This window comes from Lithobates pipiens, unplaced genomic scaffold (genome assembly GCF_037356315.1).
Source record: "Lithobates pipiens isolate NorthernLeopardFrog02 unplaced genomic scaffold, aLitPip1_a1.2 Scaffold_18, whole genome shotgun sequence".
Taxonomy (NCBI): Eukaryota; Metazoa; Chordata; class Amphibia; order Anura; family Ranidae; genus Lithobates; species Lithobates pipiens.
In genome coordinates this window covers 317,390,105-317,462,193 of record NW_027507758.1, presented here as the reverse complement: position 1 = coordinate 317,462,193, position 72,089 = coordinate 317,390,105, and positions in this window count along the sequence as shown.

Below are 72,089 nucleotides of genomic sequence, written 5' to 3'. Positions count from 1 at the left end.
GGAGCCCGCGACGTCTCCTTCGCGGGCCCCGCCTACCTGTACACGCGCTCGAAATGGGCGGATTTGCCTCCTCCTTACGTGGGCGAGTCCGTTCATTTCAAAAGTTGAGCGAACTGTTTGCCCAACCTTGTTCGTCAAACAGTCCGCTCGTGTGTGGGCAAGTCCGCTCATGCAAATTTTGAGCGGACTGTTTGACAAACTGTTTGCCGAACAAGGTTGGGCGAACAGTCCGCGCGTGTGTACGCGGCCTAAGTTTCGTGATATCTTTGCTTTCTGAAAGAGCCTTGGCCTGGGCTAACCATCTATGGGAGACGCAATAACCTGTTGTCTTGAGTTACCCTGAGTCTGTGGCCTCCTTTAAAAGGGTATTTGATGTTCCCGCATGCTCCGCTTCTGCTGCCAAGTGCCACATGTCCATCAAACAGAGTACGAGAACTGTTGCCGACTACTGCATTGAATTCCGTACTCTGGCAGGAGAGGTTGCTTGGAACAATGAGGACCTCGTGGCTGCTTTTTCTCATGGTCTCTCGGATTCCATCAAGGATGAGATAGCAGCCCGAGATATACCACTGAGCTGGAGAGCCTGATCTTGTTTGCCATCCTCAGTGACTCCAGACTCAGAGAAAGACTTTCTTTTAAGGAGCGCTTGCGGAAGCCTCCTGTACGTTTTCCTCCGAGCTTTGTAGTCCCACACATGCCTCCCTCACCTCCCATGCCTCATGGTACAGAGTCGGTCAGTAAAGATGAACCCATGCACCTGGACTTCAAGCGTCTCTCTGCGGATGAGAGAGCCTTTAGGAGGAGGGAGAGATTGTGCCTTTGTGGCCAGGCAGGTCACCTTTTGAAGTCTTGTCCTACCCGTCCAGGGAATGCCCGAACCTTGAGGTCCTGTCATTGGCAGACCTTAGGTGGCGTGGTTTCGTCCCCAGTTATCCAGAAGGATAAGCCCCTGGTTTCGTTCACCCTTTCTTGGGCTAAGTCGTCCATGGAGATACAGGCTCTAATCGACTCTGGGGCTGCAGGCCTGTTCATTGATGCTGCATTTGTTTCACAGCACTCAATTCCGCTGCAGTTGCGTGACACTCCACTTGCCATTGAGGCTCTTGACGGGAGACCTTTACAGCCTGCCCATGTGACTCATGAGATGGTTCCGTTGTCCATGGACGTAGGGGCTCTTCACCATGAGATAATCCAATTCCAAGTTATTTCCTCACCCAGGTTTCTGCTGGCTATTGGTTATCCTTGGTTACAGAGGCACAACCCCTCTTTTGATTGGCTCCATGCTGAGGTTCTCTACTGGTCTCCACAATCCAGTGAGACATGCTTCCTGAAGGTATCCAAGGTCCTGTGCACCTCTTCACTCCCCTCCCTGCTGGAGGAGTACTGCGATTTTAGCAATGTATGTGATAAAGGTCAAACCTGTAGTTTGCCTCCACACTGGACTTATGATTGCGCAATTGACCTTCAACCTGGTGCCATACCTCCTCGTGGCCAGGTTTACCCTTTGTCGGTCTTGGAGGATAAGGCCATGGAAGAGTATGTTGCTGACGCACTTTCTCAAGGTTTCATCCGCAAATCCTCGTCTCCTGCTGGTGCTGTTTTCTTCTTTGTGAAGAAGAAGAGGGGTAAACTGAGACCTTGTATAGATTATAGGGGTCTCAATCGTGTCACGATTAAGAATGCCTACCTGATTCCATTGATTACAGAGTTATTTGACCGCCTCAAGGGAGCAATGGTTTTCACGAAACTTGACTTGAGAGGGGCATAAATCTCATGCGCATTGAGGGGGCGAAGAGTGGAAAACTGCGTTTAATACCAGAACAGGCCATTATGAATACCTGGTAATGCCTTTTGGCCTTTGTAATGCCCCAGCAGTTTTCCAGGAATTTATTAACAATGTCCTCCAAGATTTGTTGCAGTTATGTGTGGTGGTTTATCTCGATGATATCCTCATATTTTCCAAGTCCCTGGAGAGCCACCACACAGATGTCTGTCGTGTGCTTCAGAAACTAAGAGAGAACAATCTCTATTGTAAACTGGAGAAGTGCGAGTTCCATCATGAACAGGTTACATTCCTGGGCTATGTCATTTCCACTGCTGGTTTTTCGATGGACCCAGAGAAACTTTCGGCAGTCCTACAGTGGCCTCGAACCGTGGGTTTAAATCCTCTGCAGCATTTCCTGGGTTTTGCCAACTACTATCGGAAGTTTATTCATAACTTCTCGTCTCTGGTCAAGCCCCAGACTGATATGACCAGAAAGGACGGTAACCCACAGAGTTGGTCTCCGGAGTCCATTGAGGCCTTTGAGACTCTCAAGGCTGTCTTTGTTTCTGCTCCTGTGTTGGCACATCCTGATCCTACGTTGCCTTTTATCCTAGAAGTTGATGCTTCTGAGACTGTAGTTGGCGCCCTTATGTCTAGTGTCCTAACTCTGAGAGCGCTATGCATCCGTGTGGCTACTTTTCCAAGAACTTGTCACCTGCTGAGTGCAATTATGAGATTGGTGACAGAGAGCTGTTGGCGATCATTTTAGACCTGAAAGAATGGAGACATCTCCTTGAAGGTACCACTGTGCCTGTTCTTATTCTTACTGACCATAAGAATCTTACATTCTTGTCTGAGGCTAAACGACTCTCTCCCAGAAGAGTGCGATGGGCTCTTTTCTTGTCGAGCTTTAATTACCTTGTCTCATTTTTACCTGGTACTACGAATGTAAGGGCTGATGCCTTGTCACGACAATTTTCCTCCACTTCCAAGTCGGAGTCGGTTCTGGTTCCTATGATTCCTCCTGATCATATCTCGTGTTCTCACCAGTCTTACTTCTCCTTTGGGTGACAAAATTCTTGCTGCTCTGTCCATGCTCCTCCTGAGAAACCTTGTGACCGCTGCTTTGTCCCAGAGAGTCACCGTACTGCTGTGCTCCAGACTTACCATTCTCCCAAGGCAGCTGGCTATCCTGGGAAGAATAAACTCATTTGGGCCATTTCCAAACAATTCTGGTGGCCTAGTCTATGGGCTGATGTTACTGCCTTCATAGCTGCCTGTCCCGTGTGTGCTCAGAGTAAGACTCCACGACACCTTTCAGTGGGCCTCCTACAACCCATACCCAATGGAGAGAGGCCCTGGACTCACCTGTCAATGGATTTCATTGTGGAGTTGCCCAACTCCCAAGGCAACACTGTTATCCTTATGGTGGTTGATCGGTTCTCAAAGATGTGCCATTGTATTCCACTTAAGAAGTTGCCTACCTCTAAGGAACTGGCTACCATTTTTGCTCGGGAGATCTTTCACTTACATGGGCTACCCATGGCGATTGTTTCGGACAGCGGCAGTCAGTTTGTCTCCCGGTTCTGGCAAGCCTTTTGTGCACAGTTGGGAACCCAGCTTGCGTTCTCTTCTGCGTATCACCCGTAGTCTAAAGGGGCCGCAGAGCAAGCCAATCAGTCCTTGGAGCAATTCCTACATTGTTATATTTCAGACCTATTACCATAGGCAGAGTGTGCTCACAACAGTGCCTTGAATTCTGCCTCCCGATTGTCTCCATTTATGGCGAATTATGGTTTCCAACCTTCCGTGTTGCTTGACTCGTTTGTTCCGCAGAGTATTCCTGCATTAGAGGAGCATCTCCATGGTCTTCGTTCCACTTGGGTACAAGTCCAGGAGGCTTTGCGTCATGCTAATGATAGGTACAGACTCCATGCTGACCGCAGACACCTGCCTGCGCCTTCCTACCAGGTTGGGAACAGGGTCTGGCTGTCATCTCGCAACCTCCAGCTTCGTGTTCCCTCACTGAAGTTTGCACATTGGTTTATTGGGCCTTTCCGTATCCTTCGCAGGATTAACCCAGTGGCTTACACGTTGGACCTTCCTCCTAGTATGCGCATCTCAAATGTGTTTCATGTCTCCTTATTGAAACCGCTGGTCTGTAACCGATTTACCACCTCAGTGCCACGCCCTCACCCTATTCAGGTTGAGAACCATGAGGAGTATGAGGTACAATCCATTGTTGACTCCAGTAGGTTCAGTGGGTGCATACAGTACCTGGTGCATTGGAAGGGGTACGGTCCGGGGGAACGCTCCTGGGTTTCATCCTCAGACGTACATGCCCCTGTCCTTCTCCGCGAGTTCCATGGACGGTTTCCCCTCAAGCCTGGTGGCCCTCCGAGGGAGAGGGGTCATTGAGGAGGGGGTACTGTCAGGGCTGGCTTAGCCCCTCCTTCTCTGGGCTGGCTGCTCAGCTGTCAGCTAATTGCCAGCTCTCATCTCTCTCCACAGTTACCAGCTGTTCCTGATCATGCTCGTCTGACCTGCCTACTTAAAGCTGTCCAGCTCACTTCACCTCTGCCTTCACCTTGGTCACATCACCTGCGGTTCTGTTTAAAGACTAGTTTGCTGACATCCCTTCTGGATCCTTATCCTGCTTGCTGTTGCTCTACTTGGATCCCTGACTTCTGGCCTGGCTGATTACCCGATCTGGTTATTGAACTCTGGCCTGGCTGACTACTCGATACAGTTACTGGACTCTGGCTATGCTTTAACTACGCTTTTTCTATTTACCTTTTTATTTTTATTTAATAAACAAGTGTGATTTAATTGTACTTCTGTCTTGGTCTGATTCATGGTTTCTGACAAGAATATACAAAAAAAGTTTTTTGTTTTTGATTAGGTGACGTTTCTACCTCTTTTAATGATCTTCTCTCTCTACTTCAATTATTTATTCCTGTATCAACTTCAGTAGTTGACGGCCACAACCAACAAGACACTATCTCCTCATCCTCACTTTCCTCTTGTACTGGCACCACAGAACGAGTGGGGAGTCATCAATGAGACCGAGTTCTGGGTGGGATTGGTTCCTAAGAAGGTGGAGAAGAAACCGGCGGCACTCGAACAGCATCCGATTAAGGGAGCAGATGATTACGATGCCACATCTTAATTTGGTAAACCGGCAATCCTGGGAGCTGTTTGCAGATGACATAGGGTTGAAGCCTCCACCAATCAGCCAATTTGTGTTTTCCAGGCACACTCAAATTTTTTAGCAGTACTCAATCTCCCAGCTGTAAATCCTGTACCCTCACCTAGAGATCAAAATTCTTTTTGTTTTTCAGCTCTTGAATGGCAGCATGTCCCATAGCTTTCTCATAGGTTTGCTTCAAATTTTTACGTATCCCCTGTGGGAAGTCACAGAGGTATCATCCACAGAGGTTCCACAAACCAGATCAATCGGCAGTCAAGCTTCTCTCCCAAACATAAGTCTGTATGGTGAATATCCGGTGGCATCACTCACCATACTATTGTACGCATGTACAACTGTAGCTATATAATTGCCCAAATGTTGTTTCTTTTCAGTAGGTAAAGTTCCCAACATGTTCAGTGAAGTTTTATTAAACCTTTGTGGTTGTGGGTCTCCCTGAGGATGGTATGGTGTAGTTTGTGACTTCTTGATGCCTAACAACTTGCACAACTGGTGTATTAGTCGGCTTTCAAAATCCCTCCCTTGATCAGAATGAATCCTGACAGGTAGTCCATAATGAATAAAGAATTTTTCCATGAGGACTTTTTCCACAGTAGTAGCCTGTTGATTTTTGGTAGGGTAAGCCTGAGTATACCTAGTGAAATGGTTGGTCACTACAAGAATATTACTTCTTTCACCTGTATCAGGTTCCAGGCACAGGAAGTAAAAACACACCTGAACAGTAAATGCAGTGCCCTGAGAATAAATCTCAAAATAAACTGAAAAATATATGTAGCACTGACCCCCAAAGGAGCGGCTCATTTGATTGGGCTTACCGTTACCTTCTTGACCTCGTGTATGTCTAGGGGTTTCCCGAGGTAGATGGCCCAAAAATTGCAGATCCGCTTAAGGGATTTTTATTTGCAAAGAAGAATAAACGAAACACAGTCTCTCAAAGTAGGGTTAGAGGGTTTAGGTAGAAAAGTCCAGGTACTCTTGGAACTAAGTCAAGTAGAAAAAAGTCTCTCACATTAGGAAATCCAGAGAATAGCCATTCACAGCTGGATCCTCACCCTTATTGGATAGTCCTTCTTTCACCAGGCCTAGCAGCCGATAGAGTGCTCAAATAAAGCCTCTGCCACAGACTTGTTATAGAACACTTGAATAAAGTCTCTGCCACAAATTTGTTGTAGAACACTTGAAAAACTGAAAGATGTAGACAACTTAGAGAACCCTCGTACGGTACCAGTATCTTGCATCCGGTCCAATGATACCATACAAGATCAAATTCGCTTGGGGTCTTTCAACTTAGCCTTCAGGCTCCTTCTGAGAAGCCAACCTTTGCATGGTTTTCTCCCGAAGAGTCCTCCCCTGGATGCTTCTACAGTTGCTGGGCCTCTCCACAAACCGAGGCGGCACTGGACCCCCTCCGAATCCTTCCTTCAGTTACTTTGCCTCGGGCCAACCAGCACCGAGACTTGGAGTCCGGTGGATCCACACCTCAGGCCATGAGAGCTCAAGGGGCTGGTCAGGAGGACCAGGAGCAAACAGACAGAAAGCACTTCTGGACTGGAACTCAGAAGCACGTGATGTCAGCACTTTAAGTACCCCCTCCCAGAATGCACAGAAAGAGTGGCACTACCACTGGGCTGGTTCCGAGAGAGAACTGGCACTCAATGCACCTAACTGTACTGCATTCTAGTACCTGCCAGAGATGACAGCACCACCTATGGTCAAGCAGAACACAATGCAATCCAGCTAGACTAGTACTGAGATCAAAATTTTGTGTAATTGAACCCAAAACCAAACTGCGGTTCCAGGAATATTAAATGACAAAAACACATAGTGCATGCTTCAGGAGCCGACGCTACATATACATATACATAAAGTGCACATAAATGATCCAGGAAGAAACTCAAACAACACATATATGCAAGCAATGTGTATAGCCACTAAATATATGTGTACCCTGTGGAAAAGAAAATGTAAAGTAAGTGGGTGTCAAGTGTAAAAACTCACATTTACTATATCTCCTAATGATTTTTGTCAACTGTACATAAATAAGGGTAGAGTTGTCAACAATTTAGAAATCACTAGATCCTCCATCAACTTGCGCCAATATAGGCTCAAAATGCTTTGTGTATCCATTTAATGTTTCATAAATGTACTGATAAAGCTAACGGAGGTTTATTTTTCTGATTATGTCTCATTGTCTAAACTCTATTGTAGGCCCCAGTGAGATCTGGTTGATGGAACCATCAAATTCTTTTTCATTATTGGCATCTATGAAAGTTAAACTTTTTGTGTCATGCGTTATGATAAAGAATGGGTTATCAACGTTTGTATTCAAAATTGCCACAAATGTTTTCATGACTCATCAGCCCATCTAGAAAATGATCATCTATGTACCTATGCCATGGTAAAATGTGGCACGAATACATAGACAATCTAGTGTAAATGAACATGCCTCGCTCCCACCCCTAGAGATACAGGTTTGCTTATGGTTAAGCATGGTTGCTGTCCCCTGTGCCTGGAGTTAGTGGGAGCCAGAAAAAATAAAAAATTCAAGAAGCCACAACAAATGTTCCATTCACATAACATTTGACACATTGAATACTGTACCCAATTTATGCGAAATACTAATATATATTGTCCCTAAATCCAAATACACTAAACATGATCATCAGGGAACACTCAGATCTTTTAGTATTTGGAGCAAATAGAGAGTGCCTCAAACATTGGAAGGTAAAGTCATCCCAATGCTTTTTGAGAAAAAAAATCATCATACTGGCTATTCTGCTCAGGAAGAGATCCACAACCCACAATAATTGGTTTCCTGGGTGGGACATTAAGAGATTTATGTACTTGAAGCACAGCTTAAAACATTGTTAAAGTGGTACTAAACCCACAACAGTAAAATCAGTCTGTATATGCAGCATAGCATGCTTGTTATACTCTAGTGATGAGCCAAATACCCCCGGTTCGGTTTGCACCAGAACATATGAACAGTAGGGATAAGCCCGATTTTTGAGTCGAATGTTCGCCCAAATTTAGAACATTATGGTGCGTTTGCGGGAAATTGGAGCACCTGCAGAACGCCCCATAATGAATGGTGAGACCGTCAATGCACTGCAAGAGCGCAGTGCATTGATGGCAGCTGATTGACCAAAGCATGCACCTGACCTGGCCAATCACAGCGCACTCTGCTGTGAGAGCCATGATTGGCCAAAGGCAGGGTGCCGGACCCTGGCAATATACATAAAAACTAATTGAAAAAAACAGCATGGGTCATGTGCCAAAATGTAAAAAAAAATGTTGTGAGGATCCCTCCAAAATCCATACCCAAAATCCATACCAGACATAAAGGCCCTGGTATAGATTTTGGGGGGACCCACACAATTTTTTTTTACAATTTGACACTTTAATGTATTGAGATTTAAGAAGGAAGCAGTATCCTTGTCTATAATCTGTTTTTCCACTGCAAAGTAAATTACTTAAAAAAAGTTATTTTTGGAATGTTATTCCGGTTTGTTGTGGTACTCAACATACTATTCTGGTCTTTAATATTTTCTCACACATTCGTTCATACTTAAATTTGTCCATAATCACCATGTTGCCACCCTTGAAAGCCAGCTTGATAATAAAGGAAAAAGCTAAAGCCTCTATTGATATGAGTTACATAAAAAGTAAGTATAGTGTACCATCATCCAATTAAAAAGGGAAAAGGACTGGGTAATCGGCCCCCACTTGATCACACCATAAAGGAGTTTGATGAAGGACTATCTTGGTACAACTCAAACAGCGTAAACACGAAATGTGTGTATATATATATATATATATATATATATATATATATATAAAGTACAGTTTTTTATTAATACAAAAAGCTTAAAAAAATAGGATATCAAATGATAGACATCATAAAAGTATACAGTAACAATCCATGTATATCAACATCATTCATGTCCCCTATTAAGGAGGATCAGCATATCATGGATTCTCACGGATATCATTGTTCTCAACATGTTTCGCTGCATTTTACCATGTCATCAGCAGAAAATCTGTAATCAATCATTAGAATAATGGATACCAGGTATTACAGTATAACAATACAATTCAACAGAAAAATATATAAGCGGAAGAAGAAAGATAGGGAGAAAAAATAGCAGTATCGCTTACCCGGGACCTAAGAATGATTGGAATCAAAAGCACCACAAGGATCCCCCTACAGTGGCTAAGGGGGATGTACAAGAAATTAATGGATGTCTGCTGCTTATCCCCTTATCTTAGCTTATCTGTGGCTTAATCTTCATAACCTAGATTGGGCTACAGGGGAAAATAGAACTGCATTTAAACTGCTAACTATTCACCTTTATTTGACTCTGCTGTAGCAGAAAACACTGACAAGTTTATTGAATCCTCTACAGACCACCTCTCCAGCCAATTGTCACAATCTGAATTGTTTCATCCTGGAGGCACAACCTATCCACTGTTTCGCAGCTTTAAGCACTGTTTGGAAACTTTCTCTAAGTTTATCAATATCTTACCTCCAGCACAAGTAATAGGGGCCCTTTCCCCTGACCTTTTGGACTCTATTTTAAAGGCTAAGTCTACAGCTCTACCCAATCTGCTCCTGGAAAGCTTTGTTCCCCTCCACCTTAGGCTTAAAGTGCTTTCAGAAGCACATGACGGTAAGACAGCCAGGCACTCAGGGATTACTAAAACGTTTTCTTTGGTTTCTCGCAGGCTTTAGTGGCCCTCTTTCCATAAGGATTCCTATTCCTGTATAAAAGCTTGCAAAACCTGTGCTCGCGACTCAAAAGTCAAGCCCTCTGGATTATCCCCCTTGGATGCATATCCCGGCTAACTTGTACTCAAGTTCTGCTGCCTCTACACCTGCCAATGTGCTCCAGTCTGCCTCTGTACCAGTTATTCTGGTCCAGTCCATGCCAATTAAGCCATCTGCTTTTTCATATTTGGGACTTTCAGTAACCTGGCCTTATCCTAGTGCAACTACATCTGCTCAAACCTGTCTAAAGCCGCGTACACACGGGCGGACTGTCTGGCCTACTTAGTCCGCCGAAACACATTTCAGCGGACAGTCCGCGGACAGCCCCCCGCCCGCAGACCCCGACAACTAACGGCCAGGGTTGTAGGGAAGAGGCCCTTGTCCTCATCAACATAGGGACAAGGTGCTTTGGGGGCCCCCCCTTCCCCAAGGCACCCCCCCATGTTGAGGGCACGCTCGCCCCCCTTTCCTGCACGGCCGGGTAGCGTGCTCGGACAAGGGTCTGTTGTGGACTTGGGGGGGACCCCCACGCCGATTTTTTTCGGCGTTGGGGTTCCCCTTTAAGTCCATTCCAGGCGGCGGGGCCAGCGACGTCTCCTTCGCGGGCCCCGCCTACCTGGAGACGCGCTCGAAATGAGCGGACTTTCCTCCGCGTGTGTGGGTGAGTCCGTTCATTTCAAAAGTAGGGCGGATAGTATGGCGGACTTAGTACGCCGTATTAGTCCGCTCAAAAAGTGGTGTGTGTGGTCAAGTCCGTTCATTCGAAAGTATGACGGACTGTCCGTCGGATTGTCTGACGGACTAAGTTGGCCAGACAGTCCGCCCCATGTGTACGCGGCTTAAGAAGTTCCAGCCATCCTTTGGATAGACTGCCTCATTTGGCCAGTTGTGGTCATCGGCCTTTTCTTCAAGCCACTCTGCATTCATTACAGCTATATGGTAGCCAGGTACTATAGCATTGTGTATAAGTCCTGGGGGCAACCAAATACTGGTAGGTCTGCTTTCCTTATGGGAAAGGGGAAAAAAAGGTGAAAAAAAAACAGAAACGATAGTGTCTGACCATCTGTGTTAGGGGTAAGCGTGACAATATTTTAAAATGTTTTTCAATATTTTTGAGATACTCTTTGAGATAATATTTTTGAGAACTCTTTGAGATAATCTTTTGCCAGTCTTTTCCAGATAGAAGGTTTTTATTGCTATATATAAGTACACATACATTTCCTGAGCTAATGATACTTATCCTTAGTCATAGACACAATTGAATCTGATGATATTAGACTTTAAGACACATATACAGGACATGAGATTTTCAGGACAAAAAAAAACATAGTTACTTGGTTGGGGCAATATATATATATATAATATATTGCAACTTTTCATCAAAAGGAAGACGGTGCTTGTTTATGAAAACATCTTGCAGAGTGTTGAGATTCTCAATATCAAATAGGATTTTACTGATGTCAAGAACAAGATATTTAGGGCTTGAATAGATTGAATTTTAGGAGGTTGTCAGATCCCTGTCTGCAATGAGCAGTGATCAGAATGTTTTGCCAAGCACAATTTAAAGCAACCAAACAGAATGTGTTTTCCGATTCAGATTACACAAAGCAGCAACAGTTAAAGAGGAAGTAAACCCTGATGGGTTTACTTCCTCTTTCATTCCCTGCAAAGGCAAAGCATAATGGACTACTATGCATCGCATAGTAGCCCATTATGTGTCACTTACCTGACACAGGAGCCAGCGATGTCACCACTGTCCCCTGTAGTCCGGCGCATTCCATCTTTTCGGTGGGGTCTCGCAGCTCCGCCGCTGTCATTCGGCGGAGCCGCGATGACGTCACTCCCACGCATGCGCACGGGAGCCGACACGCGCGGCAGCTCCGTTGTTGGAAATGCCGTGCTCAGTGCGCCTGCGCGCCGCTTTCTACGGCGCATGCGCCGTAGACAGCGGTGCCTGTCTTCGGGCAAATATCTCCTAAACCGTATAGGTTTAGGAGATATTTCTTGGACCTACAGGTAAGCCTTAATCTAGGTTTACCTGTAGGTCAAAGTGGTTTGTAAGGGTTTACAACCACTTTAACTGCATGTGACAGCATGTAGGGCTAAATTATATCAATAAGCAATTGGTAGGAAACAGGGAGTGCTGAATTTTACTGGATGTGGTACACGTAGCCAAGGGCATTGGGACATTCTAAAATAGTCAGGGCATCCTTAGAAATAAAACTACTTGACACACTAAAAAGTTGCATGTGGAAAAGATGTATGGTATGGTTTAACCACTTTGGCTCTGGAAGGTTTACCCCCTTTTATGACTAAGCAATTTTTTTTGCCATACGGCACTGCGTTACTTTAACTGACAATTACATGGTCATGCAACGGTGTACCCAAATAAAATGTTTCAAAATGGCAAGAAATGCGGGCAACTCAATTGCTTCTTCTTAAATCTTGATTGAGCACTAACAGCAATGCGACATCTAAAGTGCTAACATGTTACGACTGAAACATGTTAGCACTTTAGACGTCGCACTGCTGTTAGTGCTCAATAAAGAGTTAAGAAGAAACAATCGAGTTGCCGGCATTTCTTGCTATTTTGATGTTTACGGGACACAACAAGGCTGAGTACCGTTATTCAGCTCATCATTCTACAATCATGCGGTAGAGCTTGGGTGAGTTTTTGTCTAAATAAAATGTATGTCCTTTTTTCGCACAAATAGAGCTTTCTTTTGGTGGTATTTAATCACCTCTGTGGTTTTTATTCTTTGCTCTATAAACAAAAAGAGGCCAACAATTAAAAAAACAAAAAAAAACATAGGTTTTACCTTCTGCTATAAAACATATCTAATAAAAAATGTAAAAAAATCAAATTTCTTCATAAATTTAGACCAATATGTATTCTGCTACATATTTTTGGTAACATTTTTTTTCCAATAAGTGTATATTGATTGGCTTGCACAAAAGTTATAGCATGTACAAACTATGGGATATATTTATGAAACTTTAATTTGTTTGTTTTTACTAGTAATGGCGCAATCAGTGACTTGTAGCGGATAAATCAGACACTAAGGTAGAGAGTCACCTTGCCACCATATATATATACAGTATTTGGGAGCAAGCGGTTAATATACGTGTAGTTAAGAAATGTCTTGAGCTAAGCCTGCAAGGCACTATTTAAAGGTCATCTACAGGCAAAATATGAACAACTTTCACCCCTCTCTCCAAGCTCCCTCTAACTCATGCTCTAACTCATGCCACGTGTTTTTTTCTTACCTTGTGAAGCAATATACACAACAGGGGTGGATGATCGCAGGATCCTCTCTATGGTAAAGAAAAACCCATTCAAAACATCCAGACAAGTGAAGGACACTCTCCAGGAGATGGGCGTATCATTGTCAAAGTCTACAACCAAGCGAAGACTTTCCAAGAGCAAATACATAGGATTCACCACAAGGTGCAAACCATTCATAAGCCTGAAAAACAGAAACGCCAGATTAGACTTTGCCAAAAAACATCTAAAAAAGCCAGGCTATTTCTGGAAAACCATTTTTTAGATGTGTTAAATCTGTACCAGAATGAGGGGAAGAAAAAAGTGTAGCGAAGGCTTGGAACAGCTCATGATCCAACGCACACAGCACCATCTGTAAAACATGGTGGAAGCAGTGTGATGGCATGGGCATGCATGGCTTCCAGTAGGACTGGGTCATTGGTGTTTATTGATGATGTGACAGAAGACAGAAGCAGCCGGATGAATTCTGCAGTGTTTAGAGCTATACTGTCAGCCCAGATTTAGCCAAATGCAGCAAAGTTAATTGAAAGGCGGGCGCTTCACAGTACAGATGAACAATGATCCAAAACACACTGCAAAAGTAACCCAGGAGCTTTTGAAGGAAAAGAAGTGGAATATTCTGCAATGGCTGAGTCAATCACTGGATCTCAACCTAATTGAGCATATATTTCACTTGCTGAAGGCACAACTAAAGGCAGAATGGCCTACAAACAAAGAACAACTGAAGACAGCTGCAGAAAGTGCCTGGCAAAGCATCAGAAAGGAGGAAACCCAGTCTTTGGTAATGCCCATGGGTTCCAGACTTAAGGCAGTCATTGCCAGTAAGGCATTCTCAACAAAATATTAAAAATGTATATTTTATTTATGATTATATTCATTTGTCCAATTACATTTGAGCCTCTGAAAATGGGGGGACTGTGTATAAAAATGGTTGCACTTCCCAAAATGTGTACTTGATATTTATGTTCAACCCCTTGAATTAAGTGCAGACTTTCAGCTTTCAAATTCATTTTAATTTAATTTAATTAATGTAGTGGCATACAGAGCCAAAAGTATGAAAATTGTGCCTGTGTCCAAATATATGTGGACCTAATTGTATACTCACTTAAGTCAGCTGTTCAGGTCCCTTATTGGTACTATTTGCACTGCTGGAGTTGGCTGGTCCCCTACTGTCCTTTCACACTGAGCATATCCCTCTCCTGGATCCTGAGTGTACCCTACAGCTTGACAGCCCATAGGAATTGTCCACGTCATGCAGACAGTGAGGAGGACAACCAAAGAAGGACCTGCACTATTTACAGTAAACAGAAAGCACCATGTAGGATTTATTTAGTCATGGCAGTGATCAATAGTGTTTGCCTAGAGATGGGCTTTAAGGGCCACACCAGCTAAACCTATACATTATACCAGTGTTTCCCAACCTTTTTTCAGTCAAGGCACCCTTTAAAATTATAGACAATATCAAAGCACCTTTTAAAATTATGGATAGTCTCAAGGCATTCAAAAATGTAAAAAACTATAATAGTTTTACACAATGTTGCTACATCCACACGTAGGGCACCCAACGTTAGAGGTGATTTATTCTTCCAAAGCAAATACACTTTTGCACACTGGTACTAACTAGTGTTCCAATGTTTCTCTTCTCCCCCAATTTCTCTTGATTGAATGTTTCTCTTCTCCCCCAATTTCTCTTGATTGAGTCAGCTAATGTGACCCCAATGCTGATGGAGAGGTGCAGGGGAGGGTCAAACAAGGATGCTGTGGAGGTGACAAACATACTCCTTATCAAATGATGACATCATTAATGGGTGTTTATACTGTCCTGGCATTTTAGGGCCTCTAAAAATGTGATAGGTAGTCAGGCAATACAATGCGTAATTAACACAACTTGGAAGCTTGAAGATAGTCATTGGATTTTGGGCCCCTGCACACGGCTGGGCTCCCAAAAAGTCGTAGCATCCCCATACTCTGGAGAAATAGCAGAACGTGTTTGGGGTGTAATTCCACACATACCCATGGCATGTGGGAAACATTTCTCATTAAAGTGAAAACTTTGTGTAAAAATACTTACCTCTGCCAAAATAAAAAGAAAACTTCCATGGACTCATCAACATGTCTCTCAGCAAATACCTTGGAGTTCTACTTTTTCAAAAAAAATGATAATTTTTGGGATGTTTGTACTGTCCTGGCATTTTAGGGCCTCGAGAAATGTATTTTTTTTTATAAATTTCCTTTGCGTACAGTGTTGTGTGGCCGCACAATTGCCAGTTATATTAGCACGGTGCTGAATAGCAAAAAATGGTCTGGTCATGAAGGGGGTAAAACCTCCCTGAGGTTAAGTGGTTACATGACAATTCTAGATACAATGTAACATCTAAAATATATCATATTTGAGCATCAGTATCCTTTTAAAAAACTATAAATGGTTGCTTTGGTCTTAAAACATTTCATATGTATATGCATTTCACGGCTTCATCTGGAATAATTTGCACTATAAACATTAAAACTTAGTACTAGTAATTTCTGTAGCATGGGATAAAGATCTTTACTGCTTCCAATTTGCAAACAGTACTTTTCATTTCCTGAACTCATTTAAAGATAACGACAATCATGTTTCATTTACTTTCAGTCAATGTTTTCCTCTAATCAATGTAGCAACGTACTTTCATTACTGTATGCTTGGATTTGTATGGCTATAATGTATAACTGGTCACTTTATTGTTAAAAAAATTGTGTTGAGCCCTTACTATCCATATCTTCTTACTTCTTTAAATTAGAGGAGCACTTCCCCCTCCTCCTATGTATGTATTCCTCTCCTTTTTTCTGTATATGTCCATAGAACAAAGAAGTCCTCTTCTTTGCTCCTGTGACACCCTCAAATTGACTGCAGACATTTTTCTTTAACTGGGACTAGAGATCTAAGAAGGTCAACTGTATTACTTCCTCTAAATGCAGGATGAACCACTTGTCTACATATCCTGCATAGATTGACAATAAGAAGGAGGAAGTACAAGGTGACAATGCTGCAGTAAATTCATTGCAGGACATTTAGCTTTGTGGGAGGAAGGCATTTTGACTGGCAGGATCACCAGGTATTTATTAAAAATGCATAACAATAGGGCTAAGTTAAATACTGCCATTTTTTACTTGCTTACTCACTGCAATGTTTAAACCAATCAATTATAATTTTTGGGTACAGTTCTAGTCAAAACTTTTTAAGCATAAGACATACTCATCTGACATCAATATTAACACCACAATCACTGATGATAGGAAAAACAAAATCAAAGAATCATCATTCATATGCACAATTTTGATCATTATACACACATACATTTGCAATAAAGAAAAGGATACTACAGAAAATCAGTACATATAGAATGGAAGAAAATAAATGCATGGAAGGCATGGTAAACCATATATCTGCCCCTTTTAAGTATTCTAACACCAAAAAATTATCACGGTGTTTCATGATAAGGTAATGATTAATAAGTCTGATAATTTTGACATTCATATATGCCACTTTTCCTTTCCTGGTAAGTTTGGAGACCAAACAAATGTCAGGTTGATGGCACTTTAAGCTCCTGGATCAAATATCTTTATTCCATAAAAATCTAGGTACAGTAGACAGATGGAATCTCTGACAATTTCACAAGTTAGCACTTAATCATGTAGACACTGTGAGGTTGATTTACTGAAGGAGCTTAGTGAATGTGGCAAAACTGCTGATTTCCATTATCCAAGCATGTGCAAGCAAAAACCCAACTGCTTATGGGTATCCTTTACATTCACTAAGCTCTGGGGAAAAGGAGTGCAACTGTACTAGCAATGTGCAAAGTCTAATTGTCTTTAGCAAATCAACTTCTATGTTTAAGCACTAATAAATGTGAAACATGGCAGAGATTCCATCCACTTTCTGTACCTTGATTTTTATGGAATAAAGATATTTGTATCAAGAGCTTGAAGCGCTGTTAACCAGGCATTTGTTTGTTTTTTAGTTCTCAGTGATTAGCCAGATGTGCAATCAAGGAATCTTTTCTAGGCAAGAGTGGACAAGCTTTGAGTGGTAAAATTTACTTGGTATAGTGAAAAGTATGTTGACTTTAGAATATCTATTATTTATACAAAGAATGCCGTCTGAATAACCTCTATTGTCATCGGTCACACGTTGACGAATATACTTTGATGAGATAGTTCTAAATCAAATGTCCACAATCACCTTATTTCCATGTTTTTGTTTTTTTTAACTGTTTTATTGAAAATATGCATAGAAAGCATGGACAAGAGTACATACACAAGGCAGAATGTCAACTATAAAAACCACAGGCAAAGTATTTGGGGCTAATATCAGTAGTATCCACAGGATATTAAAGGATAAGTATCCTAGCATATTATAAAAGGGAAACAGGACACTCAGAATCCAATGCAATACAATATTTCAAATACAATCTCTATTCTTGTGATGTGTGGAAAAAATAAATAAACATAGAACAATAAAACAGAGCAGAAGAATATCTGCATACATTAACATCAAACAAGTGTAACCCTACATAGGCTATATCGTTAATACATTTTTCATCACCCAGTAAATTATATAGATCGAAAAATAATGCAGTGGCCACTGAGCCCTCTATGCCCAGATAAATCAAAGTCGAAAGATCAGAACAATCCTAAACGAGATCAGAGATCAGAGCTAACATAGAATCGCTTGTGTCTTGAATGTCTAGCCATGGGCCTCATATCTTATTAAACTTTTGAGGCCATCTCCTTGCCTCATATGTTAATTTCTAGAGTGGGAGTACTTGATTAATAAGCCTTTTCCAGAACCCAAGACGAAGGACCTCAGTGCTAGTCCAGTGCAGTACAAACATTTTCCTTGCATAGTAAATCAACAAGTGAAGGAAGACCTCCAGCTCCTCAAATATACCCAGAAAGAACCATTTGGGGTAACATACATTGGATAGGTCAAATGTTCCTGCAATAAACACTGTAACTTGTGACCAAAAGAGCGGATCCTATTACAGCTCCAAATCATATGTAAGAAATCCCACCTCTCACTTTCACATTTATGACAAGTTGGAGTGGGTTTCCTATGCATGTGAAACAAATGCGTTGGTGTATAATAAATTCTGTGCAAATAGCATGGCTGGATAAGCCTGTCTTTGATTAAAATAACTGTACTAACATGTGAGTTAAAAAATTCCTGACAATTTTCCACTGTCAGGTCGGGAATATCCCCCAATCAGCTATTTTGCATATTAAGTAATGACCTTGACTGACGTTCCATAAGCAGGGCATAATAAGAGGACATGAGGCCTGTATGATCAGGTCGGAGAAGGGTGCATTCGAGCTGGGTATTACTAAGGGCAACATTATGTAAACCAAATTGGGCTCCTACTGTATGATGTAGCTGCGTGTAACAAAATTACCACTGTAATGGGATATGCAGCTTGCATCAAATTTGTTCAAGATTTAATTGTACCAGCCTTATATAATTGGTGTAAATACCATAATCCTTGGCTTGCCCACTGCAGACCACATGGAAGTGAGAGGAAATGAGGCAATCTGGGATTATGCAAGAGCAATTGATTAGGAGAGCACAGATGGTTGTCTATCTCCAACATTGGGTGTATATTCAAAGGGACATTTTAAGAATAACAGTACCCTCAGTTACTGGTAAAGAGCCCCTATAAAAATAATTGGATAAAGTTTCATACGATGAAACTATAGCAGCCTCCATAGCAGTAGAAGCATTGTTAAGTTGTGGAAACTGCCACAAATGTACATAAATGAGTTGAGCTGCAGAAAAATACAGTACATATGGAGATTAGGAAGTGCTAAACCTCCTCTATTACGGATCAATTGTAGGGTGGCTAACGATATTCTAGGGGATTAGGGATGCAACAGAAAACACTTTTTATGACAATAACTTGCATATAAGCCTTTAAAATTAGCACTTTTGGTTTTTCATGTTAGTGTCCCATAGACATTAATGGTGTTCCGCGGCTTTTGAATTTGCCACGAACACCACATAATGTTCGTTGTTCGCCGAACGGCCAAACAACCAAAGTTTGGACAGCAACTGAACTTATGTTCAGCCGAACCATTCGTCCATGACTACTAAATCGATTAATGCCCAGATATAAGGAGGATAATACATCATAGCGTTATACTGTAGACAAAGTTACCTAATGGTTCCCCATTGAAAATGTTAGCTATGATGAAACGCATCTGAGGAAGCACGTGCTGACGTCACCACGCTAGGAGGATGGGAGTGTTTGATTGTAGCTGGCCAGCTTTACAGTTTTATGCAATATTTTACTTCTGTTTGTAAGTGCAAACTTTTTTAATTTATTAAAACTTTGTCTACGGTATAACGCTATGGTGTATTATATCCTCCTTATATCTGGTCATTAATCGATTGATACCTATGGATATGTCTATCTGCTGAGAGTTCTTTTTCCCATCAATCAACCAAGTGTATACCTCTTTCCCGCTGAGGATTCATTCCCCAAAGGTGTTATCTGCCTTTCTGGTTTGACTTCTGGTAAGGAGGCACTCTATGTGGTGGTGGTACACACATATTGTGTCATAATCACTGGTCCTTTGTTTATGCAATATCTTCCCATGTTTACAAAAATAAAAAAAGGAAGAAACTGCGCTACGGAATTAATAATTGTTCTAGGGAGGTCTAAAGAAGACTTATTGGAAGCCGTAACTCTGCTGTACACCAATTAAACAGAAAAAAAGTGAGAAAAATAAGTGAGTAAAGGTTTTACACTATTTGGAGCCTTCCTATTTTTAATGTGCCATTGTACTGATAGGAGAGCTCTGTATGGGAGGGGAGGAGTTGGAAAGGACTGAGCTAATCCTACGATGTGGAAGTCATAAGATCAGAGGGATGGTCTGATGGCGTGAGAGCCTGCATATCGTGTTTACACCTTTTGTGACCCTCTGTTATGAGGGGTCATGTTCTTCTGGTAAGGAGCCAATCTCTATATAGGTGGTGGTGGATATAACACGGCTCACACGTTTGAAGAATCTCAATTGGATCTTTGTGTGTTTCACTCTTATCAAGGGTGGTCGGCAATATACGTCGGACTCTATTTATATATATTTTCTGAACTTTATTCATATATCAATTTTGTGGACTATAATTATTTCACTTGTGATAATCAGTGATTTTGTTTTTTGGTTTAATTTGTGCCTCTATATGCGGTATTAATTTCAATTAAAATTATTATATGTTGAGGTAGGGTTGGGTACAACATAAGGTGAGGGGTTTCGGTCACTGTCTCTAGACATTTATGTGACCGGTGTAATCAGATTTTGTTTTTTGCCCAAGCACAAGATATAATTTGTGGTTTATTTGCACATTTATACTAATTTTGTAGGTTAGCGCAATTCGCTATTTTTCTCATCTTCACATGTTTGCATGCTTTGGTCTCTGTGGAGGAGTTTTTAAAGAGACATTTATCCCTGTGTGCTTCTGGCATCTGGTAAGGAGGCCTTTTGTGTGGTGGTGGCACACTTATTTGTTGTTCATCCACTGGGTGTTTTATTTTGTCTTTAGAAAGAGTTATTGTGCATATTGCACGTCTATTGGAAGTGTAGCAGAATTACGCTATGGTATAGATTTTTCTCCTTTTTTTGCTGGTGATATGAAAATACGTCTTATGGACTGAGCATCAATTTATGATAAGAGGCTTACAACCCTACATCACAGCATCACAGCAGATTGTCTTCCCTCAAAAACCACCAACCCGGGCTGAGTTAAAGCCACATGCGTGTTTGGCTTGCAATCTGGTGAGCATGTTCTCTATAAATTGATGATGCACTCTGTTGTGGTTTTGCACTAGAAACATTGGATCTATCTCCAGCTGCTTAAACATTTGGAACTTTATATCCATCTTATTTAAAAAAATAATACTTTTCGATTTTGGACTGCAATAGCACAATTTTCTCTCATTTTATACTTACTTGTGTTTATCCCACATTAATTGCTGCTGTAAATTTGATCTAATATAATATTTTCGATTAGCGCAGTTTTTTTTACCTTATTTAACTTAACACAGTGCTGTATCGCAAAAAATGGCCTGGTCAGGAAGGGGGGTAAATTTTCAAGAGGTCAAGTGGTTAATGCTTAGATGACAAACGATGTGTGATGTTCAAAACCCAATTATTGTTACCCATCACTTTCACCTCTAAAGATTACAGCACATTGCTTAGCTCCCACTAAACACAGGCACTTCTGGTTCAAGGACACAAATATGAAGCATAACTAGAAGTTTTGTTTTAACCTTGCTTTGACACTTCTACATTTTTTTTTTTTTAGAGATCTCCTAGATCGTTAACATTTTTAACTGTTATTTCATTGATGTCTTTGCTTCTTATCTCTTTTGGGCCTTAGAGGAATGTAAATGTAAAAATGCATATTAAACACAGTATATCATAATGTTTTAGCTATGGAGAGTTTTACATAATTCAGACACTTAGGTTTTATAATCTCCTGCATTAAAAAATATGTTTTAGATGTATATTTACCTATACATTGAGGGTTGCTTTTAAAAGAACAATATTCACACTAGCTGAACTGAACCTGTGCCTACTTAATGCCCAATCATGTGCAAAGAATTTAAAGCTGAACTCCAGGAAGTTTAAATTAAAGAAAGAAGTAAACTTTTTTTTAAGCTATGTGTATTTTTTATGTATTTTCATATAATTAACATAAGTACACAATTTATTCTTAATATTCTCAGGACTCACAAAACGAGGTGTAGGAGCAGCACTCTCAGGCAATCAGGAACAATTGTTTTGCTCAGTGCTGTCTATTGAGTGCTGTTGAACATAGAGAGCATACTTCCAGGGGGGTGAGTTTGCAGGAGATCTCATCAGCATGCTACAGCTCTTTTCAAAAGTTGAGGTCCTGAAGCAAGTTGCATTGCTTTGGTACAGCATAGTTTTTAAGGAGGTCAAAGTCCTCATTGTGGTGTCTGGCAGATGTGTTTGGATCTCAAAGACTCATTGAAAAGAATTACAAATCCTTTGGCAGGTAAGACATACTGTTATATGTATATCAATTGGAAATACAACTGGACCATCCTATGTGTACATCTAGATGTTTAGGGTAGTAGTAGTAGTAGTAGTAGTAGTTCTGCATTAAGGCAAAAAAAAAAACTTTTAATAGCTCCCTTGCAGGCCCCCTTTCAAATACTTACCTGAGCTCAATTTGCAGCAGCTTTTCTACCCTCTACCTTCTCTCATAGGTTTGGCTGAGAGCAGCAGGGGCCATTGACTCTTGCTGCTGTCAGTCAAAACCCATGAGCAGAGAGTTGGGTGGGGCCAAACCAGGCTGTGTGCCTGAATAGGTACACACAGCCTGGCTCAGGATTGAGCACACATGAGTACCCCCCCATAGAATGTGGCTTACTAAGGTGGGCACTCGGAAGGGGGAGTGGGAGCAAGAAGCGCCAGCAGGGGACCCAGAATAAGAGGATTGGGGGCTGCGCTGTTCAAAACCATTGCACAGAGCAGGTAAGTATGACATATTTATTATTTTGATTTAAAAAAAATAAGACCCCTTTCACACTGAAGGCGCTTTTCAGGCTTTTATGCTCTAAAAATAGCGCATGTAAAGAGCCAGAAAAGTGCCTCTCAAGCCTCCCCAGTGTGAAAGCCTGAGTGCTATCACACTAGGGCGGTGGACTTGCAGGATGGAAAAAAAATCATGCAAGCAGCTTCGTTGGGTTGGTGGGGGAGTGGTGTATACAGCTCTCCTAAACCACCCCGCCATTGAAATGAATTGGCAGTGCCTGCAATGCCCTTTGGCAGAAGCACATTTCGGATGCTTTTAACTCCTTGTTAACACCTTCTTTGGGGTTAAAAGCACTCCCGACCTGCACAGCGCTGGTAAAGTGATGCTAAAACTAGCGGTGCTTTACTGCTGACGTTTGAGACGGCTGAGTGTGAAAGGGGTCTAAAGCTTTACAATCACTTTAAAACAAAAGAAGAATCACTTTGTCAAAGGGATAAATTACTCCCTTGGGGTTCATTTACTAAAGGAGTTGTTACTGTTTATTTAGGAAAGCAAAAGTATACTTAAAAATGATTTTTAAGTTGAATTTTATAAAAAGACAACAAAAAAAAAAACCCAATCAGATACAGACACAGACCAATGCAATTATAATATCATATGGCTATTACAGAAATAAAGATGGGCACTTGTTGCAGGGTGGGTAAAATCCTCTACATCAGCCATAACATGTAAGATGATAATTTAGAAAATAAAGAGGACATTTTAGCAAGATATTGTCTGAGAAAACCTTATTTATCTGTTCTAATAAGTAAAACCAACAAAACATATGCGTTACCCTAACAATCAGACATAATGTAACTGATATCTTTACCTATAGCAAGTAGAAAAAATATGAATCAGTGGCTGGATCAGAGGGTAATAGAATAATATCGATAGCCTAGAATAGTGATACATCTCACCATCAAATGATTGAAAAAAAAATTGTGTATTTTCACATTAATATAGTAAATAAGGTAAACTTAAATACCTTTGCATATCCAATCATGATCAAGGGAGATTACAAATAGGATTTAGGATTTTTTGCTGGCAAGTGAACATAATTTCATAAATTTTTTGTTTTTGTTTTTTACTGATCCATTGGATCAAGTTGCTAATTCCTTATGTGATTCGTTGTTCTCCATAAGGCCAACATTCTGAAACAATGTTTACCTGTAACAAACTGAGGTATGTAGAAAAAAAAATTATAGATAAAACATAAAGCCATACAAGCTAGGGGAGGAGGTCCTCATTTATATATTCTCAAATCAAAATGAATAAATATCAATAATAAACATTATTACTATACATACACAATAGCACACTGGTTATTTTAAACTGTATTGTGAGTGGTGGTTTGGGTTATTATCAAATAGTTTCCAAATATAATAAAACATCTTTTGAACAGAAATTATAATAGTTTTGAAAAATTATAGTAACATTTTAGTGGAGATTTTCTAAAACTAGAGATTGCAAAATCTGTAGCTCTGCATAGAAACCAATCAGCTTCCAGGTTTGTTGCCAAAGCTTAATTGAACAAGCTGAAGTTAGAAGTTGATTGGCTTCGATGCACAGCTGCACAAGCTTCTGACTGCTCAAGTTTTAGTAAATCTTCCCCCTTTGTGTTTTTACTTTCACAAATACGTAATTAGTTTACAAATAAACATAATACGGAATTGTTTTTGGTACAGTATTTGCAAAGCATACTACACTTTTACTGCATTATCACAAATGAGCTGTACAAGCAGGGATAAAGAGTGGATTGTTCCCCTCCCGTGATCATTCAGCTGTGTTTGTGTTTTGAATAGCAGATCAAACCAACACTTATGCATACACACTTTTTAACTTTTATTTTTTAACTTGTTTTGCTATCACACAAGCTGAGAAGCTTCCTATTGGATAGCATAGGTTTCTTTTAGTCCCCTTTAGATTTTAGGTTTAGGTTTCTAGTAGTCCCCTAATGTCTCTTGATCACTTCACTTAAGCTAATCAAGCAGAGATCCCTGATGGCCAGAAGGGTCAGTGGAGCCCAAAATAAATGGTAGGGAAGATGGGGGTCAAGCAAGGGTGTCACACATTACTGCTGTGATTAGATGTTTTTACAGCTTTCTATTGAAATTATAATTTGCACAATCAAGATCATTGATAGAAAAAGAAACACAAGCCTTACATTTACCATTGATGGCACCTCTTCATGGTAATAACTGTGTCCAAATGCTTAATATAGCTGATGATTAAACATTGAAAATTATTTGGAGATATTTTAGTCCATTACGGTATACAGAACTTATTCAGATCATATTTTTTTTATCTTTATGATGCATTACTTAATTGCGTCATTCTCTCCCTTTGACAAAATCACAGGATTTCAATTGGTTGAGGTCTTGACTCAGAATTTGTTTTGTTATATAAAAGAAAATGCATTAGTTGTGTTGCAATCACAATGTTTAAAAATTAGCACATTGGCCATAGACCTTGGATAACAAAACAAACAGTGGATGTGGCAATTCTTTTTAAAACTGTATACATTTGTTGTAAATCATTCATTTTAAGCAAAAAATATCTAAAAAAGTATTATGAATGGAAGCTCTAACCACAATCTTAGAAAACGGTTAGGTTAAAAAATCGTATAACACAAAACAGTATTCAGCCACATGTAAATGATTAGTTAGAAATACTAATAGTTACTTTGCCTATTTGTTGTAAATGAATTATTATTTTATAGATTAGGGTTTTTTAGTTTAAGAAAGCTTGGGGAAATTCTGTTTTAACTGACAATTTAAGAAGAAATTTCTGGTAATAAATATATTACACTACTGGAAAAGTTAATATATCTTAGCTTTTTTTATCCTTTAATTTCTAATGATTGCAATAAAGGGAGGTTATTATAGCTGATTCCTTCCAAAAAAAACCCCCCAATAAAATCAGTTATTTTAAGGTTGAAATAATATTACATTTGTTACAATAAAATAGAATACTTTTACATTTGGTTGTTAATGAATTTCAAACCGTTTACTAGTGCTTTTGTTTTCATGTAAGATGTTTTATTTAAAAAAAAAAATTGAATCAATATTTTATTATTTATTGATGTTATAATTTCTTAGAGACTGATTATAAATGAAGTGGAGAAAACAAAACAAGAACAAACAATGTATTTTTCATTCTCTGGGAAAAAGAAACTCACTGGTCACACTCACTATGCACAGCTCAATGGATTGCTCCCATGTTTATGTTTTTAGATTCTAAAGCTGTAAATCTATAATAGTTGTTGGAAAATTTTAACAAAAAGACTAGGTTTTAAAACAATGATTTGCTTTAATTTTAGGATTTCTTTTTAGTGTATGGTCCAATAACGCTTGTTGAATAAGGACAATTGTAACAGAAATGGTAGAAGTCCTTCTGTCAAATCAAATATATGTAATGCTTTTATAAATATATGACTAATAATTGTTCAATCTATTATTGGCATTCATCTTCTTCTTATTGTTGTTAATGTCATTACCTGTTATTGAAAAAGCACCAACTTATCAAACAGAAGTACTTTTTTAGCAATAAATTAGACTAGCAAATGTTTGTTTTTATTATGAATTACACATTGTAAAGATAGAGAAATAAATTATGAAATTAAATAATAAAACGAATAGTAGCAAGCCATTGCTTTTTTGTGTGTAGGTTTCCACTTTCTGTTTCTCTGCCTAGGCAAGGATGATATAGGATTGGCCCCTGCAGCCTCCTAGGATGTCCACATAATACATTCCAGAAGGCAGTGTTTGATGACATATCATGTTATTTTTTTCTGGCAGCATAGCTTATCTGCGCATGTGCAGAATTCTGAAAATGCTCTGATATACCACAGACCTCTGTCAGGTCCCAAATATCTGGCAGAGACATGCAGTGTGTCTGCTCATGTGTGGGATCTTAAGCTGTGCATGTGGGGTAAAATTAGGAGGGAACATTTGTCTCCCTAACAAGGAGTCAGAAGCACATTGACAGAAGGAGGACTTCAGATTTAGCTGGAAGGAAAACAATGCTGGACTAAATTTCATTATTTCATTTTATCCAGGTAGGGTGAAGTTTTTCTATAAGCAAATATTATCACAAAATGTGCTTCTTTATGTGGGGAATATACTAAAAAAGTAAACTCTTCACTTGTGAACTTCTTGCCCACTGAGCTATCCAATCTTGCAGAAGACTTCTAAAAATCTTGTATAATAAAAATAATAATAATAAAAATTAGTAATTACCTTTGCACATGATTGTATGATATGCACGTAATACGTTTTTATGAGCAAAATAAAAAATGTGCTTCTCCAGTTAACCATTCTCATAATATAGAGTGCCTACTTAACTCTTAAACCACCACCTTCTGGTGGCAGCATCATAGCACATAATAAAATATTGTTAGCTTTGTAAGGTTTTTTTTTTTTTTGCTAAGCAATGATCATCCTATGGAGTTGATCTACCAAAGGGTTAGAGAATGATACATTTGCAAAGTTAATAATATTCACTTAGTTAATGATTATGACGAACCTTTGCTTTACATTACATGTTGGGTTATGTGTTGGGGACATTTAAATAAAAGAATGTGTGCATGCACATGATTGAATGATTGAAGTAAACATAGCTTTCTTTTATTCTCAAAGTTAATTGAACAGTTATTTTGCAAAGTGAAAATTTATGATCCTTTAACAAATAAACTACTTTGAATAGCATGTGAAAACTTCTTGGTTTATAGTTTTTTGTGATTCTCTCATTGAATTGTATGAATCTGTCAATACCCTAATATTGAAGGTTACTTTTTGAAAGTTAAGAAAAAAAATCTTGAAAGAGTTTATAGCATAAAAGCAAATGTAAATAAAAATGTATTATGGTAGAATAAGAACTACTATTTGGAACAGTGTTATAAATCTAAACAGCTCCATAAATGTACTGCTAAAGCTCATTTATTGTTTATAGTTTATCATATATATTGCCTTTTACAAGAAGAAAACAGCATTGTTACAATTTATCTCAGACAATTTACATTTTTTTTAAGGTTAGATTTAGGAATATGAGTTCCTTAAATCTCTTCTGGATTTGTACATATTTGTAAAAATAATACCCAATCGATTGTTGTTATATTGGTTCCAGTGGATATAGTTATTTAGCTATTGAATTTGCATTTAAAGCATTGGAATAAAGCCATGCTTTTGTAATATGTCTTTTTGCCCTTTAGTTAACATTGTTCTTGGTGTTGCAATGCTTTAAGTACCTGTCGTTATAGCAAAATAGCCGCCCCACTTTATGCCTTATGAGCATCTAAGAACTTAGCATAGTATACTCCTTAGAGACACAATTCAATTACACAGCAAATTGAAATAATTAGCAAAACAGTGCTAATTGAAAGTTAATGGAAAACAAACTATACAAATTAGTTTGTTGCACTGTTACAAGACTGAAAAAAACTCCAAGCATCACAATATTTTGGCTACCTGAAACAAATAAAGAAGACTTTTTGATGTCATGCCCGTTGTGGATTAACAGTAAGTTCTGATGCTAAATTAATTTAAGAACACAATAATTTCCTTTAATGATTATTATTCTTTAAAGCTCCAAAGGAACAAAATTATACTTATGTTATTAAGCAATGTTCGTTGTGTATGAGCATGCATTGATGAAATTACACATCCGCTGATTGGTCCACTATTATGTCTCACAGAACATTGAATGTGAACTGCTAGAATACTAAAAAAGTCTAAGACAATAGAAGAAATAAGGCATCTGTTATGATTGCAATGTTTTCATGTTTCCCTTCATAATAACTGAAAATATATAATCATACAAACTATATTATTTGACTTAGTCAGTAAAACTCTACAATAATTAATAAGAATAATGTGGCATATCTCATACAGTATAGCTTGTTTAAGACCATAAAATTTTAACTTTGCGGTAAACTGTGATTAGTAGAAATTAATTTTTATAGGACTGTATAGAACGATTTTTTTTCAAAGCTGACTTTAATCTTATTTAAAAAAAAATCTATGTTCAGATCCTGCTGGTGACTGCCTTCTTCCAAATAGAAGATCATGTGACTTTCTTTATTATTTCAAGGTCTGTTGGCTACATGACTGAAAATTTAATATTATCTTCTTTCAAAAAATTGGTTTAGAAATGTCTTCTTCATCAGTTTTCTTCTTCTTAAATACATTTATAGAGAAAAAATATATTTATTTTTACTGTTATTGTCTATAGCATTTGTTTTTATGGTCATAAATGATCTCTCTTCACATTGTTGGCTTACATTTTAAAGCAGCAAAGAGGAACAAAACAACATGATTAGAAGGGGTTATTTTAAAAGCCTTAATGGTTAAAGTTGACCTCTTTTTTACTGTAATATATTTTTTACCACAATAAATTCTTAGGTTCTAATTATTCATTATCAACCCTACACACTACATGTTAAAATTTTTAAAATAAACTTTTTAATAGCATGCATTGTACCAGAACAGTACATTTAATACAAATATAAATGTTGACATTTTCTTACTACTGGTAAAGCAATGCTCACAGGTAAATGTATTACATAATTTTCATTATTGCAAGTGATCAATAGTATACCTTTAAATAACAGTTTTATGAATGTACAAAGATAGACTGCCAACACTCTCTAGCTCACCCTAAACATCTATGTATCTATTTACTTACTAGTTATTGCTATCATTATGTATTAATTAACATGCGTGCATTATTTTATATTCTACTATTCTAAAAAAGAGTGTGTTATAAAATGATTTTTGTGTATTACAAATACATTTATACATTTTCCTTATGTGAAATATTTAATTCATGGGAATCAAGTTATTTTCTATTTGTTCAAACCTTAGTAGAGCTATATGCTTGCTTAACAAAAAAAGGAACAAATATGTTTGTTGTCAATTAAACACATTGTAAATTTGTAAAACAGCTAAAATGTTTGCAAGTTTGATCATATTAGTTGTACACTATGCAAGATATTTTGATGTATTGCAGATGCTATAAAAGTAGCTAGCTCCTGTTGTGCTATGCAGACTGCTCAGGGAAGTTATCAGTCATTGCAGTTCTATGCTCCCACACTGAACTACTGTAGATAATGTATACTGCTGCATTTTTATCTCCTAAACCATTTAGATTATGTGTTGGGATGTTTCAAGAAATAATTCTATATGTCTGTTCTTATTTTTAACTAATTTAAAATTCCCTAGCTAAAGTATTATAAAGTAAATGTATCATTCTTGACTTTGACTGCTTTGAAAATCTGAGCAGGTACATTATCAAAGCTTTTGCAGCACTGAGCCATAACACAAAGCTGATAACAGTGAAATAGGCACTATCAATTTGCTCCAGCCTTTACTGTTTTACACAGGTATTAATATATCTGTTTTAAAATTCCTGGATTTGTAGCTGTTGTTTTGTAAATGATCTTTGTCTTAATTCCAGAGTTCTGAATAATGAAATCTTTTTTCCTAAGTCTGTATTGCTATTCAGTGGATTTTCTGTTACATAAATGGGCAGCACTCATGGAGTGGAAAAAAAAAGAATATATGACCCTTTCATGAAGAAAACTGCAAAGGCTTTTAAACTTTTTTCATAAGGAAGAAATATAGAATTCCTGCAGGAGCAAACAGGTTTGTCAAAAACCAGAAAGTTTTAGTCTACTTTTTAATGTATCACACAGAAGTGATATTAGTGATAGTGTTGGAATCAGTGCTGTTAGGGCTGGAGCAAAATGGGTAGAGAAAAGTGAGTGACAGAGAACTGACATTGTCTACTATGCATGTCAATGGGGAGGCCAAACTGTATCTGTAAGGGCCTTCTCTCGTCTATGCAGAAATCACCAGCAGAATATTGCATTGATTAAAACCATATAATGCACTGACCACCAATGCAGGACAAAAAAGACAGTTTACTTTTTCTTCTTGCAGCCATAGTGATTTATTTACTAAAGAGAATATTTAATTTGCAATAAAATTAATGTTCACTCTTTTTTTACTGAGCAAAGTGAAGCTGAGTTTTCTTAACCTCTTGCCGACCATACTATAGTTGAATGATGGCTACAGCACTGATGTCCAGTTCTGGGAGGCCATCATATGACAGCCACCTGTGATCGCACCCACCGTACGCCCGCTGTAGCATGTGAGAGGCATGCTCTGTAATCACAGTGTCCTCCTTATACTGCTGATCACAGATTGAGGTAAAAAGCCAGTCAGCGGCTCTTTACCATGTGATCAGCTGTGTCCAATCATGCTGACAGCGTGAGGAAGGGAGAAGAGAGCCAATAACCAGCTTCTGTAAAAGGCACATGTACATTGATAATCAGTGCTGTCTATCAGTGCCCATCAATGCTGCCTCATCAGCGCACATCAGTGAAGAAGAAAAATTACCTGTTTGCAAAGTCTTATACTAAACTATAACTTTTTTTTTCAAAATTTACAGTTTTTTTTGTTTATTTAGCAACAAATAAAAAACTCAGTAGTGATTAAATGCCACCAAAAGAAAACTCAATTTGTGGGAAAAAAATGATACAAATTTTGTTTGGGTGTAGCATTGACTGCACAATTGTCATTGAAAGTGTGATAAAGCTGAAAATTGGCCTGTGCAGAAAGGGGGTAAAAGTGCCCAGTAGGCAAGTGGTTAAATCAGTTGCAAGAAATAACCTTTTTTTTTTTATCCCTTTCTTTTGCACATGATTTCATTGTGGATTCAAAGTGAATAGAGGTTCAATCTATTGACAAAAGTTTTCCAACATGGTTGAAAAATATAGTAAATTAACCTCACGGAGTAAAGATTACCTGCTAGAAATCATAAGATTGCCTGGCATAAAGGAAAAAGAAAGTCAGAGAAGTCAAGCCAGCATAACTCCAATATGTAAGATCTACAGTATGACAAGCTGCATGTGTGATGTTTAAAACAATTTTTTCTAGATTTGGCAAGATGACAGTTGCGGCTAGTATTTATTCTACTGCTTCTGCAGTATACTTCAATTTCTGGGTATACTTGATAACATCCTGTTTTTGATTTATAGTAGTTATTTAAATCGGTACACAGCTTATTGAACAATTTTTGTGTAAAATGTGTACACTGCAGCAAACAAATTGGCTTGTTTTTTCTGGTTGTGCAACCAGAGGTGAGTTGTTATTATACTATGCAGTTTTGCAGTTTAGGCTTTTAACCCAGACATTTTACAAGTAATCTTAGGTGTATATTAAAACGCAAGGGCGTTTTTCTCAGTTATAATCTTTGAAACATTTCTGTGTGCACTGGGATTTGAAGGACAAGTCTTAACTACTATTTTAAACCCACTGGGCTCAGTTCAAAGAAATTCCATTCATTTCCTTTCCGCTTTGCAGGCAACACATTTTCAAAAGAATGTAAAAACTGAAGTTGATCATTTCAGTCATGTACATTTTGCTGCCACTATTGCTAGGTCAAGATTTCCTCTCTTTTTTGTTTTTCTATTTGCTGTTTCAGCGATCTGCAATTTATTTCACCAAGATGGAAATAAAGTTGTTGATTGATCTAGACTTGGTGGCTTGAAACTATAAAAGGGATTAAATCTGCTGCCTTGAAAAGGATTTCAGTTCATTGTTGTACAGTGCATTATATAACAATTTTAGCTGCTATGGAGATTTGGATGTTGGCTGAAATCCAGACAACACTATTGACTAGAAATGGTTAAGATGTTTGAGCTGTGAATTGTGTGGTCAGGACAAAACAGATTGCACTCTAACAGTACTGCACACAGTAAAAGTGTCAAAATGAGAAAAAAAATGTATTATGTTAAGACTGATCATCAAGAATAATGTTTCATATACATACTTAAACGGTACATTGGTTTAAAAAGTGGTTTAAAAAGTTCAAGTGCATTTTATTAAAAAGATCAGATATCGTTACAAATCAAGATTGTATGTATTTATAGCTTGCACAACCTATTATTAAATTATAAAAAAAAAGAAAAAATCAGCATGGAGTTTTTGATGTGAAGTCACAATAATATTATTTGCTCCACTGGCCTAATTGATTACTATACACAGGTTTTATGCAAATTTATAAATAAATATTTTCCTTCCAGCAACATACACTAATGTGCAGGAGGTGGCTGTACTTACTTTAGTACTAGAGCTGCACAATTCCGGTCAAAATTAGAATCACAATTTTTTTGATTAGAATAAAGATCACGATTCTCTCATGATTCTCATGGCGTAACATCATCTTTCACTTTATATAAAAAAAATTGGGCTAACTTTACTGTTTAGTTTTTTTTTTTATTCATTAAAGTGTATCCCCCCCCTGAAAAAAATCGCAATTGAAAAACTGCACAAATACAGTGTGACATAAAATATTGCAACAACCGCCATTTTATTCTATAGAGTCTTGGCTAAAAAAATATATATAATGTTTGGGGGTTTTAAGTAATTTTCTAGCAAAAAATAATGAGTTTAATCTGAAACCAAGTGTCAGAAAAAGGTTTAGTCTTTAAGTGGTTAAACGTTCCTCATTTACAGACCAAAGTTCATTCCTTTTATCTAAAGAACAAAATTTTACAATGTTTATAGTTGTGAAACTTGGCAGACTGCCTGTTTTTTTTTTTTGAGAGCTGCTAGCTTGAGCAGAGAATTCTCTGCATAGAAAGAATAGGGAAAATGCTTTGTTAAGATCGTGAGGGGAAAAAAAAAATCACAATCTCGATTCTTAACAATTAATCGCTCAGCTCTATTAGTACTGCATACTTATATTGACTGTCAGGAAAACTGTATCACTGTTGTGAAGTACTTTCTTTACAATTACATTACTAAATGTAAATAGGGTTTAATTTTCCTGAGAATGTATTAACATGACATGTGCAAAATTGGAAACATTCGTTTTTTTTATTAATTTAATTTATTACTTTGTTTGATAAAAAAAAGTATTTCATGATGTACATTTTATATTTAATCTCTTTTTTATAGAATTTTCATGGAAATAAACAATACAGCAAAAAGTAGCATACTTGACAACTAAAAGATTAAGGCATATACAGAAAAAAAAATAAAAAATAAGTGTTTGAAGACAAAAGGGTATACAGGAACTATTGTCATTTTGATAAAGGTTTTTACATTAACGTTACCAAGATATATATCAATCCACATGTGTTACAGAGATGTTGATATGTATATAGATGGACTGCAAAGAAGGATGCTTGTAACCAGGGGATCTACAATCATAGTAGTAATAAATGATATGGCAAGTGAAAAAAAAAACAATACTATCGGAAATATTTATTATGTGTGCTCGTCAGTATCCAGGTAATAAATATTCATGGTGTGCATTTTATACCAGTTCAGTGAAAATAATTTCGGGCTAGAGAAAATCGAACTGTTTATTTTTCAGTCTGCTTGTGTAGCGTGAATTTGTATTAAAAGGCTAATCTTACAAACAATGTATCTTTAAGGACCTTTTCGAATTTCGATGTATATTTAGGTTTAGCTGCATTTCCAGCTCATCCATGCGGATGATTTACTGAAGGTGTAAACGTTTGCTCAGCAAGGAGAAGCTGTTTTCATTTTGAATACCCAAACATGTGCTGGGGAATAAAAAAAAAAAGTAAGATGATTGAATGGTTAATGTGAACATTCTCTACTACATTAATAAATCAAACCCATGTGTTTTAGTATTTACCCTAATTTCACTGTGTCTTCTAAAAAGTACAATAAATTAAGGACATAGCCTGACAGCTATGATCTGTTTGAGTTTTTTTAAATGCTAAGTGTTTAAAGCGGACCTTCAGTCATTTTTGTCAACTTTCCATCTATTAAATCTTCTGCCCTTGTTGTTTTAACTTTGGATAGTAAAACATTTTTTTCCTTATCTTATACAGCCCACTTCCTGTTTTTTGCCTGGTAAAAAGCCTAGGCTCATGACATCCTGCACAGCGCTTTCTCTCTCTCACTCTTGTGAGAATTTGCCAGGCGGGGGGGGGGGGGGGTGAGTCATAAGAGAGCCAATGAGAGCTGCAGAGCTGGAGGTGTGCCTCTGTGTGTCTGTGTAAATCCAGGAAATGAACAGGCAGCAACTTCAGCTGCCCACAGTTAAAATGGCTGCAGCCAGCCTCAGTGGAGGGAGATTTTTGCAGCATATTTGGCAAGTAGAGAATCACAGTATATATAAAATAATATGCAAAGTGGTTGGAGGGAAGCTTCAGAATGGCAAAGATGTTTTTATTACAAATTATGTGAGCAGACTGCTGTTCCTTGTTAAATAATATGTATCACTTTTATAACACTATTTTATAGATCGTAGAAAAAGAAGTTTGGTGGACACATGTTCCAGAGACAACTGTCACTTGAATCTCATTAGAGATTTGTGTCCATGGGACAGGAGAAATCTCCCTAGTAGCACATAAATATAAAAAAACAAACAAGTAGGGGTTTAACCCTTACCTACTCTGTTCAAAACCTAAAAGCATTGGCTATGCATACACCTTAAAGGGGTTGTAAAGGTTCGTGTTTTTTCACCTTAATGCATCCTGTGCATTAAGGTGAAAAGACACCTGTAAGTGACTGACCCCCCAGCCCCCCTTTTACTTACCTGACCCTTCAAACTTGATGCGTTGGGGGCAGGGCTGAGTCCTGCATTTGGCCTCAATAGATGCCGAATGCTGGACTCGGGAGCACGCCCCCAAGGTAACCCCTATTTGATGTGGGGAGGAGCCGCAAGAGCCGCTGAGGGACCCCAGAAGAGGATGTTCAGGGTCAATCTGTGCCAAAAGAGCTGCACAATAGAGGTACGTATGATATGTTTGTTATTTAAAAAAAAAATACCCTTTAGTGTCACTTTAAAGTGATATTAAAGTATTTTTTGTTGTTTAAAAATAAGAAACATGTTATACTTACCTGCTCTGTGCAGTGGTTTTGCTCAGAGCAGCCCAGATCCTATTCTGCATGTGTCCGTTGCTGGAGTTCCTGGCCCCTCCCTGCCTATGGGGGCACCCGAGCCAAGCGCTGCTCTTTGTGTCCAGTCAGACATGGAGCCCCAGCTTGGCCCTGCTCCCTCTCTCTCCTCAGTGACTCACTGACTTTGATTGACAGCAGCAGGGGTGTCTCAGCCAACCAGGAGGGAGAGACGAGGACAGCCGAGGCTCTCGTGCAACATCGCTGGATTGAGATTGGGCTCAGGTAAGTATTAGGGGGGCTGAGGGGGGCTGCTGCCCACAGAAGGTTTTTCTTATCTTAATGCATATTGCATCAGGATAAAAAACCTTCTGCCTTTGGAACCACTGTAACTCATTTATATGACAAGAAAACCTTGACAAGATGCACACTTAGTTTTATGCATACCTGTATCATATTCCTGCTGCTGCATTCAAACATAATCTATTATTTAGATGTTTTATAAACTGTAAATGTTGAGATTGTAATAATATATAATGCACCCCGCTTAAATTATTTACTCTCTAAATTATTTACGCTCTGTCCCGAACAATTGTGTGCAAGATGCAGTAGAGATAATGGGAACATCATACATCTCTTGTGGCGATGCCCAAAGTTGCACCGCTACTGGACCAATATAGTATGAACCATTAATAGTATTTTCCAATTAGCTATACCACTTGACCCTAAGCCGTGCATATTGGGCATATTGGATGAGGTTATACCAGATGTTCATGTCAGAGAGGCGGTATCCAGGGTGCTATTTCAATCACAAAAGCTGCTTTTGCAACATTGGGTTTCTCAATCCCCTCCAACCTTACAGATGTGGTTGGCCAATATTGGAACAACATTGGAATATGAGCGCTTGATATATCAGCACAGGGGCAGCCCAAACTGGTTTAAAAAAAAAATGCTGGCTAGCTATCCCAAGCTTAGCTCCATTAGATCTAGTCTTGGAAAGGCTATTGAGTTAAAGCGAGTATTCAATTACACAACATGTCCCCACCTTTGGAAAGGGCTCAGCTGGATATTCTGAGAAAGGGATGAGTTGGGGGCATCTCCTTGGCCATATATATGGATGTATATGTTGGGAGATATAATAATTGATGGCATGTCAGTTTTGATTTGGTGTATATACCTGCTTAGGGTATGAAAGATAGCATTGTTGTACTTCAACTTCAATCTCTGTGAAAGTATAGTATGACAAAACACTCCAGAATGTGCATTGTTTTTGTACTGTTAAAAGGTTGTTAATAAACTTTTTCCTGATTTAAAAAAAATTGAATGACTTCTGAACCTGATTTACTAAGTAGTAAATGAGCAGAAGTGGATACAGTACCCAATCCATGTCATTGCTGTAGTACAATCAATCAGCTTATGAGTTTGGGTATCACCATTTCCTATTTTCACGTTTTGTATACAAAATTGTTTTTAATCTTCCCATGTGGGATTTTTTTTACTTGTGTTTCAATAAATCATACTTTTTTATTATATATTGTTATGTTTGGTTACCTTTAAGAAAGTCCCAATTCAGAGATTGCTTATGTACAATTGAGCAGAAGTGAATCTCAATTTCCAATCCTGTGCAGAGGAATTGAAAAAGAAAGAGTCTTGAATTTGGATGTTTAGCTGCACATAGGGTAATGTCACCTCTTCACACATTAGTAAGCTAGACACATTACATTTGTTTATAGTGAAGGTGTCCCTCAATTAATGTTAAGGTGGATTGATGACAGTGTACTGACTGCATAAGGCTGCATGCACAATGGAGGCTCCAAAAATTATTTCTGGACGTCGGATTGCTGACAGGAAAACGCTGCTTGAAAAACTTGCTTTTTTCAGAGTTTTGTAATCGCGTTTATGCGTGTTTATTAGCGTCAGCGTTTTTTTTTTTTTGTAAAATTACACCAAGGACACTCCCACAATGCATTACCAAACTCCTACAATGCATTCCTAAACTCCCACAATGCAGTGGGAAATTTGAATTTAACCCTAGAAATCATTTTAGGAGAGCAGAGAGAGCACTGTCTTCAGCAGGGAGCTTACTGTTGCTAGCTGTTCACTATGTATCCAGCCCTGAAGACAATACTCCTGATTTTGTTGCGTCAGATCAGAAGATGAAGAGAATTGCATGAGAGGACCAGAGTTTGTCGGTACTGGACCCATCCGTTGATGGATCCATCCGTTGATGGACCAATGCAATGCAAGAATATCTTCCGGATATTTCACCAGCCTATACATTCAGCTGCGTAACTATCCTGAAATGTTTTTTACATTTTTTTTTTTTAAATGTCTGTTGGTACATTTGACAATCTTTTAGAGAGGCTGCAACCATGTCTTACTCAAATGGACACCCAGATGAGGATGAGCGTGTCTCCTGAGGAACATCTCCTGGTGACAGGTATGTAATTATTTTAGTCACATGTATTTAAATGTTAAAAAATATATATTTTAGTTTTTCTGGAAATATTGTTTGCCTTTTTTTTACATGCCAAATACTTTTGTACTTGGACAATGTTTTATCAAAAGAAAATTTGCAGGCTTGTTGATTTTTTTTATATATTTTTTAAACAATCATTTTTTTCAAATAAAAAGTATTGATTAGAAAAAATTATTTTAAAGTTTGTGACTTTTTTTTCACATGTAAAAATTTTATTCACAATATTTTGTAATTCTTTTGTAGGTTCCTGGCCACAGGACAAACATTTGTCTCGCTACATCATTACTTTCTGATAGGTGTAAGCAACGGTGGCAGAAGTGACCCGGGAGACCTGCCTTGCTCTGTGGGAGGAGTCAAATAATGATATGATGCCTGAGCCAAAGGAAGAAATGTGGGAACAGGTGGCTAATCTTGGTAAAAGACACAGTTCCCAAACTGTATAGAAGCTCTGGATGGAAAGCATGTCCAAGTGAAAAAAACACCTAACTCCGGGTCACGTTATTTCAACTATAAAAAGTACTTTTCAGTTGTACTTCTGGCATGAAAATCTGCGCTTCACATTTGTTGATGTGTGGACCTACGGGATTCAGGGGGATGCTTGAATATTCCAGGAGTCTGCATTGGGTCTTTGGTTACATGAAGGATGGCTAGGGATTCCTTCTTGTAGGCCACTTCTGGGCACTACGGAACCAAGTCTTCCACTGGTGATGATAGCTGATGAAGCTTTTGGCTTAGCAGAACATCTAATGTGCCCATATAGTGGAAATGGACTTACCAGCAGAGAATTTTATAACTATAGACACCCTCAAACCCAGCACATGATATTCAATTCTTGGACTTGTGCAGCACTGCTAGAATTATGAACATCAAAAATCAGTTTTTTTTGTTTCACCTGGTGGTAGTTTTGCCTGGCAAGACCAATATATAGCTAGTTTCATTTTTCTTGATACTAGCCTTTGACTTGACACTTATCTTGAATGTTCTCACAGATTTAAAATATTGCATTTTTTTTCATTTCAATAAAGTTTATTAAATTTAAATAAAGTTCTTTACATCTTCCTTGCTCCCTGTTCCTCCTTGCCCGTTTCTGCCCCCCCTCCCCCTGGTGGGGGTTCAGGCATGTCCTTTTGTGGGCCCTTCTTGTTGACCTATTCGGATGGCCTGCTCCTGTGTGCCCAGGGCAATTCCTTGGGCACAACATTACTTCTACAGCCGTCAGTGGTAAATATGATCCTAATACTGTATTTGTTGTGTTAAAATCAATTCACATTGCTGTTTCAATGTATGTATTCTTACAATATATTTTTGGTAGAGTTCTTTTACTCCTTTCCCCCAGAAGAAGACCTCTCCTGTTAATGGTTGAATTGCGTCAGTGTTTACCAGTAGGACTATATATACCTATATCATGCTATGTTGTTCATGTACTTGTTACTTGTACAGTTGTATTACCATGATGTATGTGTAATGGCCTCACTCATGTAGCTCATATTTTACATTTCTTTATGTAATTGTATGTCAATACTTTTTCAATCAAATAAAATCTAGATATTTTTCTATTCCAATAAATTTTTTTTGTCTGCAACACAAAACCCCCTGGGGACATTTCTTTCAAATTTAACGCTCTTTACATTTTAATAAAGTTCTGATCTTTTTGCTTCTTTTTTTTTACATTTCCTTATTTTGTCAGTGGTCATGTTTCTGGCAACATCAGTGGCTGCAGTCCATGTTGCAGAAAAATTGCAACATTTTTTATTTGGTAATGGAAAATAATACAACCAAACCATATGATGTTAACAAATTACTTCTTTAATAAGTGTAATTAAAAAACTTTTTAAGAAGAAAAAAAAAAGGTCAAACTTCTCTCAAGCCACTATAACAACTGACCTGGCCAATAACTTTTTATCTAATGTCAAAAAATTGGGTGACTCATTCAAAAAACTGAAATTTACACTGTGATTCCTGGCCTGGTGAATTGGAGAGATCAGTTGTGACAAATCGATGTCCATGTTGTTGAGGTGGGGGTGGCATGCTTGCAGGAGGCACATTTTGTAAGTAGGAGGAGAAACCTGGCAAATTGTATGAGTAGGCAGAAGGGGAACCTTGACCAGTTTGAGGGCTGCTAGAAGACAGACTTGGCATGTTGGTGGAGTGGTTCATGGGTGGCCAAAGTGGAGCAGTGGAAGAAGGACTTGGCACATAGGTGGAGTGGTACACTGGTGGCCCAGGAGGAGCAGTGGAAGAGGGACCTGGCACATAGGTGGAGTGGTACACTGGTGGCCCAGGAGGAGCAATGGAAGAGGTACCAGGCACTATTTCAAAATAGGTTGAATTAGTTGGTTGAACAGGAAAACCAGTGCTTGAGATGCTGACAAATAGAGAAACTAAAATGGGTGGTTTTGGCATTCTACTCCTTTCCATCACCCTGCAGGCCAACACATATGTGTACATATTCTCCATGCACTGTTTCTCCCGTTCAGCATCAAGATCCGAAAGCAGCATGAATAGGCTGCTACAGAAAGTCACACGAGGATGACTGCAGTCCAGGAACACATCGATTTCTGTTCTCTGTTTAGTCAAATCAGCAATCAGCTGTACAATGCACTGTTCCATTTGGTTGCTGTTGTTGTTTGGATCACGCTGCTGATGATTACCACATCCACAACCACCACTGGAATAGCGTGCATTGCGACCTGAAGTTTCCTATGAAGAAAAAAGATAAGATAAGATAATATAATATTTTTTTTACAAAAGGGATAGATAGATGGATAGATAGATAGATAGATTAGATTACATTAAGAAATATACCTGCTCATTTGCCAGATCCATACACCCAACTTCTGACGGCGGGGACAATGTGCAAAGATTTGGGGAGACAGTCGCCTGTGCAACACTTTCTTCCCTCTAATTATCCTTCTCATCTGCCTCTGTATCAGCATTCTAGTTAGATATGGTTCTAATAAAGATTTAACAGAAATGTTGTGACTAACTAAAAATGTTTTAAGAAAAACATTGTTTAGTTATATTAAAATTGTTAATGTTAATTTTTTGATAAAAAAATAACATAATATTTTTTTTAAATTTACAAAATAAAGCTCTAAAAATTGTAATAAATTGAAAATGTAATTTTTTTGATTTTTTTTTAAATATTTGTTGAATATTTTCAAATATTTAAAAAGTAATAACATTTCAATACATATTTAAAAAACATTTAAAACAAATTAAAAAGATTAATCATTTATTAATAAAATTAGTTAAAAATATAAACAAATGTTAACTTAATGATTTTTTTTAAATTCAACTAGATTTCAATACATATTTTAAAAACTTTTTAAAAACAATTAAAAATTTTTTAAAAAGATTAATCATTTATTTATAAAATTAGTTAAAAATATAAACAAATGTTAATTTAATGTTTTTTTTTAAGTTCAACTAAATTGAAAAACTTTAAACATTTTAACAAATGTAAAACAATTATTTGTTTGAAAATTTTAAAATATTAGTTGATTATTTGAAATATAAAAAAAAAAAGTAGTAAAAAAAGCACATCAAAATTTAATATAAAAAAAAAAGTTGGGGCTGACACAGCTTACGACATCCAGCTGATGCGGATGTGAGAGAGGAGAGGGGAGGGGCCTGACTGCGGCGTCCTCGAGGGAGATGGTGGAGGTCCCGAGGAACGAGCCGGAGATGAGCACAGTGAGAGGGTGCTCTGCTCCGGCGTAAAGATCGAGCAACCGCTCCGACCCCCAGAACCGATCTCCCCGCTCGGGTCCCGCTAACAGTGAGCCCCAGGTCCGTGGCCGGCACAAACGCATATCCGAACGCATACCCGCCCGCTGTGTAGTAAGCGGGTCAGATCGGAAGGAACGGCGGCATGAGGGATAGGACCTGGGAATAACATCAAGGCGGACGGAAAGAAGGAATTGCTTCTGGAGATAGCGGAGCCTCCCCTGGACCCCCTCGTGAGCCCATTCCGTCCCCCGGCCTCCTCTGGGAGGACACAGAGGAGGGGAAATAAGGTCAGATCTTTCCACTTGGCATTTGTTTTGTGATATGATCGAATGTGCTGCAGATAAACACAGCAAGGGAATGGACAGTCTTTGAGACAAGATAAGTAATACCTAACAAGTAATACGGTTGAGGTCTATAAGGGAAAAACCTTGGTAAGGTAGAATCCGGTTCCAGGAGGCAACGATGAAAACATGTGAGGGACTAGGTCCTTGTTTCCCCTTGATCTTCCGTTTGTTTTTGCATTCTCTATGTCTGGCTGATTCAGTTTTCTTTTCTTCTCCTTCTCTTTCTACCTCCCACGGAATGCAGAAGTGAAATAGAGGGACAGTACCACTCTTTATATTTTATATTTGCAAATGTGCTGAAATAAACAATGGTAGAAAAAGCCTACGGAACTGAGGAGGTGCACGGATAGTATAAGAGAAATATCCAGCGCAGGAATTGCTTAAAGCAAGATATAACAATACAGAGAGCCAGAAGGGAGAAGAGGGTAACTGTTTATAAAAGTAAAGTCGGGACCCTGGAAGTCGTGCTAAAAACATATTGGGCTGGGGGTTTTGTAATCCCATCCCACGATAAGGTCATTTAACCCCCCCGCAGTGGCTGAATAAGAGTTATTAAAGGGACAGTACTTTTATGCATTTAAGCCACTTTAATTACGGTTTAAAAAGTGCGAAAATCAGAGGAAGCGTGGAAATAGTATAAGAGAAACCATCAATCAGAGACTCTCTTAAATCTCTTAAAAGGAAGAGCCTGGGAAATCCTGGGGAAAAGAAAGTTAAAGGAGAATATGAGGGGAAAAAACCCTAAAACAAATGAGCCCAAAAACCCAAGGGAGAGTTTAAACACCAGCTCAATTCAAAAATATTTAAAAGAAACAAGTCAAAAAAGCCCAGGTCTCGAGGGAAATCAAAGGGGGGCGAGAGAGCGGAGGAAAGAGGTCGGAAGACCGGAGGGGGTAAGGGGAGACTCCCCTGGAGAGGATTCGGATCAGGAGAGTGGAAGAAGACAATAAGGGGCCACACCTCATATACCTACAAAGGGAGAAATGCAGGAAATGTTCCTGAAATTAGAAAATATAATTAAAGCGGAGATTTTAACAGTAAGGAAGGATATGGGGCACTTATGGAAGCGAGTGGAGGAAATGGAGGAACAAACAGGAAGACAAGCCAGGGAAATACGGGATTTAAAATCACAAGTAAAGAAATCGCAGGAAGCGCATAGAGAGATCCGATATAAGATGGAGGAACAGGAAAATCAAAATCGAAGACAAAATCTGAGAATTAGATCATTACCAGAACAACAGGGAGAAGAGCTGGGCGCAAAAATGGGAAAACTATTCAATCCCTTATTGGGAAACGAAGAAGGGACAGAGTTAAAACTAGAACGTGCGCTCAGAGTAAGGAAACCTCAAGGGTTGAGGGAAGAGGTCCCGAGAGATATAATAATAAAGTTTCAGCTATATGAAGATAAGGCTAAGATCTGGAATAAGCTCAGAGGTCTACCTCCAATTCAATATGAAGGATCAACGGTACAGGTCTTCCAGGACCTGGCTCCGGGAACCCTGGCGCGTAGAAGAAGATTAAAACCCTTATTGGACCAACTGAGAAGTGTCAATATAAAATACAGTTGGGGTTTCCCAGCAGCGCTCCTAGTGCAGAAGGAGGGAAGGACGATTAAGGTCAAAACCCTAGATGAAATAGAGGACTTCTGTAATAAAATAGGAATTCCAATCCCCCTGATCCCGTTAGACCCATGGGAGGTGTAGGGAGTGAGACGTGTAGGAAGGGGGAAATGTATTCAATTTAGCAGATGTATAATGGTTCCTCCTGACTCTCCGGAGGTTCTTTTGCTTGTGGGGCCATGGTGGGGGGGGGGGAGGGGGAGGAGTGGTTGGGGGGAAAAGAGGGGGTTCGGGGCCTATGGGGAGGTAAGAGGAGAGGGGACGCAGTCAAGGTTAAACCCTAGGAGAATGGGCTTGCAGAAGGAGTAAAACTTACTATGCAAAGCAGAGGCCTGGATGGGGCCGGGAGGGGGGGAGGGGGGTGTGGGGGGGGAGGCGGGGGGAAAGGGGGGGAAATGTTCCTGGCAGAAGAAGGGAAGTGGGAATGTAAAGGAAAATAAGGAAGAAAAGAGTGGGTATGCTAAGGTAGGTCATAAGGTGCAGACTAAACTTTCCCAGGGTAGGATCGGATGGCGGAGATAAAGTTTGTGTCATATAACGTTAAGGGTTTGAATTCTCCAGATAAGAGATTCAAACTTTTAAAAGAATTACAACAATATAAAGCAGAAATAATCTTTTTACAAGAGACACATTTAACACAAGACACAAACGTGAAACTGTACTCCGAAAACTACCCAAATTGGATTTATGGAGATTCGCCAATTAGGAGGGCTAAGGGAGTGGCAATTGGGTTCGAGAAGGGTATAAAATATGAGGTCTTTGATAGGCTGACGGACCCAGAGGGGCGATACCTATTCCTGAATGGGAAAATAGGGGACAGAAATTTCACTCTAGCTAATATATATTGCCCAAATAAAAACCCAGAAAGATATATGATACAAACGTTGGGGAGACTTGCAGAGTTTAAAAAAGGAGACGTAATAGTGGCGGGGGATATTAATTTTTGCATGGATCCAGCATTAGATAGTACGTCCGGTGCAAAGGGGAAGAGTGTGAGGAGTGCAAAAAAAGTTAGGCTTCGGTTGAGGAGAAGCCAACTGATTGATGTTTGGAGGACTCAGCATGAAAAAATAAAAGATTACACGTTTTTTTCCCCAGTGCACGGGACGTACTCTAGGCTGGACTACATACTGGTCGAACATAGATTATTGGAGTCGGTTATGGAAACGAAGATAGAAATAGCAACTTTTTCAGATCATTGTCCGGTAGCAATGAAGATGAGGATGCCCGGGACACAGAGACGCCCGTTTTCATGGAGACTAAATGAGGAGCTCCTATGGGATAAGAAAACGGCAGAAATAATACAGAAAGAGATAGAATTCTATTTCAGGATAAATGGCACAGGGGAGGTGTCGGGTGCTGCCCTCTGGGAGGGCCATAAGGCTTATATTAGGGGTGTCCTCATCTCCATAGGGACCAGGAAAAAAAAGGAAAGAAAAGAAGAAAAGGAGAAATTGATGAGAGAGGTCCATAGTCTGGAACAGGAGCATAAAAAGCAAGGGGGCCGGCAACAAGAGATCTTACACCGACTGATCAATAAGAGAGAAGAACTAAAAGATATTTATGACGAGGAAACTAGAAGGGCATTATTAGGCAGAGTTAGAGAAAGGTATTATGAGGCAAATAAAATAGGAAAAAGCTTAGCGAGACAGGTGAGAAGTAAGAGAGGGGTTAATTTTATAGATAAAATTAAGGATAAGAATGGTAAAATGGCACATACCGCCAAGGAAATAGCAGAAGTATTTAAACACTACTATGAAGCTTTGTATAACGTGGGAAAGAAAGGGGAACAGGGCAAAGGACAAAAGGCGAAAACAAAAGAATTTCTGCGTAAAGCTAAAGTACCCCGTATAAATGAAGAGGAGAGGGAGGACTTGGAGAGCCCCATCACAGAAGAGGAAATCTATAAGGCGTTAAAAGAGACAGCCTCCGGGAAAAGCCCGGGCCCAGATGGGTTTGTGACCTCGTATTATAAAAAATTTAAAGACATCTTAGTTCCCCATTTATGTAAATATATTAATGGAATAGGTACCGATCACGATATGGGGAGAGAAACATTGCGAGCCGCGATCACTCTGATCCCAAAAGAGGAGAAAGATCAAACATTATGTGGCAACTATAGGCCGATAGCTCTGCTAAACACGGACGTAAAGTTATATGCTAAAGTAATTGCAGCAAGATTAAAAAGATATATGACAAAATTGATACACCCGGATCAAGTGGGGTTTATCCCTGAGAGAGAAGGCAGGGATAATGGAATAAGGGCATTGCTCCTCATCCAAGCAGTAAAAGACAGTGGGTCCCCAGGGCTATTCCTGTCAATGGATGCTGAAAAAGCTTTTGACAGGGTAGACTGGGGACTCATGCTAGAAACATTAAAAGAGATGGGGGTGGGCCCGAGAATGTTATATTGGATCAAGGCATTATATAAGAACCCACAAGCATCGGTAAAGGTTAACGGAGAATCTTCTACACTGTTACAAATGGGAAACGGCACCAGACAGGGGTGTCCACTGTCACCCCTGCTGTTTGCGATTTCCCTTGAACCTTTGCTGGCTGCAATCCGTAATAACTCAGACATCAAGGGGATCAGAATAGGAGAAGAGGAACACAAGTTAGCCGCATATGCGGATGATGTGCTCTTCTTTATTACAAACCCCAGGATAACGATCCCGAACTTGCTAAAGACACTTGAAGAATACGGACAAATATCTAATCTGAAAATTAATCTTGGAAAATCAGAAGCTTTAAACATAAATATTTGTAAACAAGAAGAGGAGGGATTACGAGCACAATTTTTGTTTCCCCTGGCGTAATGAAATTAAATATCTGGGAGTCCTCCTATCGAACACCATAAGAAAAATATACCTGAAAAATTATATCCCTTTACTAGATGAAATAAAGAGGGAGATAAATAAAATCTCATCTAGCCCACTCTCATGGTTAGGTCGGATAAATGTGGTAAAAATGATCTTAGTACCGAAGATAATATATAAATTTCAAATGATTCCCATTGCACTCCCTGCGACTTATTTTGTAGTTTTAAGGAAGATATTATCGAAGTTTATATGGCAAAATAAAAAACCGAGAATCTCGTTCGCGGTACTAAGGAGAGGGAAAAAACAGGGGGGAGTGGCAGCCCCGGATATAAAAAGATACTATAACGCAATAGTTCTTTCACGGGTGGTAGAATGGGCGAATGAGGGAAATGATAAAAGATGGGTAGGTATAGAAAACACGTTTTCTCAAACACAATTAGGGAGAATAATATGGAATCCGCCACAATTTAGGACACTGGGTCCAAATACACATAAGATCACTCGACAAGTATTTAAAATATGGGATCAAACACATATACGAAAAAAATGGGGATATAACTCACCTTGGATTTTTTTGAAAGACAATGAATATTTCCCACCAGGACAACAAGAAATAGGGGGAAAATGGATACTAAAAGACAATGCACAATTAAAAGATATTCTAGTAAAAGATAAATTAAACACTTTTCAAGCACTAAAAGAAGACACTGAGGCCGCGTACACACGCGGGGACTGTTCGCCCAACTTTGTCCGCTGAACAGTGTTTCGGCGGACAGTCCGCCCGTGTGTGGGCTTTCAGCGGACAGTTTCAGCGAACAGTTTGCTGAACAAGGTTTTTCGGAATTTCCGAAAAACTGTCTGCTGAAACTTGGTTTCAGCGAACAGTCCCCTCGTGTGTAGGCTTGTTCGTCAAACTAAGTTCCGCGCATGCTCAGAAAGGATTTACACGCCGAAAGTTGTAATGCAATGTATAGGACGTCGTATTTTGCGTCCCGTCGTACGTGCCGTTCACGTCATCGCGCACGGTTTCAGCAAACTGTTCGCACGTCGTGTGTGGCCATGTCCGTCCATGCTAATTTTGAGCGGACTGTTTGCCGAAATTGTTTGACGGACAAAGTTGGGCGAACAGTCCCCGCGTGTGTACGCGGCCTGAGTTGATGAGGATTAATGAATGGCGGTACCTCCAGCTACGAATGTTTGTTTTAAAGCTACCTCATCCCTTACGGAGTAAAGATGAGTTAAGACCTTTTGAACAATTATGTCAGAAGGACAAACTAATTAAAAAAGGAAAAAAGATTGGTTCAATCTATAAAATACTCGCAGAAGGAGAAGAACTGGATGAACCGGCATTCATTAAAAAATGGGAAAAAGAATTGGGGGTACAATGTAACACTCACTATAGAAAGAAAATATTGACATTAATTCACTATGAGGGGGGAGGGAGTAAACTGATTGAATCAAATTATAAATGTATAGCGAGATGGTATGCCACCCCTGACAAATTAAGTAGGTTCAGAAATGACCAATCTCCAGAGTGTTGGCGAGGATGTAAGTCCATCGGGAGCATGGGCCATATTTGGTGGGACTGTCCCATAATTAAAGAATACTGGAAGAGGATAATTAAGATAATAAAGGTGGTTACAGGAAAAGAAATTAGAGAGGATCCATGGATGGTGATGTTTCACGGGACAGAGGAGACAATAAATCAATATAAAGCATCATTAGTTCCCATTTTACTTGATACCGCAAAAAGTCTTATCCCGAGAAAATGGCGAGAGAAAGAAAGTCCTAAAATCCAGGATTGGATTTTTAGGGTAACCGAAATCCAACATCTGGAAAGCGAGGAGGGAGGTGAAGAGGAACCAGCTATAAAGGAGGAGAGGAACAGGAAATGGGATTTATGGGAAAAATTTAAAAAATCTTGGCGATATGTGGAGGAAATAACACAGGAGTAACAATGGGAAAGGAAATGTGGAAGATATGACTAAAGTAGAACCCCGAGGGAAAGCAGTCAGGAACAGAAAGGGGGGAGGGAGGGGATAGATGAGAGGACAAAGGGGCAAAGAGAGGAGGCCAGACCGAGGTAACATATCTGAAGTATGGTTACAGGGCCAAAGTTGTTTCGCCTCCCTTCTTTTACCCATAACGGTTTTAAAAGAGAGAGGGATTGGGGGGAGGGGGGAAAATAAAGTGAAGAAGCAGTGCGAGGGATATTAAGGGTTAATTACAAGGGTAAGCACAGGTTAACTTGGCGTTATATTGGTTTTATATGTATGAACAAATAAAGTCTATGATTGTTAAGATTCACTTAAAAGATGAGCTACAATGATGTGAAAACGAGGAAACCTAAATGAACGTGAAGTTGATTGGCGCCTCGCAGATAAACTCGCTGATGTAGTTCAAAAAAAAAAAAAAAAAAAAAAAGTTAACAAAGTTACATAAAAATACACTCAATACCAATGCTACATCACTCCACTGGCCCCTCCCTGCAATAAAAATTACTTACGCTATCAACTCCATGGAGTGTCTTAGGAAAACAAGCCCTTCTGCTAAGGGGTGTGGACTAATAGTTGAAGGTTCTCCACTGCGCTCCGCGAGCAGCTTATCTTTTACTTCCCTCCTTATTCGGTCACCTAGTGACTTCCATCTAGTCTTCATAGCCTCAACTGACAAAAAAGGGACCTAAGCATATTTGCAACTATATACAACATACACATAAAAAAAAATATTACATTCATACACACATATACACTTACTTTGATTGTTCTTCTGCCTATGGCTCGTTTCATCCCATTCCTCCGTTCTCTCATTCCAGTTGTTCCTTTTGGATACACGGTCCCCCCCAATGAGCTGTGATTGTGAAACTTCCTTTACCATTTTGCACAGGACTCAGCAGAGGTGTGTGCAGCAAGAGTGGAGGGTGGGAGGTCAAACTTTGCTTCCTGTATGCACAGAATTTCCTTTTTTTAAATTAAGCTCCGATATCACAAAAATGGCAAACTCTCATAAACGTGTGTTTAACGTTTTAAAGCATTTTTTTCTGGTCAGAAAAACAAATGCGATTTTAGGGCGTTCAGACCACAGCCCGAAAACTCCACTGCTTATAAACGTCCATATGTGCATGGACACATAGGATAACATAGAGGGGAGTTTATGGGCTGTTAAAAAAAAAGCTTCATTGTGCATGGAGCCTAAATGTGATTTTATAATGTTAAAAGGTATGTAGAGTGGTTTTATAAACAGTAATTCATTCTTACATTATTGATAAACATATTTTTACAGATATTTCTTCCTTAGCTTATTGAGTTGTAGCACACTACCAAATTTACCACCAATTATAAATAATCAATATAACTGAATGCAACTTTTTAAAGACAGAACAGAACTCAATATTTCAAGTTTAGTTCCAGAGTTCTGCTATAGAGATCGCTTCTCACTTTCTCTCATGGGAACATTAACTTAACCACTTCAATACCAAGCACTCATGCCGCGTACACACGACCCGACTTTTCAGCAGAATGATTCCGTCGGATATTTTCCGATCGTGTGTGGGATAATCCGATCGTTTTTCTTTAAACAATTCATACGGCTCTAGAAATAGAACATGTTTTGAATCTGTCCGAGGGACTCAATTCCTTTCGGGAAAACCGTTCGTCTGTATGCTGGTCCGACGGACCAAATACAACGCAAGGGCAGCTATTGGCTACTGGCTATTGAACTTGAACTTCCTTTTCTAGTCCTGTTGTACGTCATCACGTTCAACACAAACTGACTTTCGAACGGACTTTACTCTGTTCATATGTGGGCAAGTCCGTTTGTTCGAAAGTCCATTGTAACTCCGTCGAAAGTCCATTGGGAAGACCGTCGGGAAGACCATCTGACCTTTTCTGCCGGAAAGTCCGGTCGTATGTACGCGGCATCAGATACCTTCCTGCCCAAGCCAATTTTCAGCTTTCAGCACTGTCGCAAGTTGAATGACAATTGCGCGGTCATACAACACTGTACCCAAACACATTTTTTATCATTTTGTTCCCACAAATAGAGCTTTCTTTTGGTGGTATTTGATCACCTCTGCGGTTTTTATTTTTCTTTGTTTCTGTTAAATTTTTTGTAAATAAGTACATTTTCTTCTTCAATAATGGGCACTGATATGGCTACATTGATGGACACTGATAAGGCAGCACTGATGGGCACTGATGATGGGCACTGGTAGGCAGCATTGTCGGGCACTGATAGGTGGCCCATGGGCACTGTTAGGTGGCACTGGTATGCAGCACTGATGGGCACTCATAGGCAGCACTGATGGGTACTTATGGGTGGCACTGATAGGTGGCACGGATGGGCACTGATGGGCATGGATGTGCACTGCTAGGTGGCACTGATGGACACTGATGGGTGGCACTGATGACACTGATGGGTGGCATTGCTGGGCATCATGTAATATAATGGTGCCAGTCAGTGCCCATTTGTAGGCACTGATTGGCACAGATTGGGCATAATTTGCAAATGTGGATTATGAGGTACATGCCTGGCCATTCACATGTTGCTCCCTTCCCAGATGCTAGTGTGGGCATCCGAGAGGGGCTGTGCTGATAAATAATCAGCGCTGACCCCCCCTGTCAGAAGAACTGCCGATCGGCTCTCCTCTGTCAGACGCGAATGATGAAAGGCTTTTCCTGTTGACATCATGATCAGCTGTGATTGGACATGGTTGATCACGTGGCAAAGAGCCTCCGTCTAAGGCTCTTTACCAAAATTGGTGGAGCGGTGTGTCAGACGGACACGCCGCTCCACCGATTGACGCAATGCGTGCCCCCATGGGCGTGCGGTGGCTGTTATCCTGAAGGATGTTATATGACGCCCAGTCAGGATAACTGAACCACCGCCCCGCCATCATTTTGCTATAGGCTGGGCGGGAAGTGGTTAATAAGCCACTAAGGGAAAATCAGCAACAGGGACACAAGAAATAAATATAAATTGGACAGAGGATTTTGCCTTTCTCTACTGTTCCAATAAAGCATTTTTTTTATTTCTATATTGGAGATCTTCTCTCACTTCCTGTCTGATATAACCATTTTCAACAGGACAGGAAGTATGAGAATTTTTTTCCAGCAGAGCCCCAGAAAACAAAAACTCAAATAGAATTCTAAACCAAACCAAAGAAGTTTGGGCTGACATAAACTTTAATTGTGTTAGCCTGTAGCAACCAAATACAATTAGCAATGATGCAGTTTGACCTGTACAAGATCTATTCTGTTTCTATGAATTACTGTGAAAAATATTAGTAATCCCTGGTGAATTACTGTCCTTAGGAATTAGCTCTTAACAACAACTCTTTATGGAATAAGGTTGATAGTATGTAGCCAACATTATGATACAACCCACAGATTTTAAGCACTTTAATTTGTAATCAAGAAAAACAAATCTAAAAAGAGTCACACTGAAATCTGAGAGATATAGTATGTATATTTCCCCTTAAATAGAATAATAATCTAACTTTAATTAAACTCAAGTCTGAAATATATGATTCAAACCCATAACTCTCATTTAAAGGATAAGTTCATTTTTTTGGGCAGAATTTCACTTTTCATAATAAATAGAAGCATTTTCCAATGTCAGTTTATTTGAATTTTCTAAATGATTTTCAGATTCCATCACTTCCTGTAGATTCTCTGAGTATTCATGTCCTGTAGGTCCCCCCCCCCCCCTTGTTGTATAACAGAAGATAGCATGATAGGGTTGTGTTTGCCACTTTGGACCATACCTCCCTCATTACAAAACCACCTTCCACCCACTTTCTATACAATCTGATTGTATAATCTCCTTTAAATCTCCCATCAGCTATGTAATACAAGGGCGTGCCTGATTTCATACAAATTGAATGGATTAGTCAGGTGGGTCCTCCGATTCCATAGTTCTGGTAAATCTAAAGGAAATTGAACAGAGATTGTACAATCAGATTGCATTATGTATGGCCAGCTTTATACAAGTACATAGGAGGGAGTGGATGGAGACACTAAGGCTCGGTTCACACTGGAACTGGCTGCGGATCGCACAGGAACGCTGTGCATCCCCATTCTCCATTTCAGGGGCTGAATTCATTTGCCTGAATTCAGCCCTGAAATGGAGCCAAAGATGCACAGCCGCCCTGGAGATATATGAACCAACTCCATAGATAGCTGATCACATTCTCCTGCTATGCGAATTGGATGTGGGGAAAGCCATAGGCTGCGAATGCTAGAATCCACCTGCACGAGCTGTCAGCTGCACTTCAGAGACACAGACGTTTAGGAGAATAACCACCTCCGGATTTTGCTGCAGGATTACTATCATGCTTGTGTTTATGCTCCCTTTGTGAGTAGTTTTACTTTTGACTTATTAAATTATTTAGGAATACTGCACTTAGAGGTGCTGTGTTTCTTTTCCTTTGTATACTGTAATGACGCGTACACATGAGCGAAATGTCTCACAGAAAAAGTCTGACGGAAGCAATTCCTATCGGGAAAACCGCTCGTCTGTATGCTGTTCCGATGGACCAAAAACGGCGCATGCTCTTAAGCAAGTACGACACAGAAGCTATTGGCTACTGGCTATTAAACTTCCTTTTTCTAGTCCCGTCTTATGTGCAGTACGTCACCGCGTTCTTGACGATCGGACTTTGGTGTGATTGTGTGTACGCAAGACAGTTTCAGCGGAATTCCGTCGGAAAAACCTCAGAGTTTATTCTGATGGGAAAACCGGTCGTGTGTACAGGGAATAAGTGTATCAAAGACTGGCCACACAAGTGAGGTGGATGAAGAAATTTGCTGTGCAATTGTATTCTGACTGCAGGGACACCTCCATTGTCAGAATACACTAATCAGCACTACAGATGATTGGCTGCATGTTCTGATCAAATGAAACTTTTCCAACCTTCCAATTCAAGAGAATCTGTTTGATTGAGTTCCCTCCAATGGGATTGACCATAGATGGATCGAAATCCGGCTGGTGCTTGCTGAACTGGCCAATTTTTGATCCATTCATGGCTAGCTTAATCCTTGAATCGTGGACCTGTAGATATCGGTTCCATTGTACTAAAGATGTTTTTCTTTCAAGCTAACCAAGGTTCACTTCAAACCCTTATTCAGCTTTTGATCGTAAAATTGTAGTTATGTTTTTTAACTTAACTAATTAAACACTATTTTAGTGTTCCAAAGATAAATCCCAGATGTAGCGGCTTACTTTTTTTTACTGCATAAGCTTCATGAACAAAGTAGAGACAGAGGGAGGGGATGAGTAATCCTTTTGTCGCTTTTGGTTGTATGTGTGCATGTCTGAGTATTCAGATCTGTAAACATGCATTCATCAAAGATTTAAGGGTAGATTTCTGCTAGCTGTGAAGAAGGGAAATTTATCCCACCTGTAAAATATTTAAACATGCTTGTGCATAATCTGGTATTCTGCTCATTTAGGCTACAAAACACAGGCTATTCACGACAAAATATATCTAGGTTGCTCTGTTTCTTCAAACTCACCACCTGCTGGATGCAAGTGGCAAATATAAAATATACATATATATACATAATTTAATATTCCATACTTATCTGAATATATATATAAATACTGTATGTTAAAGTGTAACTTGACTTTGTTGAGTAAAAAACATTCCCTCTCTGCGTGATCGATGTACATTGCAAAGATTTTAACAAACTTGTAGATTATTTCCTTTTGTTATTCTGAAGAAATAGCTGTTTGTTTGTCTTTATCCATATGCAAAATTAATATGGATGGGAGTGACTTTATGATTATGAATCAGCTGCTGCACTCGCTGGGTTCAAATTAGGAAAGGTGCAGGGCCTGCATCCATTTAGATGTGATTTCCTATTGGGAGTATCTCACTGTGTCTTAGTGCAGACTTCTGGGAAAATCAGTAAGCTAATCACACAAGCATAAAAATGACATTTCTGGGGGATGTTTTGGACACCATCTGTGTACAGAACACCTTCATGCTGCCATATTGCATTGCATTTTACAGAAAATGACGGCGCTGCAGATTGAAAAGTAAATGTAATTTTTAATAGCAATCAATTACAATATGACTTGTTGCAACTGTATATGCTATATTTTTTTATTTTATTTGCTATTTTATTTACCCACAAAATTGGACTATCTATTTAACTGCTTGCCGACTAGCTGCCGTCATTATATTGTGGCAGGTTGGCACGGCTGCGCAAACCGCCGTAGGTGTATGTCAGATGCTTTAAGGGCCATAGGAGGGGGCGCATGTGCTGCTGGAGGTGTGCGGGCCCGCCAGTGGCACGATGCCAGAGTTGAGGCTGGTGGCCGCCATGTCCGCCGGTGACCCATGATTGCTCCTCAGAGAGCCAGATTGGGGATCTGTCACCATAAACAGACAGATCCCCATCCTGTCAGGGAAGTAGAGAGAGATCTGCTGTTCCTAGTGATCAGGGACAGCGATCTCTCTCTACTCCCAGTCAGTACACTCCCCCCACAGTTAGAAACATCTCCTTAGGGAACACTTAAGCCCTTGATCACACCTTACTGTTAACCCCTTTCCTGCTAGTGACATTTATACAGTAATCAGTGGCTATTTATAGCACTGATCACTGTATAAATGTCAATGGTCCCAAAAATGTGTCAAACATGGCCGATCTGTCCGCCGCCATGTCATAGTTCCGTTAAAAATCATTGATCACTGGCATTACTAGTAAAAAAAAATTAATAAAAATGCCATAAATATATCCCCTATTTTGTAGATGCTATAATTTTTGCGCAAACCAATCAATATACACTTATTGCGATTTAATATTATTTATTTTTTTGGGATATTTATTATAGAAAAATGTAAAAAAAAAAATAGTTTTTTTCAAAATTGTTGCTTTTTTTGTTTATAGCACAAAAAATAAAAAATGCAGAGGTGATCAAATACCACCAAAAGAAAGCTCTATTTGTGGGAAAAAATGACATAAATTTGGCTTTTGTACATCATCACATTAAGCGCAATTGTCAGTTAAAGAGACGCAGTGCCGTGCCTAATAGGTGACACTGATGAGGAGGCACTGATGGGCACTGATTGGAAGCCTTGATGGGCACTGATTGGCAGCACTGGTGGGCACTGCTGGGACTGCACAGATAATCAGGACACTGTCATGTCCCTTTTGCACAAGCCGTTTACACAACAGTTATCGACTATCCTTTCTACTCCTCGCGCTGTCAGTGTGAGGAAAGGAATGTCAATAACCGGCTTCTGTTTATATTTTGTTCAGCTGTGATTGTACACAGCTGATCACATGGTAAAGAGCCACTGTTTGGCTCTTTACCTTAACCTGCGATTGAGCAATCCTCTGGGCATTGCGATCAGAGTGTACTGCCTGTGCGCTGCACCAGGTGTGATCACTGGAGGACACATCCCAGAACTGGCTGGCCGCGCTATAGCTGTCATTTAGCTATAGCGCAGTCGACAAGTGGTTAATATAACCTTTGTATCAAATCCTTGCAGTCTACTGTACAACAGAGCTCAGTTTATGTAAGCAAGAGCAGCACAAGGAACCATTCATTTGTATAGCATATAACAGTGGTTATGTACTAACAAGTTATATGCTAATGGAAGGAGAGTGATGAGCTTATCGGCGTGTTTCTTTCTCTTTTACTGTCTATTCACAGACTGGGGAAAGGGGCAAGACTTTTTTAATTAACTTCAACAGAGGAAAATTAAGGAATTAAGGCATCAGGCCTTCTGCATGCCAGGCAGAGCTGTGCTGTGTAGCAGAGCTCTGTAAACACCAGGGCTGGATTAACACAATATGAATCCTTTGGCAGGAAAAACAACTCACAAATATATGTATTTCTTTGTATTACATCCTAAAAGTTCAGCTTTAAATAGTAATCTGTTATACAGCATAAATTAGCAATAAAAAGGTTATCAAGTTCTGTCCTTTCTAATTGCCTCCTTTATGCTTCTTCGAATGGTACTTAGAACATGACAACACATTAACCTGCATATTTATATAAAAATACAAAGATACAGGAAAAATAGGCATTTAGCAAGCTGGGAAACTATTAAAAATTAAAGCCACTAAATAGGTCAGATATGTCCCCTGAGTCAGCTTCAATGCAACATTATTATGTCTGATTGGAGTGTGCATTTAAAAAAAGTAACTCTTTGTTCCCTAAAATGCTAAAAAAAAAAAAGAGTAATTGATTTGCCCTTTGTGGCTGTCAGAGATGCATTCCTTTTTTGACAGTTGGTTGTAATTCTATCAAAAGCTTATCAACTTTTCAGTGAAATCGATCTATGTAGCATCAGATTGGTTTTTTTAAACCCACAGTCTCATTTTGTCTGTATGTTGGAAAAGTACACTTTGCCATCGTACTGGATGAGATTCTTAAAAGATGTTTGAAAATGAATATCATTTAGCCAAGCTGACAAAGCTCCTGGTGGCAGAAACGATGTGACCTTTTCTTGGCAAGTTTGCTGAGATGCCTGATGATGCTGGCATGTATAAATGACTGTCAATTTCTCTTATAAATTTACCTTGCTGTCCCATGTCTAGGTTTAAAGATCACTGTCACCGGCAATGTCCTAAACATTAATCCATAGTTCTGTTTAATTTTACACTGTATTGCCAAGGGTTGAATACTTGAGAAATGAAGTCAGTGTCAAAGACTGTCTATCACTTTTTAAAAATGGTGAAGAGAAATTTAAAATTACATGGGAGCGCACAATCCTATAGGTCAGGAAGAGAGGTTATTATAATTCCGAGTAAGTAGAATATGTTGAAACAAAATTTTATTAAATTCATGCAAGACATCTACTTTAGAATTTTAAGTAGCTTTAGGCAATGTTATACTTTTTTACATTAACCACTTGCCGACTGCCCACCATCGTTTGACGGTGGCAGTATGGCACTCCTGTGCAAATCGCCGTAGCTGTACGGAGTGAACTTTAAGGAGTATAGGGTGCGCGCGCGCTGCTGCGTGACATAGGAGCCAATGTGTGTGGCCGACAGCTGCCCGTGATTGTTCCTGAGAAGGACAGAACAGAGATCTCTCAATGTAAACAGACAGATCTCCATTCTGTTAGGGAAGTAGAGACAGATTGTGTGTTCCTAGTACTTAAGAACAGCGATCGTTCTCCTCCCCCAGTTAGTCCCCCCACAATTAGATACACACATGAGGGAACACATTTAACCCCTTGATCACTCCCCTGGTGTTAACCCCTTCCCTGCCAATGACATTTATACAGTAATCGTGACTATTTTTATCTCTGATCACTGTATAAATGTCAATGATCCCAAAATAGTGTCAAAAGTGTCTGATCTGTCTGCCACAATGTCGGCGTCCCGATAAAAATCGCAGATTGCCGCCATTACTGGTAAAAAAAAATTGTAATAAAAATGCCATAAATCTATCCCCTATTTTGTAGACACTATAACTTTTGCACAAATCAAACAATATACACTTATTGCGATTTTTTTTTAACCAAAAATATGTAGAAGAATACATATCAGCCTAAACTCAGTAAGAAATACATTTTTCTATATATTTTTAGGAATATTTATTATAGCAAAAAGTAAAAAAAAATTGCTTTTTTTTCTAAATTGTCGGTCTTTTTTTGTTTATAGCGCAAAAAATAAAAATCGCAGATGTGATCAAAAAGAAAGCTCTATTTTTGGTAAAAAAGGAGAATTTTGTTATAGTACAGCGTCGCATGACCACACAATTGTCAGCTTAAGCAGCGTGGTGCTGTATCGCAAAACATGGCCTAGTCAGGAAGTGGGTAAATCCTTCTGGGGCTGAAGTGGTTAAATTGTATTTATTTTGCCAAAAATATACCAGGATTAGTGGTGAGTGGACTGGCCAAACCCAGCCCAAAATCTGTGAACCTTGAATACAGTGCCGAAACCCCATTGAATTTTATGGCAACCTAATATTTATTTTTTCAGGGTCTTTTGCCTTTTCAAGGCTGATTTGCGAGCTATTGTAGTGCCACCATCGAAGGAGCTGCTTGGTGATTTTGGGTTCTCTGTTCTATGCCTCAACTCAAAGAATGGCCTCAGCCCCTCTGGCACACCTGGTTAGATATAAAATTTCTGCAAACACTTTCAAGAATGCAAATAGAAGTAAAGGAAATACCAATATTCTGGCTGTAGATTGATACCAAAAAACAAACAGACACAACTGGTAGTGATAATTGAGCTGAATATATTATCACTAAAAGAATACTTGGAAACTTACAGCACTGTTGAACCTTGCTGCAGAGTATCAATGCAATAGAAATAACAATCCCTAATATTTTAGTAATGGCAAATATAGAAAACAAAGAATAATAATCTATATGTACATTGCACAGGCAATGAGAGGGAGGAGAGAAGGTAAACTTTGCAGCTCCTTCTGGGCCACCAACACCATTAAAAGTAAGAATACAAACATAAGAAATGGGATAACAGGTACAGTAAGCACAGTTCTGTAACAATACATGTCCTGAGTTGAAGGGTACCAGTATCTTCTGCTAGCAAAGGTTGGGGCCTTTTGTAAAGAGAGTAGGTTTAATCAATCAAAAGGGAGACAGTAATCCTCTAGGAAATCCTGTTAGCTAGTGGTTTGTAAGAACAGAATAGCTAAAAGTGGCAGCTGCAAACAAGCATCCTCTGACAGTAGCAAGGGGAATAGGTGTCTGCATGCAGTGTCTGCGCTGTGCTAAGAAAGAAGTTGGGTTTACACCCGCTCACCAATCCTCTGGGTGATGACACAACGAAAGTCTAAATTGATGGTTCAGGCTCCTGGCAATGTTGTAAGGCACTGGATCACCTCTTGTTGGCTGATCAGAATGGCTGGTAGCTTAACTGGCAGGGTGATCGGACAACAGCCAACAGGACACCTGGATGGGTCTTGTGACCCCTGAAGCGGTGCATGGGTTGTCTCCGCTGGGCTAGATGGTTCTGAATTGCTGAGCAGGGTCCCTGGGCTGAACAGAGGAGAACTGTGTGGGTGACACTGTTCCTGGCTCCTTTATCGTCAGTCTCTTGGCAACAGTCTCAGGAAAAGTGTGTGTCTCTCTCACTCTCTCTCACTCTCTCTCACAGATGCTGATAGACAGTGGGGATCTCTCTCTTAGGTGGAGTTCCACCACACAGTCATGTCAACTCACCACTCCTCTCATTTATCCCCTCTCTTCAAGGTAGCTCTCCACGGTAGTCTCAGGAGAAATTTGACTTTTTCTCCCTCTGTTGGGTCACACAGTCCTTGGTGTCAGTGTGTATCTCTGCCCTCAACCAGATGCTGGTACCTCAGAATGCTCTTTTCATTGTCCTCAGACAGCCCTCCTCAGATCGTCTGTTAACACTCTCTCTGTATTGCTGTGTGTAAAACCTGTCTCTCTCTCTTTCAATCATTTCAGCACTTCCTTCTCTTCAGTCTCCTGTCAGCACTCTCTCTGTAATGCTGTGTGGAAAACCTGTCTCCCTCCCTTTTCTTTCACCTCAGAACCTGAAACTCCCCTTTTTTGCAGGGTGCTTTGTGTATCTGAGTTTTCTGGAAGGACAAGTCAGCATCTCTCCATCTCCATCTTGTGCCTGCTACATAAGGGAAATAGGTAGATGGGAACAGCAATTGGGGAACACTTTTTTAAACACTGTTCAGCAGGGATGGAGTCTTTATAAAAAAGCTTAAGGATAACATTAAAAATACACAATTCATCGGGGTATACATTCAACCTGCATATGAAGCAACACACTTCTAGAAGTTTGATATATACAAACCTAAAAACGTACAATATTGTGAAATGATTTAGCACCTGGGACAAATAGAGTTCATGTGCCAAACATGAAATCTCCCTTAAATCAAAAATCAAAAAACAAAACATTAAAGTTAAGCAAATTTTTTGTATAATATGAAAGATGATGTTACGCCGAGTAAATAGATACCTAACATGTCACGCTTTAAAATTGCTTCTGCCAATGGAATTGCGGTAAACTATGGTGCTTACAATTCTCCATAGGCAACACTTTAAACACTTTTACAGGTTACCAATTTAGAGTTGCACAGAAGGTCTGGTACAAGAATTATTGCTCCCATTCTGATGTTCGCGACAATACCTCACATGTGTGGTGCGATCACCGCATAAGCGTGCGGGAGTAACATATGTGTTCGCATTAGTGCGTAAGCATGGTGGGACGGGGGGGGGGGGGGCTATACATTTTTTAAAATTATTATTTATTTTATACAAAACATTTTTTTTACACTTTTTTGAACATCCCTTATGACAGCATGGGCAGTAACAGGTCTCCTTTATGGAGAGATCTGGGGTCTATTAGACCCCAAACCTCTCCTCTAGCCTCCCATGCAGTCGATCAGAGACAGATCGGTCTGATCAGCTGCTTTCCTGCCTGCTGGTGGCTAGGTAAGCAAAGAGACGGAACCAGAAGTGACAACATAACTCGTCGCTCCCAGTTTCCGAGGTCACAGAGAGAGGACCAATGTCAGTTCCCCTCTCTCTGTTCAGACAGCCATCGCTGCCAGCCGCATCGCTCCTGGGCACCATAATCGTATGGTAGAGCTCGGGAGAGGAGGCGGCATCTGCGGGAGGAGGATGACACTGATACCAAATTAGGCTGGGATACAGGTACACAGGTAATTAGCCACTCAAAACACTTCATCTGAAAAAGAATCGCCGGCTGAAAACATACGTACCAGAATGATGCCTGTAGGTACAAGCATCTTTCCAGTATAACCTCTAAAACTGGAGGACGTCCATGGATGTCCTCCTGGCAGAAAGTGGCTAGTCAAATGCACACTCACTAAAGCCATAAGCTGTAACAGGTATAGTAGACAAAGCTCTTGTAGGATATACTACAGTTTAGAGTGGTATTAAACCCAAAAGCAAACATTCATTATATTGGACCTTACCAAATCGTATATGTGATAGCTGCATTCGTTTTCTTTCTCCGGCTTTATTTCCTTTATTTTTACCTGGTGATTTGGCCAGTGAGTCTCTTGTTTTTCAAAAGAACAAGCTCTCTTACAGATATAACAGTTAGTGGGATGTGACAAAACTATTTACTACAAACAGAGTTGCTTACAATGATCAACTTTTATTTATTTATGTAAAACCCTTATCCCAAAAGGAAAAAAAAAACTGTTGTGGCAACTTCTAATAAAGTGTGAGCTGGAGTTTGGCTTCAATTTGTTACTGTATCTAAAGCTGCTAATAACATCTAACACTTCATCCAGAGTGGGGGCACTCTAATACAGGAGGTGTGTTACTGGCCAGATCACCAGGTGAAAAAAGGAAAAGTATCAATTTTTACATAACCCTGGTAGTGCCACCCCAAGCCTAATGTGTGTGTTTCCTGTTGGTTTGCCCTCTGCTTCAGGTGCAGATCCCAAAAGGAGCATTTCCCCTTCCACATATCGGCCACTATACCAGTTACAGGTTACACTTTAATCATGCCAACCATCATCTCATTCAAAGATTCAAAGTTCAGCTCAGTCTTCGCTCATTGGCCACATCCTGATGTGCTTCATTTGTATTGGGCTTGATTGTATAGGTTTAGTCATCAAGTATGTACAACAATTTTTAAATTCAATTATTATTATTATTATATAATGCATATACTCTGTTTTGTTTGCTATAAATACTTTGGTTCTGACGGAATGTTTTATGACACTTAGGGCCGGTTCACACTGCGGGCGATGCGAGGCGACACCGACTTGCCTCGCCGCGACCTGCCGCGACCTCAGCGGCGATTTGCAAATGACTTCTGTATAGAAGTCAATGCAAGTCGCCCCGAGGTCGCCCAGAAGTAGTACAGGGACCTTTTTTCTGAGTCGGAGCGACTCGAGTTGCTCCTCTCAGAACGGTTCCATTGTACAGAACGGGGGCGACTTGTCAGATTGCGGCGAGGCAAGTCGTGTCGCCTCGCATCGCCCGCAGTGTGAACCGGCCCTTAGGCCACGTACACACGGGCGGACTGTCTGCCCAACTTAGTCCGCTGAACAGTGTTTCAGCGGACAATCCGCTCGTGTGTGGGCTTCAGCTGACTTTTTCAGCGGACAGTCTGACGAACAAAGTCTTACGGAATTTCCGTAAGACAGTCCGTTCAAACTTGGTTTTGTCCATCCAAACTTGGTTTCAGCGGACAGTCCGCTCGTGTGTAGGCAAGTTGGACGGACTAAGTATGGCGCATGCTCAGAAAGGGTTTACACGGCCGAAGGTTGCATTGCAGTGTATAGGACGTCGTTTTTCTAGTCCCGTCGTACGTGCTGTACACGTCATCACACACGCTTTCAGCGGACTGTCTGCTCATCGTGTGTGGTCAAGTCCGTTCATGCTAATTTTGAACGGACTGTCTGTCGGATTGTCTGCCGAACTTAGTTGGGCAGACAATCCGCCCATGTGTACGTGGCCTTAGTGATTGCATCTTGAAGAAGAGGTGTTCTCTGTGAAACACGTCCTAGTGGGAAGACACTCTACCAGTAGACATGTGCATTCGCTATCATCCGAAATGCATTTTTGTACGAATTTCTGGGATTTTCGTGTTCTTTTTTAACAAAACGATAACGAACATGCAGAATTCAAAATCCGAAAGAGCCAAAATAAAAAAATGCTTTATTTTCATATCCATTATATTTTCGTTTCGTTATGACAACAGTTCGATATAGACAGATAGAAGATTTGACATGACAGTGACAATAGTGACTATCGAGCCTGCGGTCGAATGTGCCTAACCTATATTAGTCCAAGATTATTTGACATAGAGAGAAAAGATTTGACATTATAGAGACAAGATTCAACGAAGCAGCTAAAAACATACGATCTCTGCGAGCAGACATTTACGGTCAAATGCTCCTCCCATAGGCTATAGAAGAATTCCAATTTTGCACGACTAGTAATAATAATCAATAATTATAAATATTACTAGTCAAACAACGTTAGAATTCTGCTATAGCTTGTGGGCGAAGCATTCGACCGGAAATGTACCATCACAGCGTCGTACAGTTTAGCTGCTTCGTTGAATCTTCTTAGAACATCCGACAGACACCATAAGCCTTCAATTGAAAGATTCGACCTTAATTAATTTGGATTTTCATGCAAATGCATTTTTTAACTAAACAAAATAAATAATAACCAATTTTGGGTGTAACTAAGTACATTTATTTTTCGGACGAAACTGAAATTCCGAACAAAATCTCTCAGAGTGCACATGTCTATCTGCCAATAGCAATGACCTGTTGTTTTACAATTGAGTAATATACTGTTAAAAAAAAAATTGGATATATATTAAGTTGTTATTGGCATTATTTATATTTACCTTTTGGGAATGGACATTTTCTTCAATATCTGATATATACCTATGAAAAGAAAAAAGCATGTAGCATTTTGGGATCCTTCTTGGATTCATAAATATTTTAATCTGGTTGTTAATACATATGTATTTTTTATATAAAATGATTGGCTCTGAAGTCTGAAGGTACCTTTAAAGTCTGTACAACTTCTTAATTTCTTGGTTGTTCATTTATTAAAACAAAATCAGCAACAAAAAAGTCTCACAGTGTAAATTCCTTGTCAATCGTGCCATCCAGTGATGCAGACCAAACCTCAATCACGATGAATGATGCCTCAATAACCCGCTGACAAAAACGCTGCAACCTGCACATGATAATCATCTGCTGATGGACCCTACTGTAAGAGAATTACAAGTTGGAATAAGAAGGCTGGCTCATGCTCATACTCATGTGCATGTTCATCAGTTTGAGCAAAGGCTCAATACAAAACAGGCATTGTCACACTTGCGCAAATTTATTAACGTGTGGAGAAAACATGAGTACTGCCGCCAAATGGCCTCTTTAAGCTGTGCTCTTTCATAGATGGACTGCTGAGTGGTCTTGAGCTTGTTCCTGCTTTACTTACACTTTGACCTACCAGACCTGCTTACCTGTGTACGACTCGACTTGCCTCTGATCTGTACTTGGATTTATGCCTGCCTGCTGTGACCTCAGCTTGTATTCTGACTCTGCTTCTGTCTTGTGTTCCTGTACCACTACCTCGCTGTTTGGCTGTTGATGACCTTTTGGCTTGTATCCTGGATACACTCCTGTCTGCCAATCAAGTGTCACCGTGTTCCAGTTCCTGGTTCCTGCCTGGCAATCTATGGTCATCTGCATCCTGCAAACCCCAGCTGGCGCTACCTGCTTGTGCCAGGTGCCAGTCTGTGTCCTCACACTTCCTGCCATCACTACCAGGGTTATTGGACAATAGGTGCAAGAGAAGCACTCTTTTTAGCTTGATGTTGCCCAGGTATATGACACAGCCCTACAATTGACAGCTCCCAGTCTGGCTAAATGTAAACCAGCTGACCTGTGATGCTGCATGATATCCATGTCCAAATATGGTCAGGACCATAGAGCCGAGATGATGTCATTGACGTCATCTAGGCTCTCCTGGCTGGCCCATTTACTTTGTGAAACAAGCCGGTGGACAGGCCAGGAAATGATTTATTAGTGGTGGTAGTAATACTACCGCTAAATAATTACTTCCAACTGCAGTAGCAGCCAGAGATTCAGTGGGCAAACAAGACTAATCTGGCAATATAGTTCACCCATTCAGTGAACTTCTAACAGCTACAGTTTATGTTGAACTCATAATTCATGTGAACTCAAAGCTCATCCCTAGCCAGAAATAAAACAGTTCTAAATGAACAGACACGGAATTTAGATTAAGAGAAACCATTGTACTCACATTTTTACTACATGAGCATTAATAGAATAGAGGTAAAGGTGATTTTGGCTTCAGAATCAGCAAGTGTTTGATTTATTAATGTATTTGCTACATATGGACATGCATTGAGGCCTTGAAGATAAGGAGCAAAATTTACATTCATAGAATTTATCATTTGTCTGCTATGTGCAGTGGCGGCTGGTGAAGTTTTAAGATGGGGGTTGGCGCTAGACCACGCCCACCCGTTTGACCCATCCCACTTCTCATAAGCCCCACCCATTATAGAATCCACCAACTCCGTCCCCTGTAGTACATCATATACAAGGCTCTACATTATACACAGGGCTCTATACTTCATATACCAGGCTCTACATTATAGACAGGGCTCTGTACATCATATACCAGGCTCTACATTATACACCAGGTTCTAATGAGACATCAATATGTCTGACAGCCCAGCCACACTCCTCGTTCACCAGAGGAAAAAAAAACAGGAAACACAAAAAAGGTGCTCGGGAAACAGCAATAGGCAGAGGTCACCGCAGACAATGAAGTACAAGAAAGCCTAATAAAATAAAACAAATACAGTCATCACATTTAGTGACTGCAATAATGCAATATCTTACATGTTTGCCTTTGGTGGTGGGATCAGAGGGATGGTGATGATCAGAGACAGAGGGATGGAGGTGGGGTGGGGAGTTGGATCAGTGGTGGGTGGGGAGTTGGATCAGTAGTGGGTGGGATGGGATCAGGGACAGAGGGATGGATCAGGGACAGGGGGGTGGCGGGTGGGATGGATCATGGACAGAGGTATGGGTGGGTGGGATGGATCAGGGACAGAGGGATGGGTGGATGGATCAGGGACAGAAGGATGGTGGGATGGATCAGGGACAGAGGGATGGGTGGGTGGGATGGATCAGGGACAGAGGGATGGATGGGTGGGATGGATCGGGGACAGAGGGATGGATGGGTGGGATGGATCAGGAACAGAAGGATGGTGGGATGGATCAGGGACAGAGATATGTTGGGTAGGATGGATCAGGGACATAGATATGGTTGGTGGGATGGATCAGGGACAGAGATGGACCAGGGACAGAGAGATGGTAGGTGGGATGGATCAGGGACAGAAGGATGGTGGGATGGATCAGGGACAGAGAGATGGTGGGTGGGATGGATCAGGGACAGAGATATGGTTGGTGGGATGGACCAGGGACAGATAGATGGTAGGTGGGATGGATCAGGGACAGAAGGACGGTGGGATGGATCAGGGACAGAGAGATGGTGGGTGGGATGGTTCAGGGACAGAGGTATGGTTGGTGGGATGGATCAGGGACAGAGAGATGGTGGGTGGGATGGACCAGGGACAGAGAGATGGTGGGTGGGATGGACCAGGGACAGAGAGATGGTAGGTGGGATGGATCAGGGACAAAGGACGGTGGGATGGATCAGGGACAGAGAGATGGTGGGTGGGATGGATCAGGGACAGAGATATGGTTGGTGGGATGGATCAGGGACAGAGAGATGCTAGGTGGGATGGATCAGGGACAGAAGGATGGTGGGTGGGATGGATCAGGGTTCAGGGACAGAGAGCTGGTGGGTGGGATGAATTAGGGACAGAGGGATGGTGGGTGGGTGGGATGGATCAGGGATCAGGGACAGAGAGATGGTGGGTGGGATGAATCAGGGACAGAGGGATGGGTGGGGGGAGGCTTCATATGGGCTGTGTGTTTCACAAGAGCCTCCACTGACACTGCCAAACCAAGACACAGCAACACCAGTGGAGATAATAGAAGCATTGTGACGATCAGCACTTGATAAACACACAGCCCGTGTGAAACCTCCCCCTCCATCCATCCTGTAGAAATAAGGAGACCAGCCTTGTGTGATCGTCAGTGATTCTAATATCTCCACTGGTGTTGCTGTGCCTCGTTTGGCTGTCAGTGGAATCGTTCAGCTCTGCCCCCCTCCTGTGGATTTCCAGCATCTACCTTGTTGTTTCATAGCGCAGGAGTTCACTCCTCTGCTCCTCGGCTCCTCCGCTTGGCGCACTGGTCTGACACAGGGGAAGACCGGAAGTGACAGACTAACTAGTCTGTCACTCAAAGCCCCTAGCATAGTAAACCTATGGGCGCCGGGCGGATGCAGATCGGCACTTTTAATTGCACCACAAGGCGGGTTGAAACCCCGCAAATGAAGCGCCGCGTCTTCAATCTTGTGATTGCGTTGACGTGGCGCTTCACATAGTGCATAGTGTCCAGCGCTGCACTGTGTCCGGCGCTCGTACAGTGCACTTAAGGACTTTTTTTCATTTTTTTTTTAAAGGGCCATTTAAAAAAAAAAAATGTTTTTTTCAATTTTTTTTTTTTTGTGACTGCCTGGAGGGGGGGGGGGGGGGGGGGGGCGGCGCCCGGGCGCCCCCTATGGCTATGTGTGCAGATGTTTGTCATTGTATCAAGTTGTGGCAGGTCTAAATAAAAATGTGAGTTTCTGTATGTTTTTTTATTTTTTTGGGTTTGAGTCCTGTTAGTATTTTTAAGATGTGTGTACCATATCGGAAAAAGAAAATCAAGTGTACATGGCTATAGTTAATGAAGACTGTAAGAAAATGTAACTTATAAAAAAGCAAGAGAACTGTACCTGTGTGGATAGTTTACTGCACATGAGCAAATCTTTGTTTGCATCCCCAGAAGTTTAAGCCCCGGCCTGCATACATGATATACTGATGAATTGAATATAGATTACAGTGGTAATATCATACACATATGATGACTTTGTTTTAAGCCAGCAAAGTGTACATGGTTTTATATGCCTTTTAACTTAGTGCTTGCTGTCACTGCATGCCTTTGAAGGTCCAACTTGGGGTACAGTTGGCATTACGGCAACATTTGGCCTTTCAATATACACGGCAAACCAGAATTGCCATGTTCACAATAAAATTAAAACAGCAAACTTTGCGCCAACAGAATATAATTGGTGACACAAAAATATTGGTGTATGTGCACTCAGATGTATTAGCTGCAGTTTAATTGTATGCAGGATAGCAATACAGTTAATGAATACAGAAAAGGACACCACACTCAGTATGTCAATACTCAATATACTACATCATAGCCCATTTATAATCAACTAAATTAAATCGTTCAATCCCGTGATAAAGTGTTCGTGTTCTAAGAACAATTTTCCAGTGTTTGACTCCAACTGTTCTCAAGGTGTCCCACATAGATTTGTAGTATATTGATTATTGACATACTGAGCATTTTGTCCTTTTCTGTATTCATTTTCACAATAAACTTCACTGTAAGTCGGCAAGATGGGTTCCTGATTGTGCATGTTGTCTTACACAGTTTTACTCCACTCTTGTTCTTTTCAACACTCATATATTTTAATGTGCTATTGGAGTCCCAAAGCTGTTGGAGGGCAAAGCACATTTGTAAAGCACACCGTTGTAATAATAATGGTAGATATATAACTAATAAAAGGGTTAATACTCTACTTCTGGGTTAATACAATTATTATATGTGGCCAAAATTTGCTATATATAAATGGATATCTAATACACATCAACTCATATGTGCCACCAAAAATTCTCATTGAATGCAGTCACAAATATAATGTCCACAAAACAGTGTGAGTTGCATCAAAAAGTCATGACAATCATAAAAAATCAAAAGCGAGCAAAATCCTTTCTTGCATTAAGAGAGGTAAAGACTCCAGAGAGAGAGAGAGAGACATAGAATTTTTCCCCTGTACAAATCATTAGTAAGACCTCATCTGCAATATGCAGTTCCGTTTTGGGCACTAGTTAAAAAAAGGATATTGGAGAACTAGACAAAGTGCAGAGAAGGGAAACCAAACTGATAAGAGGCATGGAGGAGCTCAGCTATGGGAAAAGATTACAGGAACTGAATGTATTGTCTTAAGAATAGGAAATTAAGGGGAGATATGATCAACATGTATAAATATATCAGTGGTCCATATAGTGAACTTGGGGTATAGTAATTGACTTTAAGGTCCTAAAAGAGGACAAAGGGGCACTCATTACGTCTGAAGGAAAGAATATTTAATCTACAAATTGTCAGAAACCATGAATCAGACTGGAACAGAAGTACAGTTAAATCACACCTGTTTAACCTCCTCGCGCCCGCCCTATGGCCGAATGACGGCCGTAGAGCAGGCGCGTTCGTCCGGGCGGTCGTCCCTGGAGGTCCTGATGTTTAGTTCCGCAATGCGCGCCGCCGCGGGCGCGCATCGCGGAAGTTCTGTGTTCGCCGTGTCCCCCGGGGACAGGCAAACACAGATCGCTGTAAACGGCCAATCACAGCGGCCGTTTACAGCGTGATCGGCGTGTCCAATGGGAGATGATCTCATATGTAAACATATGAGATCATCTCTCAGCGCCGCTCTCCCTCCTCGCACAGACAGTGTGAGAGGGGAGAGATGAACGGCTGTAGCGGCAGCCGTTCTGCCTGTAGTAAAAAAAAAAAAAGTAAAAAAATAAAATAAAAAGTGCCATCCGCCCCCAGCAGTGCCATCCGCCCCCAGCAGTGCCATCTGCCCCAGTGCCATCCGCCCCAGTGCCATCTGCCCCAGTGCCATCCACCCCAGTGCCATCCACCCCAGTGCTACCTGCCCCCAGGGCCATCCACCCCAGTGCTACCTGCCCCCAGTGCCATCCACCCCAGTGCTACCTGCCCCCAGTGCCATCCATCCCAGTGCTACCTGCCCCCAGTGCCACCTGTTGTCAGTGCCACCTGTCGTCAGTGCCACCTGTCGTCAGTGCCACGTGTCGTCAGTGCCACGTGTCATCAGTGCCACATAGTGCCATCTGTCATCAGTGCCACGTATCAGTGCCATTTGTCATCAGTGCCACCTGTCAGTGTCACGTGCCATCTGTTGTCAGTGTCACGTGTCATCAATGCCACTTATCAGTGCCATCTGTCATCAGTGTCACGCGTCATCAGTGCCATGTATTAGTGCCATCTGTCATCGGTGGCACGTATTAGTGCCACGTATTAGTGCCATCTGTCATCAGTGCCACGTTTCAGTGCCACGTGTCTTCAGTGCCACGTATTAGTGCCACGTGTCATCAGTGCCACGTATAAGTGCCACGTGTCATCAGTGCCACATATTAGTGCCATCTGTCATCAGTGCCACATATTAGTGCCATCTGTCATCAGTGCCACCTGTCATCAGTGGCACGTATAAGTGTCATCAGTGCCACGTATCAGTGCCATCTGTCATCAGTGTCACGTGTCATTGTCCTGGTGCTTCAAAAGTGTAATAAATAGTCAACAAGTTAGATGTGTAATTTATGTTCCTAGAACACATGATGGCGCTACCTGCATGTTGGGCCTCTCTATGTGGCCAGGCTGTGAAAAAGTCACACACATGTGGTATTGTAATACTCAGGAGGAGTAGCAGAATTTTTTGGGGGGTGTCATTTGTGGTATACACATGCCACGTGAGAGAAATAACCTATTACAATGACAATTTTGTGGAGAAAAAAAAAATGAAAAATCTTAATTTTGCAAAGAATTGTGGGAAAAAAATGACAACATCAAAAAGCTCACTATACCTCTTACTAAATACCTTGGAATGTCTACTTTCCAAAAAGGGGTCATTTGGGGGGTATTTGTACTTTCCTGGCTTGTTCGGGTCACAAGAAGCGAGATAGGCCACCAGTACATCAGATGTGATCAATTTTGTGCGATTCGCACCACAGCTTGTAGACTCTCTAACTTTCACAAAGACCAAATAATATCCACTAATTTGGGTTATTTTTACCAAAGATATGCAGCAGTATAAATTGTGGCCAACATTTATGAAGAAAAATTAATAATTTGCATAATTCTGTCACAGAAACAAAGAAATATGCGTTTTTTTTCAAAATTTTCGGTCTTTTTTCATTTGTAGCGCAAAAAATAAAAACCCTAGAGGTGATCAAATACCACCAAAAGAAATCTCTATTTGTGGGAAAAAAAGGACGAAAAATTCATTTGGGTACAGTGTTGCATGACTGAGTAATTGTCATTCAAATTGTGAGAGCACCGAAAGCTGAAAATTGGTCTGGGCAGGAAGGGTGTTTAAGTGCCCAGTAAGCAAGTGGTTAATAATAATAAAAAAAGATAAACAGAGTAAACGTAGTCAAAACATAACCAGAGTTCAGGAACCTAAACGGATAGTCAGACAAATCAAAACGTCAAGGAGTCAGAGAACAGCGTAGTGGAACAGCAAGCAGGATCTGGAGCCAGAAGGAATGTCAGCCAAGCAAGTCTTTAACAGGAACACAGGAGAGCGTCTCTAGAGATGTGAAGGAGAAGGATCATCAACAGGTGAGTCACTGTGGAGAGATAGGAGCTGAGTGGCCAGCTCAGATAACGAAAGGCTGGACCCAGCACTGACACAGATATGGAAAAGCTTCTTCGCAGTAAGAGCTGTGAAAATGTGGAAGAGACTCTCTCAAGAGCTGGTTCTGTCCAGCTCAGTAGATTGCTTTAAAAAAAGATTCTTTCCTAAATGTACATAATGTAACTGGATACTAACACAGCAACTCACTGGCTTCTGTAATTCCTCCACAGCAGGCCAAACCAAAATGTGTGCCTCTGTAGGAAGTGGGCTGCCCTGGATCTGGGGCTGCCCTGGATCTGTGTATGCTCTTATGTACAAGAAGCTGTCTGTGATTCACCACTTACTCCTTGTAGGTCCCATGGCCGTGTTTCTACTCCCTCTCTCACCTTCACTTCCCAGACTCTGTCTCTCCTTTTTTTTGTCGGTCCCTTTTAATGGCTTATGCAGCCAATCACATTCCTCCTCTCTTTTTGCTTCCTCCTGCAGGCCTGTCAGGCAAATGGAAGAAAGGGATGCTGCATCCAGGTGGATGATGAGTGGCTGCCGAG